This window comes from Ciconia boyciana, chromosome 4 (assembly GCF_034638445.1).
Source record: "Ciconia boyciana chromosome 4, ASM3463844v1, whole genome shotgun sequence".
Taxonomy (NCBI): Eukaryota; Metazoa; Chordata; class Aves; order Ciconiiformes; family Ciconiidae; genus Ciconia; species Ciconia boyciana.
Genome location: NC_132937.1, coordinates 34,504,974 through 34,577,062, shown reverse-complemented (window position 1 = coordinate 34,577,062; position 72,089 = coordinate 34,504,974). Strand labels below are relative to the sequence as shown.

General features: G+C 44.6%; 1 protein-coding gene across 4 annotated transcripts; it reads left to right on the top strand.

Moving 5' to 3' along the window:
- The first annotated feature begins 30,076 nt into the window (after window positions 1-30,076).
- Window positions 30,077-38,698, top strand: LOC140650633 (COUP transcription factor 1-like). 4 transcript variants are annotated; one of them, XM_072859231.1, is made up of 4 exons: window positions 30,077-30,148; window positions 30,278-30,515; window positions 33,051-33,578; window positions 38,418-38,698. In XM_072859231.1, exons 1-4 carry the CDS (start codon window positions 30,077-30,079, stop codon window positions 38,696-38,698), a joined length of 1,119 nt encoding a protein of 372 aa, XP_072715332.1. The 4 variants fall into 4 exon arrangements, with proteins under 4 accessions (XP_072715332.1, XP_072715331.1, XP_072715329.1 ...); XM_072859230.1 differs by having other exon boundaries at window positions 30,077-30,202; XM_072859228.1 differs by having other exon boundaries at window positions 30,077-30,515.
- The last annotated feature ends 33,391 nt before the right edge of the window (window positions 38,699-72,089 follow it).

Here is a 72,089-nt window from a genome sequence, read left to right as displayed (position 1 = left end):
CTGAGCCAGTACAGAACTTGTGAAACCATCAAAAAGTTTCAAAAAAAAGAGGAAATGTGTACTGTCCTCCCAGTATCAATGGTCTCTTGGTAATGTAGGCTGATTTATTCATGGCTGTCATGTAGATTGCTTTAATTTGCAAATGATGGTTGTGTAACTTTAAGGAATTCATGTGCAAGTGATATGCACATAATCTTTCTGATTATAGTCTTGTGATTTAGCCTGTCTTTACCAGATTGCCTTTGTCCATCTTTTAAACAAAGGTATCCAGTCTAAGTCATCACTTCCTGATAGCTTAAGTTCTGGACCTAGCTTTTAATTTGCTTTCATGTCTTTCTTCTCTTCAGTCTCAGTCTTACAGGCACTGGTTTGTTCCATTGCTGTCTCAGTGCTGCTCAACACATAACTTCCTACAAAGATCCCAACTTGTGGGACATAGGAATGCTGGAGGCCTGTCCTGGTGTGCTTGGACATGTCAGGGGACACAATGTTGTCAGACACAGCAACACTTGAGCAGGTTTTTCCATGTCCTTTCATGCTCCATACCTTTGCCTGACAATGAGCAATGTGCAGTTTGTTGACCTGCAACAAGCACTTTTTCCCTTTCATGTTTCACCATATTACATCTGGTGCCGTTCCACATGATATCCATTAAAGATAGACACATGACCTAAAGGTAAGTGAATTTTCTATTTATTTGAACCATTAGTTCATTTTTTGATCTGCCACCTCTTCCATTCTGATTTAATAATCTATATTAATTATATAATCAGAAATAAAAAATCCTATGAAAGCTATTTAATAATATTCTAAACTACACAGCATTTCATTTAAGAGGATTATAACTGAGATAGAAAGATGAATAAGGAATAAATCTGAATCTTTAACCATTGTTTTTAAAATGAATGACTACATAAAGGTTTTCTGAAAAATAAAGTGGCACTTTTTTCTCCCACTAAAGCCTGCTTTAGAAATATGTTTTTGTGTTAAAGGGGGGGCAATTAAATTCTTTGAAATTATTCTATAAATAATGTGGACCCACTGAGTATCAATCTGTCCCTTTACTGGAGCCAAAATAAGCACCCAAACACTGGGACTGTCTCTCTAACCACAAGAAAAATCCCCTCCTATCTGCAAAATTAAGATCTCTGTTGAGGCTTTTGAACAGGACCCAGTGTGGGAAGTTGTACTGTTTCAGTGAATGTACCAGAAGACCTTATGTACCCCTTCTCTCAGACCTTATAGTATATTGTGTATTCCACAGCCATACCATTTCCAGTCCATATTATTCTGTGCTTCTTTGTATGGAAGTTAGCTTTGCTGACTAGGACAGATACTACAGTCATCTCCTTCCACACAAGTATCTTAAGAATGCCAAACCTGCAGTTATGGCTATATCTGATATACCATATGCAAGGCATAAATGCTTTTTATAGTGGTTTTCACCTTGAACAGTTGCACAGATTTCAAGCAGCCTCAATCTGGTTTTCATTATTTTGTTTCCCTGTAGCCATTCTAAGGTAAAATGCACCTCACACTAAACCTGTTCTATGGGGATTTAGGATCTGATTGTGCATTTGTTCTACAAATAACTCCCACCTCAGTTTGCCAGTCATTCTGCTTGCATAATTTTCACAAAAGCCTTGTGAAAGCCTTGTGAGGCTTGTTTTCCACAAGGGAAAGGATCACTTGCTACTCTTAGTCCCAGTGACAAATTTTTGCTGAGGTGAATGTGCATTGACTGAGGGTGTAAGACTCTTAAAATAATTTCAGCAAAGTCAAATACTGAAAATCTATGTATGTCATCACAGCAGATTGCACTCTGAGAATAACAGGAAGGAATTATATTGCACACTGATAAAATGTTAGCAACTATATTTCATTTTTGAAAAAACAATTTATTTGTCCTGAAATAAAGAGCTGATTATATCTCTTATTACTGTTACAAGAACTTGATGTATCACAAAGTGGAATAGTTACAACATATACCAACTCTCAACCAGGAAAAATGAACCTGATTCATAATTGACTTTGAGAATGTCTAGATAGTCTATCAAGTGATTTGTAATCATAAAGGCTGCAAGGAATTGAATGAATAATGGACCATACTCACAATTTCTCCACAGAAGCTAAACCTTTAGGATGTGAAGCCTGACTAGAAAGAGTCTTTCTCTTTTTCCCTCCTCTGTTTTTCCTCTTGAAAGAATTTTTAGGGTAATCAATCCTAGCATAGATTGTTACAGTACATTTTCTCAAGTAGTTTTATAACTATGGAAATTACATAATTCATGTAGCATAGCATATGTTTAAAAGCAACTGCTTTACCCTGTTTCTGCAGTTAAGCAGCATCTTGCACTGTATGATTATCTAATGTGTGACCTCCAATTTTGTATTTTTAACAGTAATCTGATAGAACTGTAAACAAGAAACAACCACTCTAAATCTGTAATTTTGTGCAGAAGTTATAGCTTAATATGTGTTATTTAAATGTAAAGTGCATATTCCTAATGTTTAGTTTCTTTTTCAGATTTTTGCTACAAAACTTTTAAACCACACAGCCAGCATTACACAGAAAATCTTTTAATTGCAGATTTATTTTACATTGAAATTTTGACTCATTGTTTGATACTCTATTTATTTTTATCTTATACTTTTCCAAATATATGTTTTCAATAACCTGACAATTGAATCAGACAATGTTGTGATCTTAAAATATCAGTGTACCCATTTTGTGAGGTATTTTATTCTTGGCATTTTTCCCTATGTACAGAGCAGATCCATTAACAAATTTTTTGCCTCTTCTTCTGTTTTACATTTATAGTGATATAATTTTGTTTTACATGGTGAGGGATGTATGTATGACAGAGAAAGAGTGTTAAATTATAAAATCATATTTAGTATATATTTTTTACAACTGCATTGGTGATACTTTGGACAGAAGGATTTTAAGCATTTTGCTGGCCTTCTATTTGCAATCCAGATGTGAGGTATAGACTTTCCCATTAAAACCAAAGGCTATTTCTTCATTAAAATATACATAGGACATGCATATAACTTCAACTAGCAGTGAAGTACAACCAGTCCAGAACTAGAATGTGGCAACTGTCAAACAAGATATCGCAACACAACAATTTGTTTTGAGAGTATGAGTATCTTTTGTAAGGGACTGATCCAAACTTCACTGAAATTCTACAGAAAACTTCCCAGTGATTTCAGCAGGCTTTGGATCAAGGTCCCAAATAAACCTGAATTTAGAAAAATAAGATGTTGTTAGCCAAACTGGAATATAACCAGGATGCTAGGCTAGTTCTCCCTACTGTTACAGACATTCTTGTGCTACTTTATAATAATCACAAGGGTTTGGAGCCTACATTTTACACCTTCTCTAAAGCTGTTGTCATTTCAAAGGGACAACATCAAATCAAATGTAACCTACAACTGAAATGTAACCAGTTACTTTTTGTATTTCTTGTAAAAACATGTCATTCTGAATATAAAACTATGGAAATATTTATAGTCCAGACAGGGTGCCATTGCATCAGTGAATGAGAACAAGAAAGGAAATTTGAAAACTAAAATGGCAAAAATGACCAGATTATTTTATCTGTATTAACTGAGAGGAAGAAAAAAAAAAAGAAAAGAAAGAAAAGCATAATAAAATACTGAAATACTTTTGTTTTTACTGTTCACATGCTAGGGTAAATCCTGAAATCATTACTTAGAAGCTAAAACAGTCAATTTTGATAGAGAAGTAACACAGTTAATTTTAATGTAATTTCTCCCTGCTAATGTCACTTTTAAAATGGCTTAGAATACAAAGAAAATAGAATACACGTGGTCAAAATATAGCTTTATTCTAGTGTACAATAATTACTGGATTTATGTTCAGTGCTTTTTCAAACTAAAGTCACTGTCAATAAGCTTGTAGCTGAATGGGGATCATAGTAGTTGGTCAACAAAGTTCTTGTTGCCCTCTAGAAATGAATGTCCAACAGGGACCATTTTCCAATCACATGCTCATGCAGAAATTTTATGGTTGTCATATTAAAAATCAGTGGATTCTGGGGTGAGACTGCCATACTTCTATTCCATGGCTATGTTCTCAACCAACACAGCTTTGAACAATTGAAAGGAACTATATGGTTTACTAGTGACAGTCTCCTCAGTATCCTGAAACACAGTACAGCTGAAAAACTGCTTAGAGCCAGAACTATATTTCTTTAACGTTGTTTAATGCAGCATAAAATTAAATAAATGACTGGCATAGCTAATTTTAATAGCTATGCAAAGAACTGGAACTATGTGGTATCCCACCATTTTTAATATATTACCTGTGATCATAATAATAAGACACTAGTGAAGTGTACTTTTTGTTGTACTTTTAACTTTTTGCTCACTCAAAAAAAAAAAAGAAATATCAATACAGTGATGGCTGTAAAAACTAAAACAAGAAATCCCTGTTCATTTATGTGGTGTCGGTATTCATTAAACACTGAGTTTTAACTAAACAAATAGATTTAATTATGCTATATTTTCCATGTTTTTTCAAACTACAGAACTTTGATCTTTGATATAACAACACATGCAACCAGAAGGTGAATTTTGCTGCTGGTGGTATAAAAGCCCCATAACAGCAGAGGTTAATGGGTGGACAAGAGACCATAATTCCTTTCTAAATACTGTTCAGAACTGTGTGTTAACTACTTGAATACCATTTCATACATTAAGCAACCCCAAATTTCTAGATGTATTTAAAAATAATAAAATCCTGGGAGTTATAAACTCAGCAGACTTTTAAGACACCAACAATATAACAGCTGTTCCTTATCACTGTTTCAAGGAAAAATTAAATTACTGATCTTTGTTGGGATAACACATTTCTGTAGAAGTAATGGTGCCCACTTTTTGACAAGTGTCCTGGTTTCAGCTGAGATAGAGTTAATTTTCTTTATAGTGGCTGGTATGGGGCTATGTTTTGGATTTGTGCTGAAAACAGTGTTGATAATACAGAGATGTTTTAGTTGTTGCTGCACTGGTCAAGGACTTTTCAGCTTCCCATGCTCTGCCAGGTGCACAAGAAGCTGGGAGGGGACACAGCCAGGATAGTTGATCCAAACTGACCAAGGGGCTATTCCATACCACATGACGTCATGCTCAGTATATAAAGCTGGGGAAGAAGAAGGAAGAGGGGGACATTTGGAGTGATGGTGTTTGTCTTCCCAAGTAACCGTTACATGTGATGGAGCCCTGCTTTCCTGGAGATGGCTGAACACCTGCCTGCCCATGGGAAGTGGTGAAGGAATTCCTTGCTTTGCTTTGCTTGCGTGCGCAGCTTTTGCTTTCCCTATTAAACTGTCTTTATCTCAACCCACGAGTTTTCTCACTTTTGCTCTTCCGATTCTCTCCCCCATCCCACCGGGGGGGAGTGAGCGAGTGGCTGTGTGGTGCTTAGCTGCCGGCTGGGGCTAAACCACGACAGTCCTTTTTGGCACCCAACATGGGGCTCAAAGGGTTTGAGATAACGACAGATTTGATTGGAATGTGCCAGATAGAATTTATAGCTGTTATTGCTGTTTAGCTATTAATCAGCAGGCTTCTGTGCTTGCCATAGGCTTGCTTGCCTTACTGTATATTAGAGTCTAGGGCTCGTTAGTGGCTGCTTTTTGCTTTCGCTGCTTGCCGTGCTGCTGTACTGCTGATCACCTTACTCTGCTGTGCCTGGGAACATTTTGATAACAGCAATGGCCTTGCGCCTGGGCTGGCAGATGGCCAGGGCATCGCTGCTGTTTCTGTGCTGCTGTATTGAACAGGCTGGAACTCCGGTGTGAACTCGAGTCAAAGGGACTGTCTCGAAGCATCTGTGGCTGTGGATGAAGTCCATGCTGCAGCAGGTACACCTCGAAGCATCTGTGGCTGCGGATAAAGTCCATGCTGCAGCAGGTACACCTTGAAGCATCAGTGGCTGTGCATGAGGCCATGTTGGAGCAAGTTTACTTCTGAAGGGACTACATTCTGTGGATAAGTCCAAGCTGGAGCAGGGGCAAGGGGAGGACTTCATTGCAATGTTAAACCTGATGGTCTAGTCCAAAGGGACCAGGGGTGGAGATTGTAATGGAAATACCTTTAAATTGTTGTATCCCGTGATTTGAGTTGCATGTTGTGGGAATTACTATAGCAGGAACCCCTTATTACTAGCCAGGCTAGGAGCAAGGGGAGGAGTTTATTGCAATGTTAAACCCTATAACCTGGCCCAAAAGGACCAGGGGTGGAGATTGTAATGGATATACCTTTAAATTGTTGTAACCCATGATTTGAGTTGCATGTTATAGGAATTACTACAGCCGGAACCACCTGAACAAATGGAGGAGAAGCCTTACAAGAAGCAGTGCAAGTGCAGCAGTGACCTGACCTGAGCTGGCTTTGGTGCCCAATAACTCCAAGAAACACACCACCTCTCCTGTCCTGAGTAACAACCATAAGAGATGAAGCCCAAAGTCATGGACTAAATGAACTCAGTGGACATCTTGTGGACATTTATGGACATTTTACAAATATTTTGTAGGGGTGGTCCATAGACTAAGGGAATGATATCTGTGTATTATATCAAAGGATGGGAAGGGTGACGGTGGGTAATGAGAATGTATTGGATAATGTGAGACCTGAGCATGACGTAAATGGTATAGAATAAGGGGTAGATACCCAGCTACTAGGGCTAAACCATGACAACAAGTCTGGCTGTGTCCATACCCTGGTGTACCAATTTTTTCTAATTCTTCATCTGACAATTTGAGCTTAATTACTTATAGGTGAACGACAGCAACATGGCTGAGATTCCCTCAAGTTCTTCATCTGCACAGAGCACTGAAGATCTCTACTGCTTTCATTTATCTGACAGCTCTCTGCCTATCCACACATATAGCTATGAATATATGGTCCTCAGTAAAGAAGAAAGCTACTCCCTGCTGTTGAATACACAAAAAATAAACTGTGTCAAAGGTCTGACTGAATGTTTACCTTTTCAGTCAGGATCTTCCCTTTAATACTATCCAGAGGTTGGGCCCAGGGCCTAGTAATTGTCTTATACAAATAAAGAGATAGCTCCATATTTAGCAAGACACAATCCCCAGTTGTGTCCATCAGAAAAGACTTCTTTGTTTCTCTTCACCATGGATTTGGTTTTTTCTATACCTGTTGATTAGGGCCAACCAAAGCCAATATTTGCATCTTCCAGAATTCCAAGATTTTAGACCTCTACCAACTAAGAACAAAGTTCAAGACTCACAGAATTTGTCAGATTGTGCTAATAAATGTAGTCAAAATACATTATTTTAACCTTACAGAAAGAATCAATTTTTAAATAGCTTATTTCACCTTTGTCTTGCTTCTTATATTATGATGAACTTGAAGTGATGGAAAATATTTCAAGATTACTGTAACAACATTTTTTGATGCTTCCTGCTTGAAAAGCTGATGAAATTGATATATTAATCTGAAATGTTCCTCTGTCAAATCAGCATTTTCTTTGGAACTTATTCTGTTGGATAATTTTTGACCAGTTGACAGTTTGATCAGTTACTGGTACACTGTCTCTGCACCACTGCATATGTTGCAGCTCCATCTAGCAAATTAGATCGCAGTTTTCTAGAATCAGAGAGCCCTGTATAAGCTTCTGGATCCAGTAACTATCGCCAGAAATGTTGTGGTGGGTAAGCCATGGCTAAGGGCCAAACTCCCACCCAGCTGCTCACTCACTACCCCTCCTCAATAGGACAGGGGGAGAAAATAGGATTAAAAACCTCATGGGTCGAGATAAAGACAGGGAGATCGCTTACTAGTTACCATCATGGGCAAAACAGACTCAACTTGGGGAAAATTAATTTAATTTATTGCCAACTAAAATAGATTCAGGTACTGAGAAACAAAGACAGCATTAAAACAACACCTTCCCCCTGCCCTTCTTTCAGGCTCAACTTCACTCCTTCACTCCATACTCCTGTACCCTCTCCCTCCCTGAGCAGCGCAGGTGGAATGGGGGGGTTACAGTCAGTCCATAACAGTTCCTCTCTGCCACTCCTTCCTCTTCACACTCTTCCCCTTCTCCAGTGTGGGTTCTTCCACAGGCTGCAGTCCTTCGGGAAAAAATCTGCTTCAGCATGGCTTCTCCATAGGCCACAATTCCTTCAGGAAATATCCAACTGCTCCACTGTGGTCTCTTCCATGGGCTGCAGGGGAATCTCTGCTCCAGCACCTGGAGCACCTCCTCCCCCTCCTTCCCTGACCTTGGTGTTGGCAATGCTGTTTCTCTCTTTTTTTTCCTTCTTCCTCTGCTTGTGTGGTGGGTTTTGCCTTTTCTTAAATATGATTTCACAGAGGCACCAACAACTTTGCTGATTGGCTCTGCTTTGGCCTGTGGTGGGTCCATTGCAGACCCAGCTGGAACTGGCTATGTCCAGCACAGGACAGCCCCAGACCTTTGCTCACAGAGGCCACCCCTGTGCCCTCCTACTTCTACCAAAACCTTGACACGTACACCCAATACAAATGTGCTTAGAATAAAAACTTCTACCATGCAAAGGACAGGACCTCACTGCTACACTGAGCAGCATTTGTGCCTGTGGCCCCTTTTCTGGATCACTGGAGTGCCCAGCCTTTTAACTCTGCGATACGTGTGCAGGCTTTATCAATGTTTAGTTCAGTTGCTGGATACAGATCACACACAATTTCCAGCTGTGACCCTGGGATCAGTTCATCTTTGGGAGTATTGGGTTTACGTGGCAAGGGTTTGGTAGCGGGGGGGAGGACTGCAGGGGTGGCTTCTGTGAGAAGCTGCTAGAAGCTTCCCCTATGTCCAATAGAGCCAATGCCAGCCAGCTCCAAGACGGACCCGCCACTGGCCAAGGCTGAGCCAATCAGCAATGGTGGTAGCGCCTCTGTGATAACATATTTAAGAAGGGACAAAAAATACTGATCAACAGCAGCTGGGAGAGAGGAGTGAGAATATGTGAAACAACCCTGCAGACACCAAGGTCAGTGAAGAAGGAGGGGGAGGAGATGCTTCAGGCACCAGAGCAGAGAGATTCCCCTGCAGCCCGTGGTGAAGACAATGGTGAGGCAAGCTGTCCCCCTGCAGCCCATGGAGGTTAATGGTGGAGCAGATATCCACCTGCAGTCCGTGGAGGACCCCGAGCAGGTGGATGCGCCCAAAGGAGGCTGTGACCCCGTGGAGAGCTGACACTGGAGCAGGCTCCTGGCAGGACCTGTGGCCTTGCAAGGGACCCACACTGTAGAAGTCTGTTCCTGAAGGACTGCACCCCATGGGAAGGACCCATGCTGGAGAAGTTAATGGAGGACTGTCTCCCGTGGGAGGGACCCCACACTGGAGCAGGGGAAGAGTGTGAGGAGGAAGGAGCGGCAGAGTAATGAAATTACTGCAACCCCCATTCCCTGTCCCCCTGCGCCACTCTAGGGGAGGAGGTAGAGAAAATTGGGAGTGAAGTTGAGCCTGGGAAGAAGGGAGGGGTGGGGAGAAAGTGTTTTTAGATTTGTTCTTATTTCTCATTATCCTACTCTGATTTGATTGGTAATAAATTAAATTAATTTCCCCAAGTGTGCTAATTTTGGCTGGGATAGAGTTAATTTTCTTCACAGTAGCTAGTATGGGGCCGCGTATGGGGCTCTCCCCCATCCCACCGGGGGGAGCGAGTGAGCAGCTGTGTGGCGCTTAGTTGCCGGCTGGGGCTAAACCATGAGAGTTGATAATACAGAGATGTTTTAGTTGTTGCTAAGTAGTGCTTATATTAAATCAAGGACTTTCCAGCTTCCCATGCTCTGCCAGGTGCACAAGAAGTTGGGAGGGGACACAGCTGGGACAGCTGACCCCAACTGACCAAAGGGCTATTCCATACCATATGACGTCATGCTCAGCATATAAAGCTGGGGGAAGAAGAAGGAAGGGGGGGGGACATTCGGAGTGATGGCATTTGTCTTCCCAAGTAACCATTACGCGTGATGGAGCCCTGCTTTCCTGGAGATGGCTGAACACCTGCCTGCCCATGGGAAGTAGTGCATGAATTCCTTGCTTTGCTTTGCTTGTGTGCGCAGCTTTTGCTTTCCCTATTAAACTGTCTTTATCTCAACCCATGAGTTTTCTCACTTTTACTCTTCTGATTCTCTCCCCCATCCCACTGTGGGGGAGCAAGCGAGTGGCTGTGTGGTGCTTAGTTGCTGGCTGCGGCTAAACCACACCACCAAGTCAAGTCTGCTTTGCCCATGATGATAACTGGTGAGTGATCTCCCTGTCCTTATCTTGACCCATGAGCCTTTTGTCATATTTTCTCTCCCCTGTCCAGTTGAGGATGGGGAGTGATAGAGCGGCTTGGTGGGCACCTGGTGGCTAGCCAAGGTCAACCCACCACACTATTATTATAGTTCTTTCAGAAACTACACTAGGTGGAGAAGGGAAAAGTTAGACTTTACATGCAATAGAGGGAATCTCATGCAAGTAAATATAAGAGCATTGCTCAGGCAGGGCAAGGAATATTTTCTAGCTTTATATCAAGGAAATCTTGCTGTGACCCAAGTGCTGGTATTTGTATTTGACCTAAAATTACCATATATTAAAATAGGAAGTAGCTGGCAAGCATCCTCCTGGAGAAGAGAAAAAATAGGGCTGTAACTCCAGAATTTCCTAGGTTTGCAACACACTATATCTGTGCTATCCAGTATAATAAATGTACTGTCCCTTTAAAAGTAGGTAGATATAGAAGTGAAACAAATGCCTCTCTATTCTCAGTGCTATCTAAAAGTGCTGTTTTGCATGGCGTAGCTTTACACAAGCCCAAGCTGGAAAGACATTAGCACACAACAACATTAATTTTTACTACATTGCTAATTACATCTAAAGTTTAACTTGAGAACATTAAATCTATACATTTTTAGAGCTGCATTGTGAAAACAAATCGATTAGCACAGCTGACCCATGTCTGCAGACGATAAAGCAGTTCTGAAAAGAGCAGTGCTGTGGCTAGAAGATCAACAGCAGGCTACAATATGGGATTTTCTCTCCTTCCCTCACCTCTCTCCATAACATGCACTGAAAAGGGTGCCCAGTTCCTTTTCTGCCACATCCCAATGTTTCAAGGCCTTATTTTCTGTTCAGATTATCCTAAAGCATGCAGACAAACTGATCTGAGAGAGTCCAGTCCCACCCGGACCCATATCTGACAATTGACTCTGAGACCTGACATAAACCACATTTCTTCTCGATATCCTAGACAGGCAGATTGATCAATAATAGATTAGCTATTGACAACCCCATGATTTTAAGAAAGAATGAACTGTGAGGTTTACTCAGTCCTTCTATGACACCTATGCCTGTTCTTCATGACTCTCAAATGCCCACCATTTACATGCAGCTGCTTGCTGAAATTGCTCTTGAAACTAAGCAGCCCCTCCAAAGGACCCTACAACCCTTTTTATAAAAGGAGAAGGGGGGATGGAGGAGACAAACTTATTTTAAGAATCAGTAGTTTTACAGCACAAGGAAAAACAACTTTATGGCTTTCCTGGGACTTAAGGATTTTGTGTTTCTATTTTTACAAGAATTTGTCTTAGGCTATTATTGTCTATTACTGCTGGAATTCCCTGAGAAAGGTGGGAAGCAGAGAATTCTGGCAATCTGCCTAAAGAGAAATCAATGAAACAAATTAATCCTTTGCAGGCTGCAATGACAAAGTAATCCATCGTTCAGAGCTGCTTTTATACACAAAATCAGAGAGCAGAGGAAAGAACCCTGGGGGACATCACAGACAACAATTTACAGCAACACTGGGAAAATATTAAGGAATCAGTTTATTTAAAGAGGATGGATTTCAGTTGATTGCCCATGTATTCGGTGGTTTGACCTTGGCTGGATGCCAGGTGCCCACCAAGCCCCTCTATCACTCCCCTCCTCAGCAGGACAGGGAGGGGAGAAAATAAGATGGAAAAAAACTCGTGGGTCAAGATAAAGGCAGTTTAATAAAGCAAAAGCAAAGGCTGCATGTGGAAGCAAAGGAAAACAAAAGATTTATTCTCTGCTTCCCATCAGCAGGTGATGTTCAGCCACTTCCCAGGAAGTAGGGCTTCAGTACGCGTAGTGGTTGCTCCGGAAGACAAATGTCGTAATAACGAATGCCCTCCCTCCTCCTCTTCCTTTCTCTTAGCTTTTATTTCTGAGCAGATGTCATATAGTATGGAATATCCTTTTGTTCAGTTTGGTCAGCTGTCCTGGCTATGTCCCCTCCCAACCTCTTGCCCACCCCAAGCCTACTGGCCTTTGGGGATAAGGGGGGGAATGTTGGAGAGACAGCCTTGATGCTGTGGGAGCACTGCTCAGCAGTAGCCAAAACACTGGTGTGTTATCAACACCTTTCTAGCTACCAATACAAAGCACAGCACTATGAGGGCTGCTGTGGGGAAAATTAACTCCATCTCAGCCAGACCCAGTACAGCCTATTTCGTTTTATAGAGATTTTTCTGTGAAGCTCTGGGCAGATGACTATTTGCTGAACACTGGCTCCCTGGATCTCCTCCACGTGATTTCAGTACACTTGGGGAAAAAAAAAAAGAAGAGTCCTTTTAGCCGTGATGGGCAGGTGGCTAAGTGACTTTCAAAAGGGGGATGTGCTGGTGCGGAGAAAGGGGTGGCTCCCTGAAGCCCCCGCGGGCTTGCAGTCGGGCCCCTCCGTCACTAGATTCTTGGACTTAGCGCCGTGCCTGTGATGATCCTGACCCACCTTTTTAGCTTAGTAGGACGGATAAGGGAGCGCCCTCCTGACACGCAGCTGAGGCGGGGGGGAAGGACTGCAGGGGCCCCGCCTGCCGCCGCAGTCCCCGCGCTTCCCCTGCTAGGGAGGGACGTGATTTCGCTCAGCGGGCAGGACGGTGCAGGGAGCCAGCAGGATTGCAGCAGGAAGGGGGCCCGGCTGTCGAGAGAGGAGAGCCGCCAGGCCAGGCCACAGAGGTGGGAAGGTTCAGCTCCTCTTTCCCTCGTCCGAAGCCCCGTGTGGGACCGGCCCCGCCTGAGCTCCGGTGTCACCACGAACGCCGCACAGAGGACGAGCTGAGAGACGCACCTTTACCAGAAGGGTTTTCGGGAAACCTACGTAGCAGGGGAGGGGGGAGGAAGGGAAAGCACGGATTTGAAACGTGACCAGTGCAAGTCAGGGATTTCCTTAATCACCTTGTAACTAAATGGCTGGAGGGGAAGGCGAGAACTGGGGAGCGTCGCCCGCACCTGACCGGCTTTCCAAAAGGGCCGAGCAGTCACAGCTCTCCGGTCTCTCCGGGGAGGCACCGTCACATTTCAGCTCTTGGGGGCACAATATTAGTGGCGATAAGGAGGCGAGGGATCCCTAACTTTCCTCGGCATCTAGGATTTCCAAGGCGAAGCCCGTCAATCGCTGCCGGCACCAGTCATTCCCAGAAACACCTTCGGACTTTCCCCTCCCCCAGCGTCCCTGCACACTGCGCCCGGGCACCCACCCGCACGAGGACACCCACGGGGACAAAGACACAAGGACATGCAGGGGCTCAGCCCCTCTCACACCCTGCTCCGGGGGCACCCGCCACTGCATCAGCTCAGGCAGTGGCTTCTCTCCACTCGCACAGTGCGTCCCTACTGAAACCAAGAGAGAAAACAACCATGAGTTAGTGGTTTTGCAAGACGCTCAAAATCTGTGCAAAACGCATAAAACAGCCTAGAGAAGAACCGCAGTGGAATGACTGAGTCGGGGAAGGGCTGCCCATGCTGTTGAAACATAAACATTAGGGTACTATTAGAAGGCTTTTTTCCCCCCCTTAAGGGCAAAGGGGTAATTTTGGTAGCCCACTTGCGTGTTGGTTTCACCACCCTGGACACTCGGGAGGCATGGTTTATTCTGGCTTTCCCCTACTTTGAAGAGATGGAAAATGTAAGGACCTGGTGGTGCTGCTGGGGGCAGGAGGAGTATGCTAATTGGGAAGTCTAATTGCTTCAAGTAGTCATGCCTCTAAACATGGAGCACGCAGTTGATGGAGTCAGTCTGTTCCTAATAAAATGAAGCACTGAATTAAATTCCCAAGAAAGGGACTATAAAAATTTCCACAGTGTAACTAAATGACTTCACCTATACTATTCCTATACTATTATGCCTCAGATGACATCTTGAAAGAAGGCTCAATACAGACTCTGTATTCATAAATTGGCTGTGCTTATGCCAGAAAATTTGGATTGATTTAAAAAGGCTTTTTCATCCTCCAAATCAAATGAAGTCATTGTTAATTAGATGTTTTCTGTTAACAATGTCACTATTCCCTGCATTACCTGCTCACACATTTAGTGAACGTCTTACAACATCTGAATTAGCAGTTTTTGCAGTATCAGGTTGAAAGGTGGTTTCCCTTTTGTGACTTTCTTTTTTCAGGGCAAATACTATACTGCCTCTGGATATTTTTAGAGGTGATAAATGTTCCTGACCAGGCTATATAAAGAGGGGTGCCCTGTGAACCTCCTCTCCTGCCTGTGAAGGCAGGCAGGGGATCCAAGGGAAAGGCTGGCTGGGATCCCCAAGGGAACAAGTCCCTGGCTTCTTCTCAAAAGGACCATTATACAGCTTAAAGTAAAAACAAACATCTGAGTCACTTTCTAGCCAGATGCGCACCGCTCAGGGTTTTTAGCTATTTCTTTGGTTTGGGGTTTTGTTTTCCCCTGTCTTGTTTTTGCCTAGACTCCACAACTCAGTAGCTGTCCATACTCTCCTTCCCTTCCCAACCTTTCGGCTGAAGACAGCCTCTATTCATCACATAAGGTCTCTGTTGCTTGTGATATGTTACATCGTGTGTTAGACATTAAGCACTCCTGAAATTAAACTGAGAAAATGCATTTCCACAAATGAGCTATCTATAGTGTGTGTTAGCAAAAGACAGCATCTCTATACTTTGTGTACACAAATGAACGTATGCAGTGAATGCGCACGAGTGACTGGAGTGATGCTGATGGTAAATACATCAACTTCTCCCTCTGTCCAACTGTGTTATTCCTCCTTGGGTATTTAATGTGGAAAGACCTGCACCCACTGTATAGGTTATGTATGTATGCGTGTGCACCATTTAATTCCCAGGCAGGTCCATGGCTCGGTCTAGGCATGTTGTACCAGACAGTGTTATAGTGCATATGGCGCACACATATGTATGTATTTGCTGTCAACTTCACCCCATGGCCACTTGTATGCTCATTGCATATGTTCGCTGTTTACACAGAGCAGAGCCATGCTGTCATTTGTCCATGCACCGTATAGATGGCTCATTTATACAAAAACAGACAGCTCTCCTGGGGAGGGAGGCACGGCCAGAATACAGACTGTGGAGATTTAAGATGCCTTCTGATTTCATCAAAAGCGGAAGTATTGGGAGGTGGATTGGAGAGTTCAAATGGAAACTGCCAGGATGCCACTACTTTCCAAGGGCTTTTTGCATCCCTTATACCCAGCTAATACTCCCCGTGCAAAATAACATGGCCCTAGTACAGATTGGGGGTGGGGGGGGGAGGGGGGAAACAATCAATAAAACCCCCAGTAATTTAGCATGAATCGTTCCAGCTTCATCTTCTTGCACAAGGTCCGAGCCAGAGCCCTGTCAGGGTCGTTAGTTATTTACTGTGGGATCACGCTGGGAACCCCTTCCTTCCAATTGTTCCCACTGACACACAGTCTAAAACTCTCCTTGACTGCAGTGGGGCAGGACTGAAGGGAGCAGCTTGGGGCAAGGGAGGCGGGATGAGACTGGGAGGGCTGCGTCTTTGGCAGGGAAAGCTCTGGGCCAGGCCCGGGGCAGCCCCGGCTTCCCCCCGCCACATGGGAGGCTCCCTCAGCCGCGACCCCTCGGCGCCCCTTGACCCGGCCCAGCCCGCCGGTTCCCCACGGAAAGCACGCTCGGCTTTCTGCATCCGACCTCTCGCAGCCAGTCCGCAGCGCCCGGTGCCGGGCGAGCTCGGGCGGAGGTGCTGCGCCACCGCTGGCGGTGCGTCTCTGGCTAACTCGGACTTTCTTGTAGCTGCTTCTCTAGTTACAGGGCTCCGGGAGGGAGGCAGACAATAGAAGCAGCTGAAACACCTGCGATCTATCACTGCAATAAAATATGTACAGTAATGTGGAGCAATTGCTCTTTCTGCTGTGGTTGGGTTGACCCTGGCTGGATGCCAGGTGCCCACCAAAGCCGCTCTATCACTCCCCCTCCTCAGCTGGACAGGGGAGAGAAAATATAGTGAAAGGCTTGTGAGTTGAGATAGGGACAGGGAGAGATCACTCAGCAATTACTGTCATGGGCAAAACAGATTCGACTTGAGGAAAATTAATTTAATTTATTACCAATCAAATCAGAGTAGGGTAATGAGAAATAAAAACTAAATCTTAAAACACCTTCCCCCCACCCCTCCCTTCTTCCCGGGCTCAACTTCACTCCCGATTTCTCTACCTCCTCCCCCCGAGCGGCGCAGGGGAATGGGGAATGGGGGTTGCGGTCAGTTCATCACACATTGTCTCTGCCGCTCCTTCCTCCTCAGGGAGAGGACTCCTCACGCTCTTCCCCTGCTCCAGCGTGGGGTTCCTCCCACGGGAGACAGTCCTCCACGAACTTCTCCAACATGAGTCCTTCCCACAGGCTGCAGTTCTTTGCGAACTGCTCCAGCGTGGGTCCTTCCCATGGGGTGCAGTCCTTCAGGAACAGACTGCTCCAGCATGGGTCCCCCACGGGGTCACAAGTCCTGACAGCAAACCTGCTCCTGCATGGGCTTCCCACGAGGTCACAGCCTCCTTCAGGCACATCCACTTGCTCTGGCTTGGGGTCCTCCACAGGCTGCAGGGTGGATATCTGCTCCACTGTGGACCTCCATGGGCTGCAGGGGGACAGCCTGCCTCACCACGATCTTCACCACAGACTGCAGGGGAATCTCTCTGCTCTGGCGCCTGGAGCACCTCCTTCCTCTCCTTCTTCACTGACCTTGGTGTCTGCAGAGTTGTTTCTCTCACATATTCTCACTCCTCTCTCCGGCTGCTGTTCCGCAGCAGGTTTTTCCCCCTTCTTAAATATGTTATCACAGAGGTGCTACTACGATGGCTGATTGGCTCAGCCTTGGCCAGTGGCGGGTCCATCTTGGAGCCGGCTGGAAATGGCTCTATTGGATATAGGAGAAGCTTCTAGCAGCTTCTCACAGAAGCCACCCCTGTAGCCCCCCCGCTACCCAAATCTTGCCATGCAAACCAAATACACTGCTTCCAGAGGGAACTCAAAGCTGGAAAATCAAGGTTAGAGTCTTCTAAACTGTAAACAATTTCCACAGGGCACATCCAAAGCGTACACAGATAGACAAGGAGACAGACAGAGACATAGTTTCCCATTTGTCTAAGAAGGGGCTTTAAGATTCATTTAACAGTGTGCGAAGAGGGATAAAGACTGTCAACGTATATTAATCTGCTTAGCTACAGCACAGGGACGTGAAACTTTTACTTGTGCGCAGTTCAATAGAGACAGCAGAAAAGCCATGAGATAGAAGAGAAAACAGCAGGAAGTAAAGGTGAGCTGATTTACAGTCAGATTAGTACCATAACAATTAATTCATTGCAGACCACAGGGTTGTTTAGCAAATATATAAACTCTGTCTGGAAATAGTTATGTGTTTGTGTATATTCACATAGGGATCACATATGTGTGTCTATATACACATTGTGCACATATGGCTATATGTAAATGCTTGTTCACCATGTGTGTGCAGAATTTCTGAATCTAGGCTTATATAATATGAGTACGAGCGTGGTAAGATACAGTGTGGGATTTGGATATATTAATCCACCTCTGTTGGCTTACATACGTATATTTTTGTGTATGTTTTATCTCCGTGTGGTTGATGTATAAGTATGTGTGCTTCTCTATCACATGTTTTATTAAATGCACATAATCCCACTCAGTGGTTCACAGTTCAATAACGACTAACCCGAAAACTTTAATGCTGGCTCTGAAATAGCAAACTCTAATTAGAGCTACAGAAGGTGCCTCAAATAAGAACCCCTCAAAGAGTGGTGGGGATTTGAGTTTTGGGAGAGACGTTGTTTTCCTGCTACTCTGGAAGGGAAGAGCACAAATGGACGAAGTGAAATCATTGCCGCACTGAGCTCAGGCAGTGCTCAAGAGGTCAAAAGGCTTTCTCCTCCTCCAGCCCAGACCTTTTTCACCCCATACTGCCCACTCACCTGCCCAGCCTGATTTACAATACACACGCACACACACTGTCCCTGCCTCCTTGTTGTCTCACAAATGGAGTTTGTTACCCAGTGTGCAACACCCAATACGCACACAGAGCCGAGATATCGATTTATTTCTGGGTTTGCGCAAAACCGGGTGCTAGGTGGTAATTCCACAAAGCTAGCATACCATTCAATCATGCAGGTACAATATTTATACAGTCTAGTTATGCATATGCATAAGTAATTATGCAAAGCAGTTTTCTATTGGTCTACATTTTCTCATCTTACTCTTAAAGCTACAGTACTATAATATTCTGCGCATGCTCAAAGGTGAGGGGTCTCTGCTTGGGCTGGGGTCTGCAGCTCAAGGGGTGTGACTTTTAGTATTATAATGAGGATAGTTCATGTGAGGGTGCTTCTTATCACACTACTAGTTCTACTGTTCTGCTTCCACTGCTTCTACTAGTTGTTTCAGATGGTTCCCAAAACATCTTAATTAGCTTGCGTATTTCTCCAGGATGTGCTTTACTCCCAAGGACAGTAATTCTTGATTAGACGTTCCACATTCCAGTCTGAATCCCCCTTATCAACTTTACGTAAGTCCCAGCCTTCCACCAGCTCCTGATTGACTACATCCTGATCCAGTCAGGTGCAACTCAGTGCTCTGCATCTAACTCCAGAGCCGGGGGGACCTGCTTCCCCTCTCTCTGCCCTGCGGGCCCTGTCACCCTCCCCGCCGCCAGGACTCCAAGCAGTGTCATATCCCGCGTATAAATCACCAAGAACAAGTTGCAGACTAATTTCCTTCAGGGAAAAATAAACAAGTGAAAATAAATAAAAGAATCCAACTTTATTGCTCTTTTAGCACAGAGAGATGTCATGTCACTGTTTATAGAAAAGGTATGTGGGGGAGAGACTGTACATTAAAGAATCACAATCGTCTCACTGAACAAGTCATTACGCCTTTATCCCCCACCAATTAACCACACTTCGCGGGGCTGCTGCTAACAGTTAAATTGAGCTTAAAAGTAAGGGATCCCCTTGCGTACCGACGTGTGCTCTGGCTGGGAAGGTCCCCTCAAACTGCCACGAAAACTCCGCGGGCACCTGGCGGCGCAGGGCTGCGAAGTGGGTCCGCGTCCTCACTCGGACACAGCGAGGCAGCATGTAAAGCTTTGGCCCAGGGATGCTCCTGCAAAGTGCAGGGGGACTCGTCGTTGGGCAGGCAACCCTCCCCCCCTTCGGAGGCAGAGGCAAAAAAGAGCTTTCCTTGTCTGAGTTGAGGTTTCGTGCTCAGGAAGAGAGGAAGGAGAGGTGCTGGGAAAGTCGGGCTTCCCTGTCTGGGGACACTCCTGGCCGTCGCCAGCCGCCGCACTTCCCAGAAGGAGCAGCAGTTCCTACAGGGCGCTCCGGATTCTCACTGACATAAATTATGGCGACCCAGCAGGAATTTCACACTGCTTGCAAATTTTTAAATTTTTTTTTCCTCAGAGGTACACACCCCATGCTGAAGCCCTGATCCATAGCAGTCCAGCAAACAATTCTGTTTATCTCCTTACAATAGCAATTTTATGCGCTATAATGCGATATATATTTATACACACAATACACCAATATATACACACCAATGAATGTGCATAGAGAGCTCTGAGTTCACATGAATGGATACATTAAAATGTTACCTTCCCTACCTGTCTCTTTTCTTAGCTCGTTCGAACAAAAGGCATCCCGAATGCTTTTAGCGAGACTGAATTAATTCCAAATATTTGGTACATAAACTTAGCAAACCTAAAAGCCTACATAATTTTCCACAGTAATCCAATTAAAATATTTCTAAACCAATTTTTTTGAAAACAATAGTACAAAGATAAAGAGGAAAATCGTTTTTATGACAGTAATTTATTACACTAGTTTGGTCTACAGAACGAGGCTTTCTTCACTTGAAGATGACCATTCCCCCCCCGGTCGCAAATATACATGTGGCTTGTTTGGGTTTTTTTAATATATATTTTCTGGAAGGACTATCATCCAGGACCGAATCTCGCCCTTAATGCACCAAGGAAGGGAGTTTGGTTGCTTAGTACCCTAGACTTTTTAAAGTGCTAATACATTTATTGTCTCTTTTCCGACGCCCATCCAGAATAACTGGCACATATGTTCTAAATGGATTATAGTTTTGTGAGCAATAAAGCAATTATCCATCCCTGGAGCTGACAGTTCCTCCAACTAAACTCCAACTATTAGCTAATTGGAAAAGTCATTGTCTTCAATTAGTGAAGGCTCAGTGATTCATAAATATTTGTCCGCTATGAGCCGGTTTGTTAAAACAGTAATTCCTCAGCCAGTTTAGCCAAATGGGCGAGCGAGGGCAGTGGAGAGTCGGGAGGAAGGCAGGTGGGAGAGAGAAATGAGGAGGTTGATACTGCTAAACAATTCTTATTCCCTTTCCACTCAGTCTCCGCATTTAGGGACGGCCTAGATGACCCTCCCTATTCACTAAACGAGCCTGTGTCCGTGCCCCCCCCGTCTCTGTCTGGGGACACGGTGCCCCGCTGCCCCTTCCTACGGCACTGCAGTAACTCCAGCCCCTTTTGGTGGCGGCAGAGGACGGGGAAAGGTTTGCGGTCAGAAGAGCCTTTTTCTGTCAGTCCTTGAAACTACCTCGTCCTTGAAGGTGGAAAAATTAAAAGGTGGTCCAGACTCAGGACTTGTGCACAGTGTGTGGAAAAAAAAATGTGTTAAAGATCGGCTTGACGACCCACCGGACCTTCAAAATATATACGGGCTGAATTTCTTCTATTTAATTTAATCTTTATTGGACTGGGTTTCTTCTTGCCATCTATTCACCAGAAGTCCCAGCAAAACATATAATGGGGGGCGGCGACGACGACACTGTTTAGTCTTTCATTTGAACTGCAGACTTTCGCCGGTAATTAGCAGGGAGACACTCTAAGGAATTTTAAGTAGGTTTCTTAAATCAAGATTTCTGCCCAGTGTTTGAGCTGGTTCTGGAGTGGAAAAGATTTGTCTGTTGGGATGGGAACTTGTAGCCTTAGCAACAAAGTAGTCACTTAAAGGAATTTACAGTGAAAGCATCCTAGACTAGGAGAGAAATGACAATTTCTGAGTGGCTAGGAGGGGAAGAGATAGTGCCCTAGCTTGAATCGCGAGGTCTTTAGCCTCTAGAACAAAACTTTTTCTATTTGCCAGTGGACCCCAATTTTGTCTGCCTCTTTTTTTTTTTCTGCTTAAGCCTCCAAAAAAAGTTAATTGCCCAAGTTGAGGGAAGCAGCTATATGCATTGCTGGAAGCACAGCTCCAGTCCCAAAGATATCTTGTTCCAACTGCCAGGGCTATCTCCGACTGAGCTAGTGTCCTGACAAAATTAATAAGCAGTGCCCTGCATATAAATAATCAAAACCTGGGGATTGCGAGTAAGAGTTAAAATAATTATTGGCCACCTATATGTGCTATATGCACAGCCACGTTCACATTCCTCGGAGTATCAGTCCATCGAGAAGGATCATTACAAGTTTAGCGATTAGGGGTATTTATGTCACAGACTTCCCAGCCTCTGCTTACATCCATGTGGGAGGTGAGCTGAACACCGCCCCGAGCCCACAGGGTGCACGGACGGGGGGCACGCCTGTGCAAAGGCGTGCCTACGTGGGTGCGCGGTATACGCACATGGCACATGTCTGGCTCTGGGGCTGCCCGCAAGCAGGTCCGTGCATTTGTGCATACATGCACACACACACTTCCAGCTATGCAGTTCTAGAGTAAAAGCATTTTTGTTGCTCCCAGAGCCTTTTTTTTTCATTGCGAGCGATTAGATGGTGTCTATTCAAAGTTGCTGATCCAGAGAGAAAATAGGAGTAGATAAAAGGATATTTCAAGTGACCTTCTCGTCCCTTTCACACCAACCTGAGCCCCAGAATAGCCAATTATCAACTCAGACAAAAGCCCTTTTCCCTTTTAGCTTCAGAAGATTCAGTGCAAGGAGTTAACAATAAAACATATAACTCTAGCCCCATTTGGTAGGATCATGCAATTTTGTATACCTTATTAATGACACCGTTGGATATGCCTGGGCTTCAACTCTACAAACGTGTAAATAAAAAGGCCTTCGCATGGTAAAATACATAAGCAGTCAATTACAGCTTTTGTGTTGGGCTGGACATAACATTTGTTATGTTTATTCTATTTCATTTAAACTTTACCTAAAGTGCATCCTCGTCCTCCCCATGTAGATAGAATAGACTGTAATAAGCATATCTTACTACTGACAGTTTAAGTGAAAATGATAGAGTTTATTACTTAGACCAACTTCTGATGAGGTAAATATGATTATATCATTACTGTTGTTACCAGCTGCACTGCTGCATTTCCTGAGCAAAATACTTTTGCACTATTTTATCTTAGAGGCAGGGGAAAAAAGTGACATTAAATACTTAAACGTATTCGAGTGATCTTTAGTCTGTGGAAAGTCCAACTCAAATCTACTTCTGATGGACCTAATCCCTATAGTAATAGAAATAGAATCTTTGATGGGTAGCTATTAAAGAAATGATTGTATAGTACAGTGGATTATATTTTCAGGACAATCTAACAACTTTCAAACTCATTTTCAAATGTCAACTCTTCATCAAAAGCTCTAGCCCAATTCAGAATAATACATAACACCAAATTAATCCCTAACAGAAGTCAATGGTTTAAAATACAGTCAGATGTGTTTCAATGCAAAGCCTTGTGTTAATGGCTTTTGTACACTTTTGTTTCTTTTGGCTTCAGCACTTAGATCACCGCAGCTTCCTTTGTGCTGAAAGTAAATATTTGGTCCTGGATTCACCAGTGTGTTGAAAATGGTTCCCAGATTTGCCTTATATAGGAAGATTTGATTTGCATTAAGATGTCGTTAGTTTTTTTTCCTGGAGCTTACTTGGGAACTGACATGCTTCTTTATACTGTTAGATAAGTATCCTTCTGTTTGGGTGCTTTCTATCCCCACCCCACGCATATGCTTTTTTACTTTCAGGCACAGACTTTTTTTTTTTTTTTTAAGGCAGACTTCAGATGCATGGAGAGTGCAAAATTGTGATTCAGTGCCCTGCTTTCAGTTTTGCACTGGATCCCAATACTTTTGAGCACTAACAAATTACAAACCTCAGCTCAGAGTGGCCCCGCTGCTGGGACGGCAGAATGCCTTACCTGGGAAGGGGGGGGGGGAGCACGACGCTGTCACGCTGCTTTATGACAATCCTGTCTACCGTCTAAAATAATTCACATTAGTTCAGGCAGAGAAGTGGCGGTATGTGCAGAGGAGAGGGTGGTCGTGCCTATCGCTGTGCTGAGGTTTAAGCACATGCAAAGGGCAAGGAGCCACGGGAGCACTTCAGAGAGGGGCTTCCCAATGGCGTGGCAGGGAGCAGAGCCAAGGGACCTCCCCAGAGTCTGTTGGACCTGCTTGTATTTCCAACTGCATTGGACAACGCAGGGCTATTTCTGTTGGCAGTGGCCCCAGAAAGTTGTTTCAGAGGAAGGAAGGATTCCACTCCCACAAGTGATTTAAAAAATCAGGATATGCATGATCAGGTGCTGTGCTGGGCACAAGCACCAGCTCAGAGGTCTAGGCATGTGCAAGTGGTGGGGGATGAAGTGGGTCCTGGGCAGAAAAAGTGGAGGTCCCTTTTTCCCAAGGCCAGCTGTGTTCAGTGGGATCTACTGATCCCAAAATGCAGGCAGAAATGGCCTGAGTGGATGGACTTTAGTAGTAATAATAATAAGATTATCTAAAGGGAAGCAGGGAAATGCTCACCCAGCAGTACTGAGGGGTGTATAATCTTGCAATGGTTTGCTTTCTTTAGAAATATGAAAGGGTCTGTATAAAGAAATCCCCTGGGTGTGACCCCTCCTGGTCAGTGAGAGCAGGAGGGAGGCTCCTGGGCAGGTGCTGCTGGCTGGCTGCAAGTGAGCAGCCTAAAAACCTGAGGAGAGGCCAGCTGTGCCCCTCCTCTGACTGCCATGGGTATATAATCCTCCAGAGACTGTCAAAGCAAGGAGTGATTACTTCCCCTTATAAAATCCAACCTCTGGTCTATATCTTTTATTGTGCTGTTAAAAGAACTTGGTTGTTCTTCAGATCTGGCCAAAATGGTGGGAGAGTGAGAAGGAAAAAATAAGAAAAAGGCCTGAGAAGAAAGGCCCCAGCACTGCTGATGGGAAATGAGGCTTAGCCCAGCACCAACGTGACAAGCCAAGCCGAGCTTGGCTGAGGGCACCCCAGAGGGCAGCTTGGCCAGGCTGGGCCACATGCTTAAGGTTGGAGAGGTCACAGTGTTTCCAATATAATTACATTTGCCAAGCAGCCCAACCCAGGGTTACCACGGTTACTCCCCTGGAATAAGAGCTGGCTGCTCCCGGCTTAGACGATGCCAGCCATTGCCTGGCAATAGTTTCTCAAAGGCACTGATGGACAGGGCTAGTGGAGGAGGGATGGGGGCAGCACGAGCACTCAGAAAGGAGTTTCAAAATGTCATTTTTTAAATAGTTTCCCATTCTGAATGCATTTTCTTGTCAGAGTAGGGGTTTAAAAATGCTAAAAACTAGGAACAAGAGGAATATTTTTACATGTCAGGGTTGCTTGCTGGGTCCTATGACAGCAGTCTATGTGTTTATTGTTCTCTGTGTACTCCACTTCCTCTGTGTGTGTGTGGTGTGTATTTATATATTCATATTGCTTTGTGGAACTTGGCAGGTGAAGCAGGCACTTAACATTTGTTTTGGAAAATACAAACTACAGATCTCAGCTCCCATCTTACATGTAGCATTCTCCTGTGCTACTTAAAGAATAATAATACCTTCAATTGTTTTTTATACTACCATCATCAGAAATAGCTTTTAGAAGTTGTCACCGCTAATCTCAAGAATGAATTTTTCCTTTCCGGAGAGTACAGGAGAACTGCAAAAGAGAGAGGAGCTAGCGCAGTCCTGGGTAAAGTTCCTCCAGGAAAAAAAAAAAGAGAGAGGGAAAAAAAATAACCCAAACAACAAACTAAATCCTCCCCAAATTCTGTGACTTTCAGATCCTAACCTGGACCCTGGCCTGAGAAAAGTGGTGTCTGACGTAATAAAAGGAAAATTAAGTTTGAGCAAGTCCCCGGACTCACAGAGCTGTTAGCACAGTTTCCTCTACCCATTCCAGATCCACAGAGGTTAAAAAGCAATCAACGCTCATTTCCCTATTAAATGTGAGTTCTGACCATTTTAAGTATTCCTGTAATTTGTTGGGGAAAGGAAATGCCTTCTGTCGATTGAACTTTGGTCAACTGAGGAATGAGACTACTTGTATTGATAGAGTCACTCCGTCCCAGCTCAACTGCTACCAGTCTCCTTCCCCAGACTTGTGCACAACAACAGGACACAGAAGATGGGCTTTTCCTTGGGAAACCCGCATACTTCACCAGTCCTTCAAGCATCGGCTTTTTTAAATGCATATTTAATAGCTGCTTTCTCTGAACACACAGCAAATTAAAATCAGCACCATTCACAACAAGACAAGGGGAGAAAATGCTTCCCACCACCACCCCCTTACATCCCCTTTTAGACCAGAGCAATTTGAGTGGGATTGGGCTTCCTCCTGATTGTGGTGTATTTGGTTCAATTCAGAGGAATCTGATTGCTGTCCCTTTAATCTGTTGACACTGTCACACAGATAAACAGGCTGCCATCGATCTTTTCATTAGGTGATTAAATAACAAACAGAGCAGGTCAACGACGAGTATTAATATGCTTACACTGCTTTACCAGGCATCCTACCGGTGTTATTAGAACTATAAGTTGTGTTCAATGTTTAAGCACGTCTATCAGTTGTGTCTGTAATATCTGTGGAAGTCAGCTCAAATAAACACACATGTCATCTGAATGGGAGGTGGTGGTGGAAATATCGACACACGTCTCTATATGGGGGGGGGGGAGTGGTGGTGTCCTCAGAACAAAAATCCTAAAAACTGTGGGCTAGACATATCTCCTTCCACTATTCATTCCACCAGATGCAAGATACCTGGGGAGTCTCAGGAAAGCAGCCAGGAGGCTGGAAGGGAAAAGTTGTCTCTGTGAAGTGTCCTCCCAGGGACTGCGGGCAGGACTGCAGCCTTGCTTAACACCCTTAGAAATCCCGAGGAGAAAAAGCAGAACTTGCCTAGGGTAGGCTGGTGTGGCCAGGAACCCGGGTGCTCAGCAATGCAGGCTCCGCAGAAACCTTTTCAAGGAGATACAGGTCTCAAGCTACTGGGTCCATCCACCTTCTCTCAGGCTTTCTCCCTGTGTCTGTGTCGGTGCCTCTGTCTGTCTCCCTCTCTCTCTCTGTGTCTTGCTCTGCCTCTTTTACTCCCCATCTCTTCATAGTGTGGAGAATAAAATCTAGATGATATACATACAGAGCTTGCTTTTCTGACTGACTTAATCTTATTCATTTAATCTTTTCACTGACCAAGAGACAGGACCAAGAGTTTATTTGGAAAGAGGGAGAGAGGGGAAAGGAGCCTACTGTTCATAGTCAATAACATCCTTTTTATCAATGTACTATGTGATGGAGACACCTTGGCCAAGGAACTCATTGAAAATCCCCCAGCTTCCAATCTGATAATAAGATTTTATGGGAGCTAAGAGGAAGGTAGTCTTTTTTTTTCTCTTTTTTTAACAGTTTGGTTTTTCTTTGTCACTCAGGCTTTTGACCCAAAGCAAATTTTAAACCTTGTGCAGAAGAGGGACATTTTGGGGAAGGAAGGCTTGAGAGAAAGGAGGCTAGGAACAGTACACAACTAGAAAGCAGAGGTTTCTTTTCCCTAATGTGGTTGCTTTTTTTTCTTTTTTCTTTTTTCTTTTTTCTTTTTTCTTTTTTCTTTTTTCTTTTTTTCTTTGTTTCTTTTTTCTTTTTTCTTTTTGGGGGGGTCGTTTTTCTTTTTAACGAAGAGAGGAAAAGGGGGATGAGGGGATAATAAGCCATAGATAGATTTCGTAGCTTCCTACTGCTTCAGGAAAAGCACGAGTTTTGTGCATGGCCGGGGGGGGGAGTGAGCAGGTGACTTGGCGGGCTGCACACCTCGGCCGGGTGCCTGTCCGCTAGATGGCAGCTGGATCCAGCCATTCCGGTGCCGCACCGCAGCCACCGCCACTCCGGGGCCTCGCCGGGCCGTGCCGGGCTGAGCTGGGCAGGGGTCAGAGCGAGACGCGGAGCCGAGCGGGGCGCCGTGCCTGGTCGCCCCCCGCGCCATCCTCCCCCGCATAGCTCTGGCCTCCGTGGGCGCGCACCGCCCCTCTGCCTGGCACTTAGGTTTGCGAGCATTGATCCGCGCGTGCGGCGCGGAGAGAACTTATTTTATGGGTTTATTAATCGCCCATGAGGCTCTTTTGGCAGCTTACAGTGCTTTGCAAGAGACATAGACATGTCTGTGGGCGGGCAGAGGAATTCAGGTTTGTTCTGGACGGTTCCCTCCCCCACCTCAACCCCCGCCCCCCCCCAAATGCTTCTCCACGACCAAAAAGAATGTTGATTTCCGATACCATTTTGTGACACCATGAACCCCACCGGAGCGATGAACAATCGTTCAGTATAATAAAAGGAGGGTGGACATATTAGGTGAGAAATTAGAGCAAGAAAGACCAACAGCAAACATAGCCCAAAGTGGAAATGGAGTATACCGATGTAAATATGTAAGTGAATCTGTGTACATATACACACACAATCAAATGTACTTCTTATTGTATAAGGCTTATTTTCTTCTCCATCATTAAAATCCCTTGCATGGCTTTTGCATTTGAAAACAGACACAGAAATCCCATTTTAAAATATGAAAAACTTTTCACGGGGAGCCCAAATCGTTCCCTTTTAATTCCCCTTTCCGTCTATCGAAGAATCCCTCGCTTTCTGTCTCTCCCCCCTCACTCTCCCCGCTCCTTCCCTCCCTTCCCCATCCCAGTCAATAAGTAGCAGAGAAAAAAACAAAACAAAACAAAACAAAACAAGACCTGGCGGGGAATTAGCCAATGGAGTGAAGGGGGCTTAGCCTCCCATTTTCTCTCCCCCCAATTCAGGGCTCTGACCAGTCAGTCGCTTTTGATTATCAGTTGCCAGCAGCCCTTCTCTTGGGTCCTTGACATGCGCTCCATATAAGGCAGCGATCTCCATAGAAACGTGTCAGTCTCAATAGTAGTGTCAAAGTTCACTATAAACAGATATTCGCTCAGATTCCCCCTTTCAGAAACATTGCTCTGCTAGGTTTCCCGTTTACGAGCATTCATTTTTTGGGTGTGTCCCCCCCCTCTTTTTTTTGCATATTCTATTAGTTGTGGGGTTTTTTCTTCATCTCCCTCTTCTCCTTCCTTTTCTTCTTTTTTCCACCCTTCCTCCTTGTCTCTTTCACTTCATTCCTGCAGAAGAGGAGAGAGGTGAGAGAGAGAGAGAGAGAGAAAGAAAGAAAGAAAGAAAGAACGGACAGAGGGGGAGAGAGAAAAAGAACGCATTCACATCTTAATACCATTATTACTTTGACCGCTCTTGTCTATTTATTTTATTTTGGGGGAGGGTTTTGCTTTTGGCTGATGAGTTTTTACCCGAAATACTTTTTTTTAGACAAACAAATAAGCAATAACCTTTTGGGGGGCGATTGCCACTGATTTTTGCAACCAGCATCGTGCATTATCACAAAAGAAGAAGGAAGGGGCAAGAAAGGGGAAGAGGATTTATTTATTCAACCTACTTTGGATTTGTCTTTTTCCTGCGTGTGTCATTATTATTCTCATTCTCTATTTTTACACTTCGCCGTGAATTCTTCTCCTCTGAGAATTTAGACACATTCTTTTTCTTTTTTTTAAATTTTTTTTCTTAAAAAACAAGAGACAGAGAACGAGAGAGAGCGAGTACAAAAGAAAGAGAAGCGACTAGCAACATCCGACCCCGACACGAAATCAAACTGTCTCAGCTCCCTCCCTCCTCGACCGCGCTCCCAGATACTGCCTCCCTAAATGGCTGACTGAGATCTGCCCTGGATCTGGTCCCCGGACACCTCCATGCCCTGATCTCCGGCAGCTGGCTCCTCTCTCTCCCTCCACCTGTCGCCTCCCGAGCCCTGCCCTCCAAGAGTCCGCACCGTCGGCATCGGAAGCAGCCTCCGCGGGAGCAGCGGCGGCGGCACGAGCGCCGATCGGTCCCCGGCTGCGAGCAGCGGCTCCGACCTCCTCCTCTTTCTTCTCCTCCGCGCTCCGACTTCCTGTATGTCTATACATCTTTTACACTCCTAGGTCTCGGACCGCGTGTGTGTGTGTGTGTGTGCGTGCATGCGTGAGTGGGGTGCAGCGTGCTGAGCGTGCGTGTGTGTGTCCGGTATGTTATTCTCCTGAATGCCTCTCCCGAAAGCCTTATTTGCCGTTTCTGATCTTGCAATTTGAAGCGGTAGAGAGGAGGGGAAGGAAGGGTGCGGGGGGGAAGAAGAGGCGAGAGAGAGGAGAGAGGGGAGAAATAGAGAGGCGTGGGTATTGGGGAGGCGCAAAAAAAAAATCTTTCGTCGCCCCCTCCCCCTCCATAAAAAAAGAAAAATAGGGAGAGGAAAAAAAATTAAAGAAAATAAAGAAAAGGGAAGGAGAGGCTCCAGCCGGCAGCGGCGGCGACGGCAGCCGAGGCGGAGGCAGGAGGCAGGCACTGTCCCCTCACTCCCCGCTCGCCTCCGGTGCCCGGCCGCCCGCCTTCCCCCGGCCCCCCGCCTCTCTCTCTGGCAGCCCACAGTGAGACGCGCCGCTCCCCAGCACGTCTTTGAGCCCGAGATATGGCAATGGTAGTTAGCAGCTGGCGAGATCCGCAGGAAGACGTGGCCGGGGGCACCTCAAAAGGCCCCAACGCCGCAGCGCAGCCGGCCCGAGAGCAGCCGCCCCAGCAGCAAGGGGGCTCGGCCGCCCCGCCCACTCCCAGCCAGCCGGGACCCCCCTCCACGCCGGGCTCGACCGGAGACAAGGGTCCGGGCCAGCAGGGCTCGGGGCAGATCCAGCACCACATCGAGTGTGTGGTGTGCGGTGATAAATCCAGCGGCAAGCACTACGGCCAGTTCACCTGCGAGGGCTGCAAAGGTTTCTTCAAGAGGAGCGTCCGTAGGAACTTAACTTACACGTGCCGTGCCAACAGGAACTGTCCCATCGATCAGCACCACCGCAACCAGTGCCAGTACTGCCGCCTCAAGAAGTGCCTCAAAGTGGGCATGAGGCGAGAAGGTGAATATTTCTTCCCTACTGTACTATCGCTCTCTCTCCCTATGGCGATATATACGTGTGTGTGCGAGACGCGCGCATATATATATATATATTTACAGCTCTCCGTGGCGATCTAGGTCTCTATATTTACATTGTACATGTCAATCTCTCCCTGTGCCTGCACTCCATCTGGCAGCTTTGCACCAGGTTTTGTTGTTATTGTTGATGGTGGTCGGTGTTTTCTTTTGCTTTTGGGTTTGTGCCCACTGCCCTCCTCCTGCTCCTCCCCACTCCCTTCCCCAGCACCGCCACACTCTTCCCTTCCCTGCTCATTGTGCTGAGAGTTTATTATTATGATTGCTCACTAAATATTTATCGTTTAGCTGCTCTCTGTGTGTGTGTGTGTGTGCACGCTTCTGTGTGTGGATGTGGTTTTGTCTATTGTTGGCATGAGACCAGGTGGGTGGGGAGAGATACATCTCTCTGTACGAGATGTGCTTCCATTCAGCTTCCTCCCCCCACTCCCGCCCTATCATTTATTTTTAAACCCACAACACTTCTCGGTAGATCTATTCCCAGCCTGAAAGAAAGATGAAAGACGTGTAAGTAGGAAAGGGGAAAAAAAAAAAAAAAAGAGAGGGGGAAATGTTCTAATGTATCTCTGCTTCCCTGTGCTTCCCAGTGCCCTGGGGTGTACTTCTGTACGAGATTTGGCCTTGTTTTCACTCCATGCGTTCAAAGGAAAGTTTGTGAGTAAGCCATTTTTAGCACGCTTCTCATTTTATTTATTCATCAAACTCCACCCTCTCCTTAAAGCCTATATAAAAATTGTGATTTATAACCTGTTTACCAATCCTTCTCATTTTAGCAGAATTCATAGTCTGCATCTGGCAGTGGGCTCCTGAACATTTCCAAGTGCTTCTTTATTTATTTGTTTTTCTTCTCCTTTCCAAGAGTTGCTGTGATTTTCTATGCATTAAGGCTCATTTTCGCGTAGGAAGATTTCCTGCCCTCTTTTCTCCTCGAAATATATTTCTCGGCTTACAGTTAAAGTTTATCCAGGGACTGTTGTTAAAGGTGTCTTAGAGTCACATCAGCGAAACAGGCAATTTTGCGGAATGGGGATTACTAGTGCCTTAATTGGTTTTAAAATTATATTTTATATGACACACACACACAAGGAATGGAGCTGCTCCAGATCGGAAAGACCTTGAAAATATGAAGGCTTAATTGGTAGCTTCAGGGACTGTCGGTAGATGTCTGGGAAAATAAGCAAATGAACTTAGAATTATGCTTGCAGTTAATTGAAAAATAACTAAATAACTGCCAAGTTTAAAACCAGATTAAAGAGGGAGAGGTGGGCTGGAGGGCAGGAGAAACGTCCAACCCGGGAGACTTGGAGGACTCGGTGGGAAACGGACATGCTCTGCTAAATTCGAATAAAAGAGAAAGTTGAGAAAATATGGCACGCCAGAAAGATTAATTACTTGTGTGCGAGAGTGTGCATGTGTAGAAATAAGCCTGAGTAGCCGTACCTTCTCCTTAAATTACCTTTGTTTACATGGCATGCCATTTAAAACACTGGCACAGATGAAGTAAAACGCACACACACACACTAAAAAAAAAAAAAGCTTTGGTCAGCTTTCGGGACTAGAGGCATACTTTATGCTCTGTGTGGAGATGGTTAATGAATCCAGTATTTTGCAGTTGTAAGCTTGTGCATTCACTGTGCGATGCTGACTGCATGCTTTTTCAGTGGCAACAGCGCACCAAAGATATTAATTACACCATCCCTTTTTTTCCCCTGAATGTTTGGCTATTGTAAGTTCGGACCTTTTGGTTTTATTTCCCCCCTTCCCTTGATAATATTTAATCTTTCTCTTCCTTTTAGGAGGGAAAACTTTGCTGGGTGATGGGGGGGGGATCCTGTATGGAAAGCTTGTTCTGTGTAATAAAGTTAGGAGTGGGGAGCTGGGGGGCTCTGACCTGTTCTGGTTTTAAGGGTGATGTTGTGATATTTTTTAAGAATATGGACGCATTTATTTTTATGATTTTTTTTTAAAAGGAGCACAGCGGTTCACTTGTAAATCTGAATGCTACCAGGGTAATCGTCTGATATCTACAACAGAGCTTGGCTATGTTTTTAACAGCTGGCTTTGATTTTAAAGCTACTTTCTTACTACCTGGAGGATTTATTTGATTTTATTTTTATGTGTGGGGTTGCCTTTTGTTGCGAAGGGGGGCGGGGGGCGGATTTGTCTTTCTCGCCTTGACTTTTAAGAAATATTTTAAATCTGTGTTTATTTTGTGAAGTCTGTCGGGGAGGGGGGGGCTCTTGGCTTCTGCTGGGCTGGGGCTGCCTGAGCAGGGGCCGGGGCCGGGCGGGGGGCGATGCAGGTCGGCACTGAACCTGCCTGGCTCCATATGCCTCTGGCAGGCTGTGCGTGTGCCAGGGGAAGGAAGCCTGACATTGTCTCCGGCTGTCTAGCAGCGCGGCTGGAGTGATGCCTGCAAACCTCATGGATGCACATCTCTTTCTTTCCTTCTTTTTATCAGCGGTTCAGCGAGGAAGGATGCTGCTCACCCAGCCGAACCCAGGCCAGTACACGCTGACCAACGGGGACCCCATCAACGGGCACTGCTATCTTTTGGGATACATATCGCTGCTGCTGCGGGCCAAGCCCTACCCCTCCTCCCGCTACGGCAACCAGTGCATGCAGTCCAACAACATCATGGGCATCAAGAACATCTGCAAGCTGGCCACTCGCCTGCTCTTCAGCGCTGTCGAGTGGGCCCGCAACATCCCCTTTTTCCCCGACCTGCAGATCACTGACCAGGCGGCCCTGCTGCGACTCACCTGGAGCGAGCTCTTCGTGCTCAACGCAGTGCAGTGCTCCATGCCGCTCCACGTAGCCCCGCTCCTGGCCGCCGCTGGCCTCCACGCCTCCCCCATGTCCGCCAACCGCGTCGTAGCCTTCATGGACCACATCCGCATCTTCCAGGAGCAGATGGAGAAGCTCAAGGACCTGCATGTCGACTCGGCCGAGTACAGCTACCTCAAAGCCATCATCCTCTTCACCTCAGGTGAGCCTCGGCGGCTCCTGGCGGGGGAGGCCGCGACGGGGACAGTGATATGCATGGGGATAGGGGGGACCCTGCCACTCTCCTGGGCTCGCAGAGATGGGATAGTCCCCCCGGGGCCACACAGAGCTGGGGCAGCAGGCATGGGGCTCCTAGGGCCCCTCCGGTCCCCCGCCTCATCCAGGGAGAGGAGAGGGTGCAGGCCTCCCCGAGGCACACCCGCCCTCCAGGGTTCGGGACAGGGGGGCACCAGCACCACTCACTCATAAATAACAGCGCCTTGCTGCTACCCCATTTCCCCTGGTTGGCAACCGCTCCACCTTCACAGTTGCGAAGTTATTTGGGATCATAAAAATATTGATGCGATCTTTCTTTTTTGAAAGACCAAAATATAATAACGTAATGGAAGAAGGAAGTCTAAGGGGGTATGCCATAGGGCAGAGATAAATCTTTCCACCGTGCAAAACCACACAAAAAGTGGAATTTTAAGATTGCCTAAAAAATATCAAATTAAGCGGAGGTGGTGGAAACATACGTGCATGCATGTTAGCAATTTTTTCTTATGATAGTTGGTTCAAATTAACTAGCAGAAAAGTGCATTACATCTCCTTTGAGATGTTGTAGCCTATAATTAATAAGCCTATAATTAATAAGCCTATAATTAAAAATAAGCCTATTATAACCTGCGAGAGAGAAATTTATAAACATCAAAGATGACCAATATAAAGGAAATATAAGAAATAAAAATAAGGCAAGATAAGAAACCTCGAAATGTAGACTTTTAATTATTCTAATTATCATCAGGATTGGACTAATTGCCACTTTTTCTGCTTGTTTGTTGTGGGATTGGGGTTTTTTTCTCTTTTGAACTGGTCTTCCCTGTTAGTAACAACAAAATAGTTCCAATAAATCTGACTTTAAACTAGGCCGAAGCAAAATTAAAAGCATTCCTGAACAAAGATGGCAAATCATTCAAAGGCCTTGTTTAACAGTAAGCAGTTTATAATCCATCGATATTTGTTGCCTTTCATGCATGAAAAATAGTATTTACATTCTATTAAAATTACTCTTAAATTTGTACAATGTCGTAATGTAGCGAATGTAGTATTAATGTCAATTTGAACATCAGATAATTTATTTAGACAGGAGTATCTAATTTGTATGCAGGGTGGTCAGACTTGTACTGTGACTTCCCCCTTTTACTTCCAGTAGAAATGCAGTCTTATAGTGTTGGGGGGAATATTTATTTGCAAAGGATAAAGTGCAGATCTTAAAACAAATGGAATATTTACTGAATAACCAGCTCGATATTTTAATACACTTTATCTTATTAAGTCTTCCTGATGGAAACATGTTTTTCAAAAGCGTCAAAAAGACCTGGTAGCATTTATGAGGCTGATTTTACTTCAGAGTCTGCCTGCAGACTTACATACTTTCCATTCCCATTAGTTTCAGGATGTTCATCAATAAATAGGGCCATTCTGGGACAGACCTTCTTTTTTTTAGACCCAGCTTTGAGAGATTATTCCTAAATAGAGAGGGGTTGGCCTGAGTCTTAGCACTTGTATCTGGAAAAGGCCTCAGGAAGGCGACTGCTCCAAATTAGGGCACATTGGGGTTCTCTCTCTCTCTCTCTCTTCTCCCCACGCATACACACACGTTTACCTTCCTCAAGTGATCGACCTTGGCTAGGAATGTAGCTAGTGTCTTTAGATGATCACTTCGTTTCCATATATTTAAAAAATGTAATTAAATGTTTACGAGGGGAAAAGCCTCTTCCTACAATTTAGTGAAGTGTTAATGGGGTAGAAAGGGAACAATAATATTATTTTGGAGCAGGATTGCACCTCATAAAATGGAAATACAGCTGTCAGGAGTAATCTACCCCTTACCCCCATCCACACATTTCCCCTTTTGACTAAACTTGTTTTCATTGCTTAGCCAGAGGGGAATTCATGGGAAGCCTTTCTCAGTCATCCAACTTTTAAACAAACTTTGACTGATGGAAAAGACATTTTTAGGCATATTGCTCTAAGTCCTTTGCTAAGGACTAAGTATTTAAAACTGGCATGGATTTCTCCCGTTGTGGTTTTTATTTTTGGGGTCCAGATTATATATTTAATCCGTAAAATTCTGTACACCATCCAACGACTGGGTCATAACCCAAAACCTGCTTCTTTCTTGCTCCTTTTTTTTTAAAAATTATTAATTAATGCACCTACCTTTTCCTTGTAATAAATAAAAGTTTCCAGGGAGGGACCAAGCTAGATAGCATAAATCCAATAAATCTATTTGCAGCTCAATAAGAACTTAGATTTGTATTTAGATGCCAGATGATTACATCTATATTTTCTGAACACTAAAGTCTTCTGAACACATAACATGAAATACATTCCCACTACTACAAAAGAGAAGGCTGGAGTGTGCTGAACAGTAATGGTTATTTATTTACATAATTTCTTTTCTATAGACTGCAGGAAGAAATATAGAGCTTTTCCTTATTTACACACTGCCATATAAAAAAGTGAGACACACAGAGTTTTCACATTAAGCTACTTTCTTAGATGGGATAATAATTCACTTTTGGTAAACATGTATTGCATTATTTCTTCCATGGATTTCACTTCTCTGAACTCAATGATCTAATTGAGCTTTGCATCCTTTAATTATTATTTTTTAATCTCATTCTAAAGGTAGAATTAAGCCTTCCCACCGCAACCTTTAAGGATGCAAAATAAAATCCAAATAACCGCATATGCCTGACCATTTAAAATAATTAAAGCTCAATAGATATTATCGGCATGAGAAAATCCTAAGTGTTTGGAGGTCTAAAGCAAATCCCAATATATACTTTTCTCCCCCTGTCTGTCACCTTTCTAGCAAGTAACTTCCCCATCTACATTGCCCAGTGACCTTCAGTATAGGTGCACTTATCATAAATATCTGATAAATATTTTACTAACCTTAAGGGTATGACATATGGGGCATTAAAAAAAAAAGTTCTGCTAGGGTGTCAATAAGACCCTTTCATATTACATTGTTTGGAAGTTGAATAGGATCATAATGCATAATGGGCAGATAATACATGTAAAATAGTAAGATATATGTAAATACAGAGTGTGATTTTTGGCAATCAACATATGAACAGGCCTGGGTTTTTGATATATATTGCAAACAAGAACAGCCCAATGCTTTCATGTATATATCTATATCTATATATTTTTTATATATATATATATGTTGCAACCTAGTGCTTTAGATGTTGCAAAATATCATTGCATTAAAGGTACAATATGGATTAGTGGAACAGTCTGGCTCAGATAACTCTATATCTGAGGGATGCCAAGTCTGCAGTTCAGGTCAAAGGTTCTCCAGTTCTTGAATTATGGCTTGTTTTAATTGTATTTTTGCTCGAGACCATATTATTGTAGATGAAGGTGTTCAGAAATCTTTGTAAAGCCAGTTCTTGATATAGAAAGACATAAGCTAAAAAAATGCAGTTGCTACAGACTTTTTCTTTGAATCATTTGTTGTGTCTTTCCAGGGTCATAATTCTACATTCACAATTTTGTAATGTCCTTTTGTGGCCATTAACATGCATTAATTTATACACAGATCTATGTATTAGCAAAGTCTGGCTTTGATCTGTGTTAAACCACACTGCCAGCTGACTGCTTCTCCGTGATCCTTACATTTTAAAAAATATTTATTATTAATCTGTGAAACAATGTAGATAATCGAACTATGGAGGCAAACCCACCACGTTTCTTATGACTGTAGTTTTCTGTGCAAGTCTCTCAATAAGCAGTTGATGCACAATTATCCACTGCTTTGGGTTATGCATGCACAGAGATGGGGGGGGTGGTGAGTATGTGTGTGTACATGCACATGCACAAACGTGTATATGTATAAATGTATAGATTTGAAGGGTTCCAGTTTATGCTCTCAGATTAGTATGCATTTGCCTAGATCGTATCATTCTGCAAAGTGTGAGGGATATATTTCTAGCTATATACATGAAATATACATATATATGAAGGATATATTTCTGGCTATATTTAGGCAACATTCTCCCACTACTGCCGTTTCTATTTTTTTATCTGATAGCTGCAGATGTCTGCTTAGAACAGCCCTGCAGTAACTGAGCCATATTCTGCTAGATTATTATACAGTTTAAAAAGATGCGAACAATTTTCAATTACTTGATCAATTACTTGTCATTTTCAATTTCATCAAATCAATTTCAATTACTTGTACAGATACAAGAACCCCCTTTCTCTTCAGAATTGTTCTGCAGATTCCATGCAAGCCACTCCAAATCCTGCGGACCCAAGCATTTGCCTTGATCTAATTTGCAGCCATGCCAACAAGTTTCCATTGTGTGTGTGTAATTTGTGTGTGTGTGTGTGTGTCCTGTTTTATTTAACGGAGGCTGTTCCTCGTTTTCAGAAGTCCAATGAAGTGCTCCCTGGAGTTGGGACTACACTCACCGGGTCGGAGTGGCGGGGGTGGGGCAGACACCACACAGTAGCCCCCTGGAAATACACACGGGGGGTGCGGCCCGGGCAGCCTCCCTGCACGGACAGGTCGCGCTGCGCCCTCCCCTACCCCCCGCCCGCCCGGGCTGCATTATTTATTTGCGCGGTGCAGGAAACACAAAGAGCGGGGGCGTCAGGTGTTCCCCCTCCTGGGTGGGCGCGGCGAGCCGGGGGTGCCTCCCCGACGGGATGCGGTGGTGCTGCCCGCTTCCCCGCCAGTAAGTGTTTGCTCCCCTCCTTTCCCCGTCTGCCTGCCTCCGCGGCTACCCCTCACCTGTCTCCGCCTGTGCGGTGGCCCGGGCAGATGCCTGCGGCCTGTCGGATGCTGCGTACATCGAGAGCCTGCAGGAGAAGTCGCAGTGCACGCTGGAGGAGTACGTGCGAAGCCAGTACCCCAACCAGCCCAGCCGCTTCGGGAAGTTGCTGCTGCGGCTGCCCTCGCTGCGCACAATCTCCTCCTCCGTCATCGAGCAGCTCTTCTTTGTCCGCTTGGTAGGTAAAACCCCCATTGAAACTCTCATCAGAGATATGTTACTGTCTGGGAGCAGCTTCAATTGGCCATACATGTCCATCCAGTGTTCCTAAAGCCCGGCCCGCACCCCCTGTAGAGACGCTGCGGAGCGGCACAGGAGGGAGCGCACGCACCAAGGGGAAGTCGGGGTGTGGGACACGGACAGTAAACAAAAGAAAGGCCCGAGTAGGATAGGATATATTGCCGTGTTTGGGAGGAAAATAAAGGACCTTGTGTCTGTGGAGACTTTTGGAGAGGAAAAAATAATAATAAAAGAGACCAAAAGTAAAAAAAAGAGAACCGAGGGTATTTTAATAAAATCAAAAGGACAATAATGAATCTTCCAGGATTTATTGTGGACTGATGTGGATACATGCTGTACAGAAACTTACCATGAACATTGTTAATAATTTTGTAAAATATTAGTCTTTATTTTCATTTTTGGGGTAAAACTTAAACCATCATATGCACATAAAGGAAAAAAAGAAACAAGAATTAGGGGAAAATAACATTTTCTAAATAATTATTTTTTAAAAAAAAAAGGTCTGTGTCTATGTATCTATATCTGTTTTGTATTTTTTCTGGTTCCAAACCAGGTTCCCTGTGATTCTACACTAATAATTTCTGATATAACCCTTTGCTTTTTATAATGACTGCAATATATTTTGTTAAAGCTGTTCTTCAGGAATTAAAATTGAACTGAGAATTTAAATAAAAATAAAATAAATTAGCAAAAAAAATCAACTTGTCACCCCACAACTCATGTATCTTATTGCTTAAAACATGCCAACAGTTCACCGAAATATAAAAATACTTGTAAGGGGTAACAAAGTTGCATAAACCACGTCATGTTACAAAACTGACTTGACTGTGCAAGTTTAGGGCTGAGTTGTCATGGTTTAGGAAGAGACAGTTGGAAACACAGGTAGTGTAATGCCATAGGTGAACTCATTTTGCTGAGATTGTATAGTAAACTTTTCACCAATGCTGATGTGCATATTACACTGGCCTACCCATTTTGAAACACCTTTTCCTGTCAGTTGGCCTGTCTGCTGAGTTCACACCTTGCTGTTTCCTTGGAGAAATTATGGACATGGATTGAAGTCACTGTATTCTGCCATCACTCTGTGGAGGTGTACAATATAAGGCATACTGTAGCCATGATTTCTGTTATTTGTTTGTTACAGGCTTGGTGGGTTTTTTTGTTTGGGTTTTTTTTCCCCGCTCCCAAAGATTCAAAGACACAAGAATGTGTCCTGATTTGCGTGTGTGTGTGTTGCATTTGCTATCAGCTGAAACATTGCTCTTACTGTTTTTCTTTACTCCAGTCACTACGTGTCAAGAGTATTCCCAGCCCATTAATATAGAAGTCTAACTGGAGATTTCCTCATTGGATGGTGAGTGAGCGTTTTGTGTGTGTTTATGTGTGTACATGTGTCATGTGCATTATGGTTATACACAAAACATGGATAATGGCTATATGTGCACAGGATTTTGAGATGTGTGCGAAAAGCCCTGTTTCATTTTGGTTTGTGGGGTTTTTCTTCGTAAAGAAATTAAAAATCGTTTGTGTAATGGAGCTCCTTTGAAGGTAAAGGCTTCTCAATACTTCTGGTTGGTTGTGCAGATCTCTTTAACAGCTTTCAGTGCATTAATGTTTTATAGGATCTGAGACAGAGCTGTAAGAAAACATACTACCAAGGGAGCTCTTTCTTAACATATTGATAAAGCTGGATCTTTAAAAATAACATTCCCCCAACATGCAGACACCTCCCGTGCCCTCCAAACAAACCCGAATGAGACAGGCTTTTCAGTTTGTGGAGTCATTGGCAATGTTTTTCTTTTAATTTGCTGTCCTCCATACTCCCCATATTTATTGTTGTAGTTGTTGCTGCTGTTATTGCATTAATTCAACTCGCTTGGGGTTTTTTAAATTCTAGGCGCAGCAGATACGAGGCAAAAGCAGCTTTATAAAGTAGGCACTTATAGCTGGGTAATCAACATTGCAGACAGATACTCTATGGGGGTAGAGTCCATTACAAATATGGAAGCCCGGCCTGTATTCATAGGGGCTGTATGGGGGAACTGATGATTTCAAACCTGGGCACACAAGGACAGAAATTAGGCACACAAATACCCTCCTTTTTTAACTTACATGGGTGCTATACAGGGGACAGCTTTGTTTCTTGCACTGGTTGACTTCCCCAAGCGGAGAGGGTACACCAGTCTTTCCATGTTGCCAGCAGAGAGTGAGCAGGCACTCAGCCCTTGGAAATGCTGAAGTAACTTTTCAGCATTGCTTTTTGGTGGGATGGGTGATTGGGGACCCAGCTGGACTAGCAGTAAAAAAAGGACTGTGGGAAGGGAAAAAATAATAATTAAAAACCCCCTCTCGATTTCATCCACTGAGATGTGAATATATTCATTACAGTGTTATCCCACTGATGAAAACAGATAAACTTTTTTATAGGTCAGGAACGTATTTTTCAATTAATGTTCATATTTATGAACAATAATAACCCACAGATTACCAAGAAACTTGCAGGTGTAGAGGAGTTGTACGAGATGCACTTATTTCCATGTATGTGCCTAGAAAGAAGCATTTCAATCCCTTATTAAACTTTGCTTTTAAGATGGTATTGTGTTCTGAAGTGTTAAATATCCAGTCTTTGTTGTGCTCGTGGATGTTTTCCTTTGCCAGACGCCAAGCTCTTGGGCATTCATACACAGGCTAAAAATATTGTATGATCTTGTCACCAAACACTATATGCTAAAAATTTGAATGTGGAGAGGGGTCGGGGTCCCTTCATAACTTTCTGCTGACTTATTTTTAACTACAATATAATGCTGGTTTCAGTCCTGGTTTCAGCTGGGATAGAGTTAATTTTCTTCCTAGTAGCTGGTATAGTGCTGTGTTTTGGATTTAGTATGAGAATAATATTGATAACACACTGATGTTTTGGCTGTTGCTAAGCAGTGTTTACACTAGTCAAGGACTTTTCAGCTTCCCATGCTCTGCCAGGTGCACAAGAAACTGGGAGGGGGCACAGCCAGGATAGTTGATCCAAACTGGCCAAAGGGCTATTCCATACCATATGACATCATGCTCAGTATATAAGCTGGGGGGAGTTGGCCAGGGGGTAGCGATTGCTGCTTGGGGACTGGCTGGGCGTCAGTCGGCGGGTGGTGAGCGTTTGCATCACTTGGTTTTTTGTTTTTCCCTGGGTTTTGTTCCTCTCTCTCTCCCTCTCTTGTTATTTTCCTTTTCATTACAATTTTTAAATTATTATTATTATTGTCGTTGTTATTATTATTATTATTTTATTTCAATTATTAAACTGTTCTTATCTCAGCCCACGAGTTTTCTTACTTTTGCCCTTCTGATTCTCTCCCCCATCCCCCTGGGAGGGGGGAGGGTGAGCGAGCGGCTATGTGGTGCTTGGTTGCTGACTAGGGTTGAACCACGACACCAACTCCAGCTAAATTTCTCCTGCCTTGTTATCGCTGCTAGCCCATAGACTGCCACCGGCGGGGTGGGCGTTTCCCCAGCACCTCTCCGCGGCCCCCTTCAGCCCCTCCGACCGGCAGGACACCGCGAGGTGGGGGCGCCCACGGACTCCGCTCCGCCGCCTGCTCCAGGGGGACTCCGCAGAGGCTTCCTTCCCACGCAGGGCTCTGCATGCCCCCCCGCACTACCAGGGGATGCTCATTAACTGCTTCGCCAGCGCTTAAAGGGAGGAGAGAGAAAAAAAAAAAAAGTCCAACCCTCTCACCCCAGCCCTGTGTAGCAGACCCACTTATGTCATTGCTGTGGAACTTGCCTCCTCCCACTGCCCAATTAAGCCTTTTCTATATATTCAAATCGAATAAATATTTGGAGATACTTCTAAATGGTAGGTTGAACCAGAGCTGATGCAGGAGGTTTCTTGGGAGGCCAGCGTAGGGATGGCTACTCTTTCCCCAGGCAGCTCGCATAGGCAGTGTCAGGGGGGAGGTCCTCTCTCTTGCATCTCCTTCGCTTTTAAAACATGCTGATCTGTTTCCCAGCGAGGGGCTGTGGCTGCCGCTTTCCTGGGGGTATTTCGTCCTGCCCTGGGGAGTGGGTTCAGTTCACTCCCTAGGAGAGTTTGGGCAGTCTCGATCGCCTTCACCTGCAGAGAAGAAATCGATTTGCAACATTTCCAGGAGAGAAAAGGGTAACCTTGAGTCCTTCTGAACCCCTCAAAATTAGGTTTAATTCAAAGGGGAAAAATCTCCATCATAAGTGACCTCTTTCATTGCACACTTAACACTTCTAAAAGTGGCAAGTTTAATAATGAAACAGGGTTGCCTATATGCAAAATGCTCTTTTACTGGAAGTAAATAATGGGTCTTAAATAGAAAACGTTTTATCAAATGCCTGTGACTTGGGGTCACTTTAAGTGACAGCAAAATTAATAAAAGAAAAGTAAATTCTACTTTGTTTAATGAGAAGGAAACTCTGTTTGGCTTCCAACACAAAGATAAAGATATATTTTAGCAGATGGAAAGAGCTTAATACAAAGTCTCTGCCTATAAAAAAAAAACTATGACATGAAAGTCAGATACTCCCTTTTCAACAAAAACACTCACTGACCGTCTAAGAACTTTGGCTCCTTTGAAGTAGATTTGAACTGCTGCGGATGTAGACACAAGCTTCGCTTAGAGATCAGAAAGAGCTCTCAGGGAAGGTCCCCCCAAGGAACTGTGAGGCGAGTATGTCACGGATGGAGCGAGTGTGCACTTCACTTGCAAGAGAGAAGTAAAAATATAGTTTATTGATACAGAATAAGGAGTTAACAAAGTTCAATGTGACTGTTTTAACAAGATTCAACGGCAAGGTACACTTGATTATTTACTGCATAGAGGACAGGGTCAGACAAAACTGTCAGGGAGACCCTCCCGTTGAGTCATGAGGTTTGGAAAAAGATCCCCTTGCTTTCTAAACTCCTTCTCAGAGAGGAGTCTAGGTGCGGCTAGATCCAGTCCTAGTCTCAGACTTGGTCAATGGTTTATGTCTAAAGGATTATATGTGCACAATCAATCCTTTATATCACTTAGCTAAGATTTCAAAGTTTAGCATGCTATTAGTCACTTACCGAGGATCTGTTGCGGCAAGGAATCTCTCAACCTCGAGGAGTAACCTTGAGAGGCGTCCCTGCTCAAGGGGAGATCCTGGCGTGCAGCCCGCTGCCGTGCAGGAGAGCTCAAAGGGCTCTTGGGCTGCTCACTATTTATGGGGGATAAGATGATTGACCCATAGTCATATTTGCATGCCAACCACAGGTTTTAGTTTCTTCGGTGGGTGCATTGCACAATAGCCCTAGGCTATTGTGTTGTTATCTGTCTCCTGAATTCACTTTGAGCTGATGCAGCCATCATGACCAGATGCATCCATTACAGTCACCACTGGTGGTTATCACCTAAGCAGGGTTGCAGGAGATAAAGGTCGGGGGTGGGGGAAGCACACTGTCACAGGGTGAGACTGCCCATCAGCCACCTCGTGGAGCAGCCCTGCTGGAGGGAAGGGACAGACGGACTCACCGATGGACAGATGACATTAGGGTTTGTTTCAGTAGTTCCACAAGCAGTGACCAAGTGCATAGCCATTCATAAACAATGTCCCCTAATGCATGTGCATGGCGATTACAGATACTGTTGATACGCTTCCTTCGGATTCATGGAACATTTTGACTATTCAAAGAGATAGTTTTTATGTTTTTAAATAACATTTTTGCAAATTGGATCCTTAATCTTGTCTACTTTGTGTTTTATTTGGAGAGATGATAATTGGTCAACTCCCCTACCCCTTTTTCTTCCAGTTTCTTTCCACTGGTTTGAGTCTAATTTCAGAAACGGCATGATCTCCATATATGTCTATATATTTGTTTTAAAAGGCTCCCTTTCTAATTGGCTTCACAGTCACTGACTTTGGCGTGAGATTTCCCCCTCCCTTTAATCCCCAGTGGGTCAAAGCAGCTGAAGATGAGTATTGTGCAGGGGTTCCATGGCGCAATAAGAATTATAAATACATACATTTCAGAAACCCCAACTCATGGTTGCTATGAGGCATTCTCCTTGCCCTGTTACCTTGCAAACCTGCCAGGTTTCTCAGCCTCGATGATGTGGGGGATTCCTCCTATGAAAAGGAGGTTTTGAGGGAAAAAGAGAGAGGGAGAAAGAGAAAATGAGAGAGAGAAAACAGAGAAAGAGAGAGGAGAGAGAGAAAGGGGAGGAGGAAAGCGAGGTGAAGATCTGAGAACACAAGTGGAAACCAATAAGACTACTGTTAAAGTGCTTGCTCATGATCCATGGCGTCACCAGGTCTTTTACTTAGGAAGCTGAAGAGTTTTATTCCTAAATAAGTCAAAGACCCATTTACCTCTGTCATGTTCTGTTCATCAAGCCACAAGTCAAGAGTTCCTAACATGAAACTATTTGTTTGCTTACACAGCCAGCTGGGTGCAATTTCACGTCTGAGATATTTATCTGAAAGCGCCTCTCATTTATTATCCTTACTTGTCAGTGAATCCATTTTCTAACTTTTTTTTTCCCCTTCTTCATTCATTGAAGGCTCCGGGCTTAAATATTCCCTTAAATATTTCAGCACCTACCCCTTCTCCCCTCCGATCACACAGGACATTTAGCACAAAATAACTGGAGAATAAGGCAGAAACTGCAAAAATCACAAGATTACTCCCTTATTACAGCTTTTGCCCCTCCCTCCCCCATCTGTCTCTGTCTCTCTACCTCCCCCCCGTCTCTCCCACCCCCCTCTCTCTCAAGGCCTGTGTGATGGCTGGGATTTTTTTTTTTAAGTGTGTCTGAAGTCAGGGCATTTTCCACTGCGCATTTTCCCATTGCTGCTCCGGTGCAAGGTGCGGCCACCTGGAAAATAAAATAAAATAAACCTGCTCTGGGGAGGGGTTGACACCCACTTTGCCACTTCCCCATCGTTCATAAGGGCAGTGCATTGCCTGGCACTGCTGGTGGGGGAAATGTGTGATCTTGGTGCTGGCCTGATTTTGGTGGTCACTGTGATGTAAACACTTGTGGAGTGGGGCGGGGGGGAGGGTGGTTTCCACCCCACGTGGTTTCCACTAGAAATACAAAGACACTACATGAAACAGGCCCAATTGGGTTATAAATATAATTGTGAGGAAAGAAAACAATTAACAAAATGGACAGTGGAAAATTGTATCTCCCCTCCCTTCCCTTACCCCCAATTTTGAAAAATCAAGATAACATGAGTAGTGTTTCAAAGCAGGATCATCTGGCTGACAAGACACTCACTGTTAGTAATTTCAATGGCTGTGTAATAGTGTATATACATCTTGTCTGCAGAACCCTCCATCAAGCTTAAAGCAATGGATCAAATCCAAAACTATAAGGTATAAAATATCCCCAGTTGTTAAAAGACAAAACAAAGCAAAGGATGGGATAGGGGGGGAGGCAGGCTCCTTGATGAACAAGCAGACTGGTAGCTGAAAGCTACCCGATTGTGTTGATTTAGGAAGACATTTGCTGTATATAACGTTTAAGGCTGGTAATATCATTGCCTGGCCAAATAAAGCCTTGACTAAACTGTGAGTCACTATCAATCTCTGTGCTTGCCAAGAAGTGAGGGGTGTGTGTGCGGCTCAGATCCCAAGGTTTTGTGTATGTTTGTGTCAGAGAGCCAGCCCAAGCCTGTATCTCACTTGGTGAGGGCTGATTAAACATTCCCTCCCTGCCCATGGACCTGCACTGACAACTAACAGAGAGATCCAGCTCACCACTAGGCCTCATCTCCTTTTGTCTCCAAATCTCTAAGAATAACAGATTTAGGCGTGGGATCTGCAAAATGAACTTCCACTTGCTGCTCTGCAGCTCAGTTAAAAAACACAAGCAAACCAACCCCAACCAGTTCAAAATCTACCTGCTTCCTGTTGGAGTTCTCCCCCTCTTTTTTTATCCTTTTTTTCATTTTGTTTTTGGCCATGGAGCCAAACCATCTGCTGCTCCCCTCCCACTGCTGGACTTGTGATGGGGATGGTGAGGGGACCTAAACAAAGTGAGACAGGGTGCTGCTCCCAGGGCCCTGTGATACAGGCATGGCTTGGTGTCCCTGTTCCTTATGGTTTAGAGAGTGTAACAAGCCAGGGCTGCTCTTTTTTAGTTTGTTTCATTTTTTAGCTACTGTTTTCACTACAGGATCAAATATGCCAGTGACTTTATTAATCAGACAAAAAGGCAACTTCTCCGTGTTTGCTCTTCTTTTGTCTTTTTCCTCTGGATTACTTTTTTGGGTCAAATATCTTCTGAACACTGAGCCTGTTCTACATAAAGATCCAGTAAATGAGTTGGGCCAGAAAGCTCTTTAAACTTCCAGATTTGAGCCAAACTAAATTTCTGAACGGCGTTGCTGAGGCTACAGTGTCACACAAACTTCCAGCAAAGTAGCTGCAGCTCCCTGAAATGATAAACCAAACTAGTCAGGTAATTTTTCCAGACAGTCATACAAATCGGTCCATGTTGACAGATGTTTGTCACTTAGTAACTTCTTTCCAAGTTTTTTTTCTTCTCTCTCCCCTCCTCTAAGCCTTCTTCCGAGCTTGCTTTGTTGTTTTAAAATATGCATGCCTCTCAGGCATGCAAGTCATGAGTCCAAATTTCTTGTCCAACTTCCCACAAGAAATGATCCTTTTATAGACTCAATATGTCTCAATCTGCACTTCACTTAAAGCCTCTGGGCCCTGCTCAAAAATAATTCCACAGAAACCCCTTTCCACCTAAAAAAATCCCAACGAATGACTCTCAGGAAAGAAATATAGCTCCCATAATTAAATAAGGCAGCAGTCACAGAGAGAGAGTGTGTGTCTTCATTTCTTTGCTCATTGCACTGGGCCGTCATTAGCAGCAGGTTATGAAGATGAGGCTCTGTAGCAGCTCCGGGTACATGGGAGAGAAGACATCAGGTCATGATGAACAGAGAAGAGGAGAGATTAAAGAGCACAGTCCAACTTCGAGAAAAGAGTAAGTGATTATCGGTATAATAAGGAGCCAGGGGACTGCCGGGCTTTGAATTGGCAGCTAATGTTTGCTTGCAAGTAAGAACAATGGCATGAAAATAGGAAAAGGGATGGGATGGGATGGGATGGGACACGCCTTGGGGGATTAAAGATACTCCTATGTAGGAAGGTGCATCTGTTCCCAGGGAAACTCCTGCAGGGCAGAGAGGGACCGGGAAGGGTGGAGGACCTACAGCCCTGAAGAAACGTCACATATGCAGGAGAGCTCTGCTCCCCTGGGAGAAGGAAGAAGAAGAGGAGGGGGAGAAATTAAGCTCTCGGTGAGCTGCAGCTAGGGCAGTTTGCCTCCGAGGCGTTTGTTAGTTTTCTTTGTGTATTTGCGATTAGCGGCTCGATTAGCTTCTCGATTAGAGGCTTTCCGTGCAGTGAACATCGGGCCAGCTGGGTAGCCTGCAGCTAGCAGAGATGGACGGAAGAAGGGAATGGGGACGAATCCCGGTAAGGCAGGGCAGGGGGGCAGGCTGGGGCGGGGAAGCTCCGCTTGACTTCTGCCTGTACGGGGCGAATCGCGGCTCACTCTCTTTCTTATGCGAAGAAGAGAAAGAGAGAGGGAGGGAAGGAGGAAGGGAGCGAGAGAAACTTCCCGATGAGAAACAAATGAGCTCCTGCCTGTGTCATGCTTGCTCCCCGGCCCCGATGTGAAGTGACGTCATCAGTTGCCTGCCCTATCGTCGTCAGAGCGAACGGGCAGGGGAGAAGAGCCTTCCCTCTCTTCTTCCCCTCTCTGTGGGGACAAACTTCCATGAGGATTATGCAAAACAATGTCTGAAGAGCTCCTGACTGATGCGACACCTTTCCCTCTGTGCCACGCCATCTACGTACTCTAACATATGGAAAGCTTGCAGGCCCCTGCACTTATAGAAGCTTGTGTACTGGGTCTGACTGGAATGGAGTTAATGTTCTTCATAGCTGCCAGCCGGAGCTGCCCACCACAAACTGATAATTAATTAATTTTCAGCAATATTTACAGCACTGCTTTTAATACACACCAGATGGTTCGCGACGAGGCTATCACAGCCAACTAGTGCCTCCATTTTACTTGACGGCATTTTGTTACAATTATACTCCATGCTAAGACCAATTTTATTGGTGACCTATTTTTCATATTTGCAGCATTTTATGTTAAAAACCTCCTCCATAGCCCCTTAACATAGGGCAGGACTGAAAGAGGCAGGAGCAATTGCTGCTGCCTCTAGATTGCAGACAGCTCTCCTAATCTTTAATGAGATGCTCCTGTATGTGTATATACATGTGTGCATAGATAAATAATACATATGCATAATTATTTATTATATTTGATCAATAACACTCCTATTTGTTAAACTTTGAGTGCATTTGTCTTCCCGATAACAAATATTCCAGATCAATAAATATTGCATACGGTTAATTATTATGCCAGTGCATTATGCTTAGCTTCTCCTATGTACTCAAGCCCTCCTAAAACTCCTTGCAAGCACTAACACAGATATTTTGCTATGGAAAAAATCCCAACCCTTTGAAGTCTCTGGGAATTCTTAAACATTGACAGGAAGAAACTATGGCTAATACATTCCTGCGAGCTAAACACTGTGCTGTTAAAGAGATAGAGCAATTCTTACCTACAGAACATCCCAGGACTTTTAATCTAGTGCCAAGGATATGTTAGCATGTTGCACAGAAAGGTAGTGAGGATCACATTTTTCTTGTGAAGTCTTGTAACCTCCTTTTACTATACAGCAGAGAGCCTTTTTTCTACATAGCAGTATAAATAGTGAATTTACTCCTTTGTAGGTGTGTTCTCCCTACACAAATGCTTTTTCCCCTTTTATAGGAACTCTCTAAAAATTTGCCTTTCTTGCAAAATCACAGATGTTTATTTTATTGATATAACCTATACCTTGGTTATGTCGAGAATAATATGCCTCAACTAACAGTCATTTAGCAAATAATACAGGCATTCCGCGTGCTTTCCAATGTTACACATGTGAAAAAAATACATGACAAAAATTAACATCAGCTTTCCTAAAATAAAGTGTTCCAAGTAGGTTTTTATGAGTGCTTCTGTCCCCAGAAATATGTAGAGATAAACTGTCATTCATATGTATAGCATATTTATAATGGTTTTAGGATTTGAAGGTAGCTATTCATTGCATAAGCCATTTAGAAATTACGCTTTAAAAGGTACTTAACCTCAGACATACTTGAATCTTAAAGAAGGATTCCCAACGATATTATTTAAAGAGGAATTTGCTGTAATTTAATTGCATGCCAAGGCAGAACTATGCACACGCATGGCCCCAGATGCTATGTTTAATAGTGCTCCAACTTAAATTTTATTTACCTGCATTCTCAATACGTTCCCTCTTCCTTTCAGGCCAGATGCTTGGGTTTGTTTATCTCACTCTCAGAGACTGAGATGACCCTTCGAGTTATTGCTCACATTTGAGTTATTTCATTAAGCCTTATCCTTTGCTGTGGGGGGGGGGGGGGGAGAATTGGAGTCTATAATCATGAGTGTCTTTTTTAATATTTCTACAATAAAAGTCCCGACTCTTTGCTGAATAAGCTGCTTGAATGTTTTGCAGATGTTCCACTTATACACAAACTGACTGTCTGTTTCTTCCCCCAAAAGGGCTCTTAAATGCTCCCCTCGCATTTCAGTGAGAGGAAAAAAAATGCTAAGACTACAGTGTCTGTGGGAACCATAAGGTAACCCTTAGCTGGGCTGACCCATGGTGCTCGGGAAGTGCCCCGCGGCTCCGCGGTGCTTTACGTGCACTTCGGCCCCCTCCTTCGCAGCCTCAGGGCTGAGCCTGCGTTGGGGCAGCCCCAGCCCCGGCCCCGGCCCCTGTCCCGGCCCGGCCCCAGCCGCAGATCGACGTGGGGCAGGGCTTGTGAAAAATCCACAGGGCACCGGGAGAGGGTAAAATCCCTCCCTCCCTTCTCCCCTCCGAGACTCAGGGGCATCCGCGGGACAGCGTGTCCTAGGTGTTCCTCAGAATGTGGAGCCTAGCCTGCCCAGAGATGGCCTTGCATCCCCTGTGGGTCTGGCCTTGCAAACCAGAGGTGCTGCGTGGGGGCCTACTGTGTCACCGCGTGTGTGTCACTGTATGTCTGTCCCCATGTGCCCGTGTCTCTGTGCAGAGAAGAAAGCTTGTTAGCCTGCCTTGTGGGTGTACAGGAGAGAGGTTAAAGAAATGGGCCCTTTCTGAGTGACAGTGTGCTTTTTTCAAAGACCAACCAGCAAACCGCTGCTAATGAGAACAGGCAAATTTCCAGTGCTCCACAGAGTCCACCTTCTATTTTTTTTTTGGTGGTGCAGTTTATTTTCTCTGCCATGAAGGTTGGTCCAGGGAAAAGCAGGCTTGGGGTTTATCAGGGAAAAGTCATGTCCACTTTTGTAAAAAAACAACCCCCCCCCCAAAAAAAAAACAACAAAAAACTGCCTGGGTTGATAAAAATCATTAAAATATGTTAAATGACATGAAGTTTGGTTTTATGTGGACACACCAGACAGAAAGTGGAAAAAGCCAGCAGGGAGAGTCAGGCTTTAAGACAGGGGGTCTTTATGCTGTATTTATGGTGAAAGAAAGGGAATATCTTACAAGGCTCTCACTATACCCTTGATAACAAAACCTGTCAGATATTTACTTCTTACTAGACAAGAACGAGTGTCCTCATTTGAACATCTCTAAAGTAATTATTAGATGCCTCTCTGAGAAATCAGTTTGTGATACCAAGCCCGGAACACACACACACATTAAAAAAAAAAAAAAGGCGAGAGAGAGCGTGTGATATTTGTTCACACTGTGTCCATTCATTTTATCTTCCAAATACTGTTAGAATAATGCTCTGTTCAGACTTTTATTGAAGGACCTTTCGTTAGTAAGAACAACCCTTGTTTTGATATAAAACATTTGCACCAAGAGAAACAAAGAAAGAATAAGAAATCCAGCACACAGTTTATTATTATTATTATTATGCCCGCCCAACCCCCCCCACCCCCAGATAAAATGTGAGAACTTCTTTTTCCCAGAGCGTGAAATGAAGGACTCAAAGACTGTGTATCAGTGAAAAGAAGAAACTGACCTTTTAATGCAAACTAAAGAAAACCAATACGTAGACAAGTGTACTGTAAAAGCTACTTTATATAGGGATAATTCTATATTTTTCACATCAATAATTATAGATACACTTTCCAGACTGTCTTTGCAAAGAGACATGAGATATTAGAAAACTTTTGCTTCTGCAATTGAAGGAAGTGCCTGTCATCACCATAAAAAAACCCCAAACAACTACTTGCATGCTCAAAATTAAAATTATTTTCCTTTTCTAATTGTGATCCTGGCCGCAGATGAACTCTAACAGAGATGATATCATCAACTAGCTGCTGCTAGATTTATTGGCTTTTGCTTCTATGCCTGGCTTTCATTTTGTGATTGTTTTCTGACATTTGCTTTTGTTGCATCACAGAAAGTCTCCACAAGTAACAGAGCAATAAATCCAACAAAAAATAAGACAGATCTCCTCATCAACAAAACAGAGTGATGTTGGAATGTGTGTAAACTTACTTTTAAAAGCAATAAATCAGTGTTAAATTAAACAGTTGGATTACTTGTCTTGAAGAATGTTTTGTATTTAAGAAAACATCGATTGTGAAGTACGCGATATAATAAGACACACCTAAAAGTTAAACTCTGGTTTCAGTTCAAGCCTCCAGTTTCCTTGCCTATGGGATGCATCTGAACTTCAGGAGCTGCTGTGAACTTGAGAGAGAGATTGAGGGGCAGACAGACAGACGAAGACAGTCAGGTTGAGAGGGGTTGCACTAAGTGGCTTACTTCAAACCTCCTTTCCACATTTCACACGGATCCCTTGCTACCCCAGACCTGCAGTTGTAAGACTGCCTTGCAGAGCTATCTTTCATTTATTGTGTCAGAGTTAAATATTGTAAATGGTCTAAATAATTTAATACTATTATTATCTAAATGCTAATTTTATCATTTCTGCATCATGACACAGATACATAGCATGTAGGAGACTGCATTAGAGGCAGAAATCTCTGGTTTTTAAAATGAAACCTCCCCATTTTAAGAGCATTCATAAATGACTATAAAGATGCTAACAAATTCCCTGTACTTTTCTAGGAAAAAAACCCCAACAACAGCAAACAAAACAAAACCAACACCCAACACACTCCCCCCCACCCGCAAAACAAGCACAAATTCATCTAGCTGAGATGGGATCTGTGACAATTGCCCTTCTGCTGGAGTTGTGCCTGCCCTTAGCTTTGAATTTCTCGCCAGCCAAGCTAGGCCAGGTATTCGTTTCAGCGAACAAATATCACAGGGTAAATAACATCAAGAGGGCTTGGAGCTTTTCTAATCGGAAAGCACCAACAGACGACCCTGGCTTGACTGAGAGCTGCTTCTCAGTCAAGCGAGCCCCTCTCTTTTGACAGTGGGTTTCACTGGGGACACTCAAGTACTCTAAACGTTTTCTGAAGGCTTATCAACATCTTGGGAGCTTGAATTAGTTTTGGGTTTTTATTCTCTCTCTCTCTTCCCTTTACAAAGTGAAATATTCGAGGCAATATTAGTTAGTTCTTCCTTCACTTACACTGAGGAAGGTTATATAGCTAGAAATTAACTTTCAGGAGGAAGAGTACATCCAAAGGTCCCCTTTAGAGTTTGCCACCTATTCTCACTGCCCTTGCCTTTCCAAGGCGAACTCCCCACTGCCCTTCCCCTGGGAGGGCTGGCAAGTTCCTGGGGCGCCCCGGGGCTCGCCTCTGCTCTGGCAATACCGAGCGGGGAGCGCAGGACTGGTCCTCGAGGTAACTGCGTATAGTGATCCAGGGACAGGACAAAACGCTGTCAGAAATAACCGCCCGCCAAGAGGCTGAGGTTAAGGATGGTCCATGAGAGCTTCACTCTTCTGGCTCTTTGGGAATGTATGAAGGCTCATTCATTTTGCAGCAAACTAAATGAAAGTGCTTCTGCATGAATGTAGAAATAGAAATGCGCACTCCCTTTTTTCCCCCTAAGCAGGCAGTGTGGATAAGACATTGACAGCTGAAAGACAAGAAAAGTCATTTCAAACTACTTTGAAGGGTTACAGAAAGAGGCGTCCTCCTAGGGATAGGGAAGATTTGCTTATTTCCTTTCAAAGAGAGAAGAACAATTTCCAAAGAGGGAAATAAAATAGTTTTGCTCTATTTTTACTGGAAACTTTCTGCGCTCCCCATGTGGAGGGGAGCTTGGACAGGGAAAAACACGTTTAAAATGAGCCTTTCCTTCTGGCAAAGAGTGGCCTAGTGAAAATGGCTGGTGTCGCCGTCTCCGCGGGCTCAGGCTAAGAGGCAGTGAGTGACCCGTTCCTAGGAAACAAGGCAGTCCTCAAAAGAAGTCCTCAAAAGACAAGGGGATGGTGCTCAATGAAGCTCTCATCAAGGAGGCCTCCAGGAAGCTGCTACCACGAGGCTCCCGGGTGTGGGGACAGGAAACAAACGGATTCCCAACCGCCCTACCCTCCAGCTTGCCCTGAGCCGGGAGGTGGCCCGAGAGGTGAGCCTCGAGGCGCAGGGCGCGGGAGCCAAATGCCTCCCCCGAGGGAAAGTGCCTGCAACCTGGTGCCCTGTGCTGGAGCCAGGGGGTAGAGGCCAGGAAGGAGACTCAGTGTCTCCCCTGGTCAGGGCGGTGCTTGTGCTCAGAAACTTCTCCTGAGGGCCCTTGGCAGAGCTGGACTGGGACTGACCATCGTTTGGACCAGGAGGTGCTCAAACAAAACCCCGGGCTCAGCTCTGAAACCCATCCTGCTCCTCTCCTTGATCAGGGAGGCGAGTTGTACCGAGTCAGCAGTGGTCAGCAGCCAAGAGGAGTTTAACAAGCAATTAACTTTTTTTTTTCCCTTTCTTCTTCCCCTGCTTTGGAGCAGCAGACACACGAAGAGCTTTGCCTTACAACCTGCAGGGATTTAGGTGTTTTGCTGAAGTGACAGCGAAGTGATCAAACCATGGCGTGTGGCTGCATGCCTGCCCCCGATCCAGCCAAGTGGAGCCTCGCTGGGAGCCGGGGAGCGGCAGGAGGACGGCAGAGGAATTTCCTGACAGGACAAGGCAGAGGGCATGGTCATGCCACTTCTCCCTTCCTTTCTCTTTGCTGCCGAGAAAGTTGCTCATCAGCTCTCCAGCAAGACTGAGCAGCTCCTCGGGAGCGCCTCTCTGAGGGCCACAGTTAACGAGCCCCCAGGCTTACCACAGGGCCCTGGCGGAAGCCTACCAGGTTCCCCCCTTTCCCTTCCTCCTCTCGGATGGAAAAGCTGCAGTGGTGGGATGGGGGACCTTTTGACTTCTTTGACACAGCAAGGACAGGTCAGAGGAAGGGCAGGGAGTGCAGTGGCGCAGGTAAGGCCACAGGGGAAAAGAGTTTGCCGTGGAAAAAAACCTGATGGTGATGCAGGTTGAGTTGGGGGGCTTCACCGCCACGGCCGAGGACGCCGGGATGGGGCAGGAAGGAACTTTTCTGAAAGTCCTGGGGGCCCTCCGTCCCCTGGCTGCGGCGGGCGATTTATCCTGCGGAGGCGCTGTCCATGGTGCCGGGCGGCTTTATGCTTACGGAGCACCTGAAAAATATGATCAGTGAGATGGAGAGAACGATGGGGCTACCTGTTTGTTTCTGCCCTATACGCGCTCCCCCTTTTCGAGAAGAATTGTCACTTTGATCCACATAACCAACCGGCAGAGCGGTCGAGTAGGGAGCCCATGGAAAATACTGAAATAGCAAACACCACCCCATAATCTCGATCTCTCATAGTTCTGGCACTCCCCCCGTCCCCCAAAAAGTAGATGTACTCTAAGTTGGAAGAAAGTACAAAGGAGAACATTTCCAATTCAAAAAAACATTTTAAGTCCACTTAAAGAGGTGGTGGTGGTAATCTTCCAAGAAATCCAGCCAGCCCAGCCCCCAATCTGAGAATGAATCAGAGACTCACTCCTAGCTGAATTAGCAAAGAAACTGAGCAGGAGCGAAGGTAGAAGCTGCATGTGTAAAAAAGGGAACAAAGATCAGAAAGAGCTGGTAACAGTGATCAGGAACTGTCAGTGTCTCACTATTTGCTATGAACCACTAGATCAATGTTTACAAGTTCCATGTAATGTTAATAGCTTTCTCTACAAAACGTAGACCAGGAGGACCGGGCACAATATCGGTGAGCAAGTTATTTTTGTACCTGTATGTTGTGGGGGACGAGACACGGATGTGGAGGTATCAAGTACTTTACTATATAAAACAAAACAAAATTTCATCATTTGGCAAGTCAAGGTCAGAAAGAGAAGGTGTAAAACTGTCCCGAGGATGCAAGGAAAGGTTATCTGCCAGATAATCAATAGCTATGACCAGTGTCGCCCTGGCAGGTTTCGGGGGGGGGGGGGGGGCAGGTGGATGCCTGCTGGGCGGCCGAGCCTGTAGCTGGGCAGACCCTTACCCCCCACCACCCCGGGCTCCCGCAGGACCTCACACCGGCCCTGCCTCCCCGGCAGAGCTTCTGCGAGGGGTTGATTAGTCTGCGCGCCTCATTCCCAAGCCTGCTTTACAGAGGTGTCGTGCAACAGCACCTTGAAAGACTTTTCATTAAGGCAACTCTCAGCTCTGACAGTGAGATGGTTCCTGCCGGGGGGGTGACAGGGATGGAGTACTTTTTCTCTACTATTTTTATTTCCCATCATGTTTCACTTTGTGGTGAGTTGACCCTGGCTGGATGCCAGGTGCCCACCAAAGCCGCTCTATCACTCCTCTCCTCAGCCGGACAGGGGAGAGAAAATATAACGAAAGGCTCGTGGGTCGAGATAAGGACAGGGAGATCACTCAGCACTTACCATCACGGGCAAAACAGACTCAACTCGGGGAAATTAGTTTAATTTATTGCCAATCAAATCAGAGTAGGATAATGAGAAATAAAACCAAATCTTAAAACACCTTCCCCCCACCCCTCCCTTCTTCCCGGGCTCAACTTCACTCCCGATTTCTCTACCTCCTCCCCCCGAGCGGCGCAGGGGAATGGGGAATGGGGGTTGCGGTCAGTTCATCACACATTGTCTCTGCCGCTCCTTCCTCCTCAGGGGGAGGACTCCTCACACTCTTCCCCTGCTCCAGCATGGGATCCCTCCCACGGGAGACAGTCCTCCATGAACTTCTCCAATGTGAGTCCTTCCCACAAGCTACAGTTCTTCACAAACTGCTCCAGCATGGGTCCTTCCCATGGGGTGCAGTCCTTCAGGAATAGACTGCTCCAGCATGGGTCCCCCACGGGGTCACAAGTCCTGCCAGCAAACCTGCTCCAGCGTGGGCTCCTCTCTCCACAGGTTCACAGGTCCTGCCAGGAGCCTGCTCCAGCACGGGCTCTCCACGGGGTCACAGCCTCCTTTGGGCACATCCACCTGCTCCAGCTTGGGGTCCTCCACAGGCTGTAGGTGGATATCTGCTCCACCGTTAATCTGCATGGGCTGCAGGGGGACAGCCTGCCTCACCATGGTCTTCATCATGGGCTGCAGGGGAATCTCTGCTCCAGCACCTGGAGCACCTCCTCCCCCTCCTTCTTCACTGACCTTGGGGTCTGCAGAGTTGTTTCTCTCACATATTCTCACTCCTCTCTCCGGCTGCTGTTGCGCAGCAACTTTTTCCCCTTCTTAAATATGTTATCACAGAGGCGCTACCACTGTCGCTGATTGGCTCAGCTTTGGCCAGCGGCAGGTCTGTCTTGGAGCCGGCTGGCATTGGCTCTATTGGATATAGGGGAAGCTTCTAGCGGCTTCTCACAGAAGCCACCCCTGTAGCCCCCTGCTACCAAAACCTGGCCACACAAAACCAATACACACTTTTTTTTCTTTCTTTCTTTTTTCTTTTTTTTTTTTTCTACAAGGTGGGAAGGCGGTATGAGCCTGGCGTGTCTGTCTGCAACAAGCGTTTGGAAATAATTGAGAAATAAAAAGTTCTCCCCCCCCGAGGCATGTAACTAACACAAACTTCTCAGGTGCCGATCTATGCTAGAAACCCACTTCCTCCAGAAAAGGCTTTTCTGGTTACTTTTATTGAAATACCGTGAGATTCTTCTGTGAAGAGATTCTGAGATTCTGAGAATCTCTTCCCCCCTCCAGATTCCCAACCCTCTGCCTATCTCTTGTACAGGGTCAGAAAATCATTACGATATATGTTAATTGAAATAAGTCCTTTAAAAAAGTCTCTCCTATAGGAGAACTTAGAGGGACGCAAGGTTGCAAACCGTATATATAAGGTCACAATTTGGAGACCAGAGACATTTCAGTTTATCGACAAAGTTAAACTTGGGCAGCATGTCTCCTTGAGCCCTAAGATTTGCAGTTCACCTACACATCTGAGACATCCTCCGGAAGTGTGAATGAATACTTTTTTTTTTTTTAAATTAACTCAAAACAACAGCTAAAATTTTCTACTGGACTGGGCGCGGCGGCAGGGGCGGGGGGGAATCTTCACCCACTTTACTGTCGCTCTGTTCCCATTACTAAATTCTTTCCTCCTCATAACAAAACGTTCAAAACCTAAGTGTGTCATAACTGGAGCATGAAGGACCACTCAACAGAAAGAATAAAACTGCTCTGAACGGGTGAAATGAAACCCACTGGTCACTGCTGGTTTGATGAGAAAGAGGGTGATTGTCTGCATTTTCACATTTAGCCACTTTTTGTCACCATTTAAATTACAGTGCTTAGAATGCTGAAATTTAGAGATGCAATAAAGCTGCTTGTCTGACTCTACTTTGAGGTAATAATGCTAGTGGGTCTGAAATCCAGATCTACCGGATTACTGGTTAGTTATCACTAACCTCTAGGTTTACCTTCAAACGGAATTCAGTTACAAAGAGCTTGGAAAGATTTTGCATCTGTTCAAGAGGCACAAAACCTTTAATTTTCTGAGGAGTAAAAACTCCCCAAGAAACTTCATATAGCTCCTTAGGTTTTGCTTAGCATACGCGATAAAACATTGATCGTCGCAGTTTGGTGACCCATTAAATTTGGGGGTTAGTTTTCTCTTCAGACCAGAGCATATAATTACAAATAAAGAGCTGTTGCTGATCTAGTGAAATACTCGCAAACACATGCAATCCAAAATGGAATAGAAAAGTGAAAAACTGATATGACTGTACAATGATAAATGGCATCTCCTTCCAAGTTTCTCAAGAAGTACATTTTTCACATTTTTTTTGAGTACGTCAACATAATGTGTGCATACACACACACGCGCGCACCTGTAAGATCCAGATATCTACAAATATGTGCACAGACATACACACATTTCTCAACTCTGTAAGACTTAGTTCTATCAAAGTGTATGATAGATGTAGACATTCTTGTCAGCTTATTCTTAGTTTGGCTGACTAGAGAACCGTGCAATATGTGACTCCACACAGTTTTAGATGTGACATTTTTTCATTTGTACTTTTGAATGAAACTCCTAGAGGGAAAAACGAGTAATGATGTTTCTCGGGGACAGAGGAAAAATGTGCATTCCCATGAAAAGCAGCATCTTTTGACTGAATCCGAGAGAATCATACTGTGATAACTGTAATCAGCGTGTTGTAATGTGTGCACAACGCAGATGAGATGAGGGTTTTCTTTGCCCCCAGCCCTCCTGTGTTTGGGGATCCGCACGAGGAAGTTGGCTGGCTGTTTTCCTCACGGAACATTTTTTCGTGCTCCGTCTCTTTGGCAAGGAAAAATTATGCTCGTTTGGCCCATTGCTCCAGACATAGCATTTCAGCTTGCACATCGGTGTGCAAACCCCTTGGGCAGGACAGGGCATGAGCCTTTCGGTCATGACAAACGGGGAATTCTGCTGTAGATTCAATCCCGCCTTTTGGCCAGTTTTGGACTCCCAGTCCCAAAGTTACCTACGGCACAGGCTGTTGCATGATGTCAGATGTTACGGAGTTTACCAGTGATGAAATCTGAGATGGCTCATGTCGGACCTCTGTCTGCTAAAGACATCACTGCATGAAAGATCAGTGGTGTGAAACTTTAAAAACCTCGATCCAAATGAATAAATTAAATCAACATTCATCCCTCTTAAGTGTGCTTTAAGACTATCATTATTCCCTTTTTACACTACACAGATACGGAGATAAACGCTGGGATACTTTCATGACTTCATCTCTTCTAGCTTCAGTGGGAGTCTATTTTGTGCTATTTTCCCCTTTAAGCAACGAATGCTCCCAGCGCAGTCTCTGTGGGTAGGAGACTCCTCCTTCTTCCAGTCCGACCCCCACAACAAAGATTCTTCCCTGGCGAGGAAGGAGCTGAAGCTTTGTTAAGCATCGGTTAAACCTCTTTCCCAGTATTCAGACGATTTATTTTGTTCAGATTAATGGAGGATTAGATAAAAGGAAGAGGGACAGTTCGATATATTTCCCTCCGCTGCTTCCCTCGGAAGGGAGACATGCATTCTCACACAGAGGGGACAGACCGAGCCCTGGGTCGTGGGGCTCAGCGGCCGGGTACTGTCCGGCCGCCCCGTGGCATCATTCTCCAGCCTGGTAGACGTGGCCGAGGTGAGCCCAGGTAAGGCGGCAGTAGCAGCAAACTCGAGTCTGAGCTTGGAGGGCGAAAGCAGGGCAGCGGGGTTGCTTCCTACCCACCAGGGAGGTGGAAATAGTGACCAGGAAAAACTTCCACCCCCTCATCACGAAAGACCCTCGGATCCTTTGCTCATAACTCCTAAGTATGCTTTACCGGCCTGGGAAAGGCAGAGGGGGGCAGGAACCCAGGTGAGAACTCCTCTACACGCTTTCCTCCCCGTCTGGGTCCTGCGAACGTCAAAAGACGTGCAAACACGTCTCTCCCCCTTGCAGGCCGTTCCGCTTGTTTTCACTCAGCTGCGAGAAGAAGCGGCGTGACCTGCCACATGCGGAGTCGCCTCAGCCGCCGGCAGAGGCAGCCCGGTGCAGATCCGCGCCCCAGACCTGCTCCTGTGCCACTCCACGTGTGGCCCGGCCCAGCCGCCGTTACCTGTGAAAGACCGCGGCTCCCGCGGAGCTCGGCGATGGGAAACAAACGGGTGGGAGAAAAGAGCTTCTTTCCCCCCCACACGTAAACAGAAATTTACAAGTCATAAGAACTCTGCTTTACAGATCTTTACAGAACCAATAACACAAGCCAGACGAGGGCACGATAAAAAAAAACGTTTAAAAGGGCAATTGTTACAGTTTAAATTTTTGTACACTTCAAATTTCATCGACACTTAAAAAAATAGGTGAATTTCCGCGATATTTGGCACCTTGGAGATCCTTTCACACAATCCTGGCGTTGGACAGTGCTTTTTGAGGGAGCAAACCTCCCTCGGTCTCCCTCTCCCCGGCTCTGGGAAGAAGCACAGAAATCCAAAATATGAAATGTAAATCTACCCCCCCCCCCCCCTTCCCTCTAAACACACAGGGACCAGGGCTTGGGGTGGAAACAGGCCAGAGAGACTGAAAACACCGGCGATGGGGGTCAGGCCAGCCGCAGGCAGCAACCACCTCCAACGGCTTGAAAGTGCTTGGGCAGAGAAAAGCAGTGACCCCGGCTACATAACAACCTTCTCTCCCCGCATGCTCCCCGAGCAATAGGTTCCCCTAGGAAACCTGGCAGCACCGGACGCGTATTTTGCGCTGCCCTCGCGTAGGCACGGTGTGACCCCCCCCTCCGAGGGGGGAACCTCCTGGGTGTGACCTCCCCGAGGAGGGAACACTTCCAAAAGGGAGAGGTTAAATACAGTAATGTGGCTAGAGAGGGAGGGAAATGCTGCTGCTGCTTCCCGTTGGCAGTGATTGTAAGGGCTCCGCGGGTGCCCGGAGGTGCCTGCACACCCCCGCTCCGGGAGACAAAGAAGAACTCAAAGGATTTTGACTCAAATCCGACCGAGTGTCCCGTTGCACCCCCGAATGATACCCCTCCCTTATCTGTACGTTTAAACCAAACAAAATACATCAGATGCACAGCAGACACTAACCCCCGCCCCAACTCCTTCCCTCGTATTAATACCATTAGCAGCCACCCCCTCCCCTTCCCCGGCCCTCCGACCTCAGTTCTGAAACAGGAAATATTAGATTAAAGGGGGCGGGGGGGGTCCCCAAACCCATGTGGTGGCTGCTGACGATTAAACCGGTTTGAGGAAACAGCAGTCGGAGGCAATACCATTCTGAGTTTTGCCGCCTTTGCCTCGGCTCTAATATTAGAGACGATATAGATATGGCCATTGAAGAAAAGATCAATTTAATTTAACGTCATCAAAACTGTAAGAGCTAATTAGTGCACTCGCTTGTCAGATATGCTATCAGGCATGTATTGTTGCTTATCAGACATTAGCGGTTAAAAGTTGCTGACATCAACTACCATGGCTATAGCCACCTCCCAGCGAGGTGGGGCGGTCCCCGAGGCTGCGTGAGCCCGAGAGGCGGATAAGGCAGCAGTGACGACTTCTCTTTTTGCAAATACTTGGAAAAAAAGGGACAAAGTTGGAAGCTTAGGCCCGTGCTGCGTTAGAAACGGAATAACCACAGGGTAAACAAGTAATTGAGAATCTGGAATATGAAAACGTAAGGGGAGGTGGCAGAAGAGTTGGGAATGAAGGAGTGAAGTTGAGCCTGGGAAGAAGGGGGTGGGGAGTGGGGGGAAGGTGTTTTAATTTTGGCTTTGTTTCTCACTATCCTACTCTGTTATTAATTGGCAATAAATTAAATTAACCTTCTCCAAGTCGAGTCTGTTTTGCCTGTGACGGTAGTTGGTGACTGATCTCCCTGCCCTTATCTCAACCCACAAGCTTTTTAATCTTATTTTCTCCTGTCCTGCTGAGGAGGGGGGATGATAGAGCAGCTTGGTGGGCATCTGGCAGTCAGCCAAGGTCAACCCACCACAGCTTTTTAAATTTTAATTTAGTCATCATGGATTAAAATTAAAAAAAGCTATCAAACTACAAAGCCACAAATATACTGCATGTAAGTTTAGAAGCAGATGCGGACAGGGGAAAGCAGGGAGGCAAATCTACCTGTATACATTATTTAAAAGCAAATCTTAACAAATGCAGAAAACTAAAATTTTGCTCCTGTAAAAGAAGGAAAAAAGTGAACCCTGTAAGGAAGCAGCAAAAATCCTGTAGGCGATAGAACCATGATGAAGCTGTTAAATTCTGGCATCAGCTTGGTGCAGGGTTATGTCTGGGCAATTAAAGCCACATCACACTGCACTGTTACAGTCCAAGTTAGAGCCCACAGGAAGCACAGATAGTGAAACCATATTGCTTTGACAGATGCACACAGCTAGAAATAATACAAAATGCTATTTAGATGTATACGTCATGACCTTGTGCTCTAGGAAGAAAACAACCTAATGAGGAGCTGGGAGACTGCATGTAGAAAACAAGCAGCAAGGAGATTTTTTTTTCTTCCGTTTAAAATTCTTCAGATTTTATTCTGTTGGAGCGCTATGTTGGGGTTGGTTTCACTTAACTGTTCTTTGCCTCTATTGCTTCACTGAAGAATTTGAAAATAGATGGAAAACTCTTCCAGGAAGTTAGTTCATGACACTCTGTACCTGCAAAATACAAAAGGTTACAGTTTGACTAGGAGTCGTTTTGCTGCTGCCAGACCCTCTCTGAGGAGTGTTAATCATAATCTGGGGAAGCGATCCAACCGCGGGCGCTGCTGGCTGCCCAGCCGCTGAGCTCGGATGACGAGGGGCAGGAACAGCAACCCTTCCCCTGCTCCCCGCCCCTCCCCCGGCTCGGTCCCAGCAATCGCGGATCCTAAACGTGTCTCCGTCCTGGGAAAGTTAAACCCCAAAGCGCCCTGCTAAGAACAGCTTTATTAAAGCACTTCACCTGTCTGGTCTAACTTGGAAAAAAAGGTATCTATCTACTTTTCAGGGCTGAAGTACTTCGTACTATCTTTTTATTTTTTTACATTGCTTTTAGCCTGATATATACATTTTAACTGAAACAGAATACCTGAGTTTAAAAATAATCAATACATCACTTAGGCAATTATTTTCTCAATAAACCTGTATACAATATTGAGGCAGAAAAGTGAACCTCTTCTGTTCAAGAAGAGAAGTAGGGAAAAACCTTGTCTTCTGATGGAAGAATGGAGCACAGTCTCTGTGATGGAACTGTTTCTTGTTTGTAGGCATGAATTATTTCAGGATATACTCAGGTAATAGGTACAAACTTCAGGATTTGCCCCATGAGTCTAAGTGGGGGAGGGGCGGGGGGAAATATTTTTGTTGTTGTCGTGGTTTAGCTTCAGTCGGCAACTAAGCACCACGCAGCCGCTTGCTCACCCTCTCCCCCGGTGGGATGAGGGAGAGAATCTGAAGAGCAAAAGTAAGAAAACTCGTGGGCTGAGATAAGAACAGTTTAATAATTGGGAAAAAGAAAAAAATTAATAATAATAACAATAACAATAATAATAAAAATTATAATGAAAAGGAAAACAACAAAAGAGAGAGAGAGGAACAAAACCCAGGGAAAAAAACCCAAGTGATGCAACCGCTCACCACCCGCTGACCGACACCCAGCCAGTCCCTGAGCAGCGGTCGCTACCCCCCGGCCAACTCCTCCCAGTTTATATACTGGGCATGACGTCATATGGTATGGAATAGCCCTGAGAAGTTCCTGTGTCTCTATTCTTCACAGAAATAGTATGAAATTTGGAAGGCCAGTTTGGATCAGCTGTTCTGGCTGTGCCCCCTCCCAGCTTCTTGTGCACCTGGCAGAGTATGGGAAGCTGAAAAGTCCTTGACTAGTGTAAGCATTACTTAGCAACAACTAAACCATCAGTGTGTTATCAACATTATTCTCATACTAAATCCAAAACACAGCACTATACCAGCTACTAGGAAGAAAATTAACCCTATCCCAGCTGAAACCAGGACAGTTGCTAATCTGAATGAAGAACCATCTCATTTGTGATTATTTTTATTTTCATATTTTCTGTCTGGGAGATACTAAGGATGCATGTCTAAGGGAACATGCAGCTGAACTTGCACAGTGCTGACTGAGGTGGACTTCTAATGTGCATGCAAATATTTGAATTAAGATTCACAACAAAAATGGTTCAGTAAAAAAAAGAATTAAATAAATATGACATACATGCTTAACATCAAATAGACGTAACAGCTTTGGTATGGCCTGAAAAGTGCTAAAAACAAATGCTTCCTTAGGACACCCATTGCTTAATATGGATTTCTGAAATACAAAAAGCAGATACTTTTAAAATGGGTTAAGTATCCCAAATGGGTCATGGAGATAAGAATATCAGACTTCTGTGTATAGCGCAAGTAAATCCTTTGTAGTTAGAGATCTCAGTAGTTCCCAATATAAGAGCTTGTTTTCAGTTGCTCATGCATTTTGCCAGGCTAAGTATTTGGGATGAAATTTCCCATGCTCTGTCTCTGCCTCAGGCTGATTCTAATTATTTGTGTTTCAGCTAAGTATTTAGTCACATCAGGAAATAAGACTGAGGAAAAACATTCTTTGGGGAAAAAAAAAAGAAAAAATAAAAAAGAAAGCCTTACAAGAATTTTGCTGAGAAGTTCCTGTGTCTCTATTCTTCACAGAAATAGTATGAAATTTGGAAGGTATAGTCCCTGTTGTCCTTTTGCAGTTCCCATGAAAAACCACCCAGCTTTTGCCTAGTTGTAAGCCTTTGAAAAATCTCATTTGCATATATTCAGCAAAGAGTCCTTAGAATTTGGCAGCTAAATTGGTCAAAGATTCTTCTGAAGATGCTATTTGCAAGGGGCAAACTCCACCACAGGGATGAAGGGGCTGACCCAGACTTTTTTTTGCAACTGCTGCTCCCAGATGCTGTAGGCCATTATGGCATTAAGCACAGGAACTAAGAACAGAGAGGCTTTTTGTCATGTCCTCTAAATTCCATTGCTGGATCACAGGCAAAATAAAGGAAGAAGAAAAAAGCAGCCTAATAGAAATAAAGAGAAAAGAGAACTAGTCCTGGGGGCCAGAGGGAAGAGTAGGTTGAGATAGGAGATTGACTGTGCAAGAAACGACTACAAAAAAGAGTTCAAGAAGCATGAGAACATCAAGCAGGTGGATTTGTAGGTCCATTAAGTCCATTAAGTCTGGAAAAGCAGGAAACTGGCTGCATAGAGAGATTGGGTTGTACAGAGGGACAGAGAAAATTTTGCAAAGGCAGTCTAGACACAGCAGGGACATGAGGGCAGACATTGAGGGAAAAGAGAGGCAGAAAGCTCAGTGACCATGAGGGGACATATCCTTCCAAACTAACTGAGCACAGCCTTCATAGAGAAGATGACAATCTAATACTTTAATAGTCAGCTACTTTACATCGTTTGAGTAGTTCATGTGTCTAAGGCCTAAGCTCTGGATTTAAACAGGTATTTAAAGTAAAAAAAAATTGTTCTTTAAAATAACACCATTAGGGAATTAATCTTGTTAGGGTAGAAAAATCTTACTTGATTTAACTATGCTTCAAGCAGGGTTTTGGAGCATCTGCAAACAGAAGTCTCAGCACAAGCACAGATTCAATGGCAAAAGAACACCAGCTTTATGCATAACCCATCTTTCATTAGCATAATCTGGGTAAGGTAATCAGATATGATAATATTATTTCATGCTAATCTTAATAAGATAAAAAATTTATGTATTGAATCACTCACAGTCAAGCTGGTTCTCTGATCTTTGCCAGTGGAAAGGCCTTGTTCATTTAGTTTCTTACCTCCAAAGTTTCCAGGTCACCTAACTCCCCAGTAGCCTAAGTAAAACAAAGTTACCTATAATGGTCAGTCATATTTGCTAAGCTACTAGTCATATTTTTATCTTAACCTAACTGATGGCAATCTGAGAGCCTGGCATGTCTCTATGGGATATGACCACTAGAATTGCATAACCATGATGTGATGTCATAAAGAATAAGAGATAATACAGAAATAAAGATTTGTTACAGAAAAATAGATTAATGAAGTATACAACAAGGCAACTGAAGTCTGTGTTTCTATTCTTTCATTCCTTCAGGAAATGATAATGACCTGTAGAGATTTGAAGAGACCACGAATCCCATAATTGTGTGCATCAATGGGATCACCTCTTGTAGACTTTTAAGTATAGCTAGTTTTGGAATAGCAGGCTACTATGAAACAATCTCCTACTTGTTCAAAATAAATCTCACATCAATCCAAAATAATTGATTTGCTATAACATTTTTTCTTGGGTGGTCCACCAAAAGTCCCCAAAGCATTAGCACGTAAACTAGTAGAGGAGCTAAACAGCACCTGTGACAGATTGAATATACCAACCCAGATGGAAATCACAGGTTGTCTTAGTTTGTGGATGCACAAGCCATTATTCTACAAATCTAGTGGCTCAGGAAAGCAGCTGAAGAGATGCAATTGCTGCATGAGAAAAATTACACTCAAAGAACACAACATATGTATAAGCACAAAAGTATAAAATTTTGTCACTGTTTGCTCTAGCATGAGCTTGAACTGACTATGCCAGTGGTCTCTAAACATTTTTGGTCATGTATCCCTATCAGTAAAAAGTTTTTGAGCACTCACCCCAATATATGTGCATTTATTTATTTTTAAATTATATAAAAATAATCCTGTAATAATATATTATAAATATTATAAAACATAAAAAATTAAAAAGGATGAGATAAAGATGAAATAAACAATATTTATTTTTAAGTTTTAATTTATTTATTAACTGCAAAATGCTTTTTTCTCTCACTAAAATATTATTAATAATATTTTAAAGTGAGAGCAATGTGATTGAATATGTTTCATTATTTTGGAAATTTTGTTTTAACACTTTGTGATACAGCAATTTGAAGGTCTGGTTCTAAGATCAGTTTATTTCGATACTTGGTTTTAATGGCTGTGATAGCTGAAAAAGGTACCTCACAAAGATACGTAGATCCAAATGGAAGAAGTGCATTGTTGGCTGCGCTTACTAAATCGTGAAAAACTACTTGTTTTTCAGTTCCATCGATCAATTATCCAAAGGATTTTGTTAAAATTTGTCTATTAAATGTCCATCTTCCCTGATGTTAGAATAGAATAGAATAGAATAGAATAGAATAGAATAGAATAGACTATTTCAGTTGGAAGTGACCTACAATGATCATCCAGTCCAATTGCCTGACCACTTCAGGGCTGGCTAAAAGTTAAAGCATGTTATTAAGGGCATTGTCCAAATGCCTCTTAAACACTGACAGGCTTGGGGCATTGATCACCTCTCTAGGAAGCCTGTTCCAGTGTCCAGTACCCTCTCGGTAAAGAAATGCTTCCTAATGTCCAGTCTAAACCTCCCCTGGCACAGCTTTGAACCATTCCCACATGTCCTATCACTGGATAACAGGGAGAAGAGATCAGCACCTCCCTCTCCACTTCCCCTCCTCAGGAAGCTGTAGAGAGCAATGAGGTCGCCCCTCACCCTCCTTCTCTCCAAACTAGACAAACCTAGAGTCCTTATCCGCTCCTCATAGGACATGCCTTCCAGGCCTTTCACCAGCTTTGTTGCCCTCCTCTGGATGCATTCAAGGACCTTCACATCCTTCTTAAATTGTGGGGCCCAGAACTGCACACAGTACTCAAGGTGAGGCCACACCAATGCTAAATACAGTGGAATAATCACCTCTTTTGACCAGCTGGTTATGCTGTGTTTAATGCACCCCAGGATGCAGTTTGCCCTCTTGGCTGCCAGGACACACTGCTTACTCCTATTGATCCTGCTGTCAACCAGCACCCCCAGATCCCTTTCTGCAGGGCTGCTCCCCAGCTATTCCTCTCTCAGTTTATATTTGTGTCCAGCATTACTCCGTCCCAGGTGCAGAATCCGGCATTTGGACTTGTTAAATTTCATCCCATTGACAATTGCCCAATGTTCCAATCTATCCAGATCCCTCTGCAAGGCCTCCTGTCCCTCAAGAAAGTCAACAGCACCTCCCAGTTTAGTGTCATCAGCAAACTTGCTAAGGGTGCATTCAACTCCTGCATCCAGATCATTGATAAAAATATTGAACAGAACTGGCCCTAGAATTGAGCCCTGAGGAACACCGCTGGTGACCGGTCGCCAGCCAGATGTAGCCCCATTCACTACAACCCTTTGAGCCCTGCCCTTCAGCCAGTTCTTCACCCAGCGCACCGTGTACCTGCTCATCTCACAGCTGGACAACTTGTCCAGAAGGGTGCTGTGAGGGACAGCATCAATAGCCTTACTAAAATCCAGAAAAACTTCATCCACCGCTTTCCCTTCATCCACTAGGTGGGTGACTTTATTGTAGAAGGATATCAAATTAGTTAGGCAGGACTTTCCCTTTGTGATCCCATGTTGACTGTGCCTGATGATTGCATTCTCCTTTAAATGCCTTTCAATAGCACCCAGCATGATCTTCTCCATAATTTTTCCAGGTCCTGAGTTTAGACTAACAGGTCTGTAGTTTCCTGGGTCTTCCCTCATGCCCTTCTTGTAAATTGGAATAACATTGGCTAGCTTCCAGTCAGCAGGGACCTCCCCAGACTCTCAAGACCTTTGGTAGATGATCGAGAGGGGTGCTGCTGGAACATCCACTAGCTCCTTCAGTACTCTGGGATGAATCCCATCAGGCCCCATGGACTTATGAATATTCAACTGATACAGCTGGTCCCTTACAATTTCAGTGTCTACAAATGGAAAGTCACTGTTCCTGCAGTCGTGGTCCTCCAACCCAGAGGACCGGGCAGTCCAAGGTCTATCAGTATTATTAAAGACCGAGGCAAAAAAAAGCATTGAATGCCTCTGCTTTTTCTTCATCCCTATTAGTCAGGTGACCATCTTCAACAAGTATCGGTCCAATGTTTTCCTTGGACCTCGTCTTGCTATTAACATACTTTAAAAAGCCTTTCTTGTTGTCTGACACAACACTGGCCAGTTTCAGCTCTAATTTTGCTTTGGCCTTACATGTTTTCTCCCCTGCATATGCAAACCATGGCTCCGTAATCTTCCTGTGAAGCCTGACCTTGCTTTCAGAGATCATACAATTTCTTTTTTCTAATGTAACCTGAGGAAGTAATCCACAATGGTAGAAGAAAGGGATAATGATTAGATGATATCATCAGAAGTAATATTTGACTGGGCAACCTATGTAGCATGGTAAAGCAGACCTGGTGGGGAGGAAGATTCTCCAAAGACACCTGTGGAACAGCCATCAGTGAAGCCAACTCCCGTGTCAAAGAGGAAGCACTGGAACCTCGTCCTCATTGCTGGGCCTGTCACAAAGGCCTGTACACCATGCATGCTGTACCTTGACTTGGACCATGGTCTGCATAACCCCATCCCTATTAGTAATGTGAGCAAGCCCAGCTGCCCTGCCCCTGTTGGGATTGGTGTGCGGGAGCATCACTCGCCTGGGGTAGCCATGGCCTGGGCCGTAGATTTTATAGCTTCTATAAAATCCTTCTTATATTGAGGCACCCAAAACTATACACAGTACTCGAGGTGGGGCCACACCAATGCAGTGTAGAGTGGGACAATCACCTCCCTCGACCAGCTAGCTATGCTGTGCTTGATGCACCCCAGGACACAGTTGGCTCTTTTGACTGCCAGGGCACACTGTTGACTCATATTCAACTTGCCATCAACCCAAACCCCCAGATCTCTTTCCGCAGGGCTGCTCTCCAGCCTCTCCTCCCCCAATTTGTATGCATAAGCAGGATTACCCCGTCCCAGGTGCAGAAACCAGCACTTGCTCTTGTTAAATTTCATACGGTTGGTGATTGCCCAGCTCTCTAGTCTATCCAGATCTCTCTGTAAGGCCTCTCTACCCTCAAGGGAGACAACAGCTCCTCCTAGTTTAGTATCATCGTCAAACTTACTTAATGTACATTCGATTCCTGCATCCAGATCATTTATAAAAACATTAAAGAGCCCTGGGGAGCCCCACTGGTAACTGGCTGCCAGCCTGATGTAACCCCATTTCCTATAACTCTTTGAGCCCGACCCATCAGCCAATTGCTCAGCCAAGATATTATGGACTTGTCTAGCTGTATGCTGGACATTTTGTCCAGAAGGATACTGTGAGAGACAGTATCAAAAGCTTTGCTAAAATCCCAAACCACCACATCTACTGGCTTCCCTTGGTCAACTAGGGTAGAGGGGGAGAATCACCTCCCTCGACCTGCTGACCACGCTTCTTTTGATGCAGCCCAGGATACAATTGGCTTTCTGGGCTGCAAGTGCACTTTGCTGGCTTATGTCCAATTTTTCATCCACCAGTATCCCCAAGTTCTTCTTTGCAGGGCTGCTCTCAATCCGTTCATCCTCCAGTCTGTATTGATATTGGGGATTGCCCTGACCCAGGTGCAGGACCCTGCACTTGGCCTTGTTGAACTTCATGAGGTTCCCATGGGCCTGTCAAGCCTGTCCAGGTCCCTCCGGATGGCATCCTTTCCCTCAGGTGAATCAACTGCACCACTCAGCTTGGTGTCATCTGCAAACTTGCTGAGGGTGCATTCAATCCCACTGTCTATGTTGTTGATGAAGATATTAAACAGTATTGGTCCCAGTATGGACCCTTGAGGGAGGGACACCACTCATTACTCATTTACACTTGGATATTGAGCCATTGACTGCAATCCTTTGGATGTGGCCATCCAGCCAGTTCCTTATCCATCTAACAGTCCATCCGTCAAATCCATATCTCTCCAATTTAGCAGCAAGAATGTTATGAGCGTATCAAAGGCCTTACAGAAGTCCAGGTAGATGACAGCCATAGCTCTTCCCTTGTCCACTGATACACACCCTTTCTGATTTTTATGTACTAATCTAAAAAAAAAGTAGCTAACTACATTTGTTGAATTTTTATCTTTACGTATTTGATCCTTAACTTTAATTCCAGTTCTGCTTGTTTAGGTACTCTGGCTAAGTTACAGAGTGTTTACTTTGTGAAAATAAGAAATCATATAAAGCGATAGATTCTGAAGATTATTTGTGCTTATTTATTTATAGCCAATAAAATCAAACCTTGTAATTTTAATTAAGTCATAAATAAAGACTTACAGAAGCCAAGTCTCCATATTTGCACAGTTCTATGAGTCCTGCTAATCCAGCAGTATTTAAAAAATTCACATGTGGTTAGCTTACCTTGCCATATCTGTATTTCATATTTCTATGCTGCAAGCTGTGCAAAAAAAATCAATATGCTAAGTTTAACACAAGAACAGGAAACATGATGTCCTCCTATATTTTCAATTAACTTCAAATGTTTGTGCTATTCCCAGTCTGCACAGTTTATTTCAAGGAAATGTGGTCTTTAAGAAGAAAAAAGATCTATCATACAGTGCAATATATAAATTCATAAATGGCATCATACT

Excerpts from the sequence above, each read along its gene's own strand:
- LOC140650633 (XM_072859228.1), top strand. The coding sequence starts at position 30,077 with ATGGCAATGGTAGTTAGCAGCTGGCGAGATCCGCAGGAAGACGTGGCC. Across the intron at positions 30,516-33,050 it reads AGTGGGCATGAGGCGAGAAG|CGGTTCAGCGAGGAAGGATG; the intron begins GTGAATATTTCT and ends TCTTTTTATCAG. Across the intron at positions 33,579-38,417 it reads CATCATCCTCTTCACCTCAG|ATGCCTGCGGCCTGTCGGAT; the intron begins GTGAGCCTCGGC and ends TGGCCCGGGCAG.